Source organism: Amblyomma maculatum, chromosome 3 (assembly GCF_055883805.1).
Source record: "Amblyomma maculatum isolate TAMU_Amacu chromosome 3, ASM5588380v1, whole genome shotgun sequence".
Taxonomy (NCBI): Eukaryota; Metazoa; Arthropoda; class Arachnida; order Ixodida; family Ixodidae; genus Amblyomma; species Amblyomma maculatum.
Genome location: NC_139346.1, coordinates 104,989,701 through 105,061,789, shown reverse-complemented (window position 1 = coordinate 105,061,789; position 72,089 = coordinate 104,989,701). Strand labels below are relative to the sequence as shown.

General features: G+C 44.7%; 2 protein-coding genes and 1 non-coding gene across 3 annotated transcripts; 2 read left to right on the top strand and 1 right to left on the bottom strand.

The window, feature by feature from the left end:
* Positions 1-10,171: 10,171 nt before the first annotated feature.
* LOC146195478 (uncharacterized) lies at positions 10,172-13,507 on the bottom strand. The gene is made up of 2 exons (XM_084596811.1): positions 12,659-13,507; positions 10,172-10,240 (listed from the first exon to the last, which is right to left on the bottom strand). Exons 1-2 carry the CDS (start codon positions 13,505-13,507, stop codon positions 10,172-10,174), a joined length of 918 nt encoding a protein of 305 aa, XP_084452937.1.
* Positions 13,508-18,862: 5,355 nt separating this feature from the next.
* On the top strand, positions 18,863-39,526 carry LOC146195476 (BEN domain-containing protein 5-like). Its single transcript, XM_084596809.1, has 5 exons — positions 18,863-19,046; positions 30,765-30,836; positions 32,804-32,865; positions 34,203-34,425; positions 39,407-39,526. Exons 1-5 carry the CDS (start codon positions 18,863-18,865, stop codon positions 39,517-39,519), a joined length of 654 nt encoding a protein of 217 aa, XP_084452935.1. The 3' UTR covers positions 39,520-39,526.
* Positions 28,444-28,516, top strand: TRNAL-CAA (transfer RNA leucine (anticodon CAA)). Its single transcript has one exon. It is a non-coding gene; the product is annotated as a tRNA-Leu (tRNA).
* Positions 39,527-72,089: the final 32,563 nt, after the last annotated feature.

Below are 72,089 nucleotides of genomic sequence, written 5' to 3'. Positions count from 1 at the left end.
AATCCCAATCTGTCGGTGGTTGAGCGGCGGCGACTCTTAGAGCTCCTTCATGATTTTGCTGGATGCTTTGCAACGTCTTCGAAAGTTGGGCGCACCCCAGTAGTCAAACATCGCATTATGGTTGACGCGGAGACCAAGCCGATTTCACAACACCCATACCGCGTGTCGCCAACGGAACGAGAAGCTATTCAGAACCAGGTGCAAGAAATGCTTACCGACGACGTGGTACAGCCGTCTACCAGCCCCTGGGCTTCGCCTGTAGTGTTGGTGAAGAAAAACGACAACACCTTGCGTTTTTGCGTCGATTATCGTAAGTTAAATCAGGTAACGAAACAGGACGTATACCCGCTCCCACGTATCGACGACGCATTGGACCGATTACGCAATGCCAAATATTTCTCGTCGCTTGACCTCAAGAATGGTTACTGGCAGATAGAAGTGGACGAAAGGGACAGAGAGAAAATAGCGTTCGTCACCCCTGACGGTCTTTATGAATTTAAAGTGCTTCCTTTCGGTCTCTGTTCTGCGCCAGCAACCTTCCAACGAATGATGGACACCATTCTCTCTGGACTGAAGTAGCAAGCGTGCCTAGTGCATCTTGACGATGTCATTTTCGCGGCTAGTTTTTAGGAGCACCTCCACCGGCTGCGAATGGTACTACAGGCGCTGTGTTCAGCCAAATTGACGATAAAACCACAGAAATGCCATTTCGGATTCCAGGAGCTCCGCTTTTTTGGCCATGTCATTAGTGCTGAGAGCGTGAAACCGGATCCCGACAAGACTGCTGCTGTGGAAAACTTCCCGCGCCCAACCGACAAGAAGTCCGTTAGAAGGTTTTTGGGGCTTTATGCCTATTACAGGCGTTTCGTCGAGACTTTTTCAGGCGATGGCCGAGCCCCTTACGCTTCTTACCCGAGACAATGTTCCTTTTGCGTGGCAGATGACCAAGAGGATGCCTTCAACGAGTTACGCCGACGACTGCAAGCCGTCCCGATACTTGCCAATTTTGATTAAAAAGCTGCTACGGATATTCATACCGATGCCAGTAATTTTAGACACGATGCCGTTATGATTCAGTGGAAAAATGGCACTGAGAAAGTTATCGCTTACGCGAGTCGCTCTATTTCAATAGCAGGGCAAACTATACAAACACGGAAAAGGAATGTCTCGCGGTAGTTTCGGCGCGGTAGCTTCGGCGAAGTTCTGACCCTATCTTTACGGCCGACTTTGAGCGACCACCATTCGTTATGCTGGCTAGTCAACCTCAAAGACCCCCCTGGACGGCTTGCAAGGTGGAGCCTCCGTCTCCAAGAATACGACATTACGGTTGTATACAAGAGCGGCCGTAAGCACAGCGAGACACCGATTGCTTGTCTCGTGCACCAGTTGATGCTGCCCCTCCCGACCGAGAAGACGATGACTTCCCGTTGCCCAGCGTCAACGGGCTGACCCCGGTTTACGCCCCCTTATTGAGCACCTCGAAGGCCTTGATGTAGCTGTCCCACGTGCTTTCGCACGGGGTTTATCCTCATACAGCATTCGAAATCATGTCCTATATAAGAGAAACTTTCAGCACAACAAGGAAACCTTTCTACTCGTTGTGACATCCGACCTCCGGCCAGAAATCGTACACGCATGCCATGATGAGCCTTCGGCTGGTCATTTAGGAGCCACGCGAGTATTAGCACGCATTCGGCAAAAGTACTATTGGCCTAAGTTGCTGCCTTCAGTACAGCACTACGTGAGAACATTCCGAGATTGCCAGCGGCGAAAGACACCTTCGCTAAAGCCTGCAGGGCTTCTTCAGCCGATCCCTCCACCAACAGTGCCGTTCCAGCAAGTGGGCATGGATCTTCTGGGCCCTTTCCCAACGTCTGCATCAGGGAACAGATGGACAGTAGTGGCGAAGGACTACTTCACGCGATATGCCGAGACACAGCCACTTTCCCGTGCAAATGCAGCTCAAGTAGCCCAGTTTTTTCTCAAGGCCATCGTACTGCGCCACGGTGCCCCATCGGGTATTACTGACCGCGGTACAGCCTTTACGGCCGAACTAATGCAGGCTCTCGTCAGTCTTACCCGCACAAGTCATCGTAGGACTACTGCTTACCATCCGCAAACAGACGGACTGACTGAACGACTCAATAGAACGCTTGCAGACATGATTTCCATGTACGTCGACGTTGAGCATCGCACGTGGGATGAAGACCTTCTGTATGCAACTTTTGCATACAATACGGCTGAACAGGAGAGGACGCGTCTTGCGCCATTCCAGCTAGTCTACAGTCGTTCCGTCACCACAATGTTGGACGCTATGCTACCCATAAGTCATGGCGACGATGTCACCAACGCCTATGAAGACGTCGACATATTTCTACAGCGGGACGAAGAAACACGCCAGCTCGCACGATGCCGCCGTATTCAACATCAACAACATCGCGATGCCAGTCGGTACAACCTCCGACACCGAGACGTTCACTACCAGCCTGGTGATCTTGTATCGTTGTGGACACCAATGCGCCGTCGAGGACTCTCCGAGAAACTACTTCGCCGTTACTTTGGGCCATACTAGGTCACTCGGCGTCTTAGTAACGTGACTTGCGAAGTTGTTGCTCGGGGCCAACGGCCTTCAACACGGCGGCGCTGAAGTGATGAAACTGTTCATGTAGTGCGGATGAAACCGTATTAGGAGAGGCAGTGATCTTTTGCGCGTGTGCAACTTTGTGTCCCCTGCCTCTCCTGTATGCATAATTTGAGGACACTCCCAGCGTCGAGTCGCCGCTTTTGAAGAGGGGGGGTTAATGCCACGTGCCTCTCTGAAAAGAGGACAAAGAGGACGAAACTATGTGTAGTGCGTGGAACTGTTCCAATAGTGATCGCTGCCTTGTACTCGTTACAATTTTTTTGTACGCAAGCTTGCCATAAAGCATATTAAAGAAACTCATGTAAATGGTTTTCCGTGAGGAACCGGAGCAGGCTCACGCTCTTAGCGTTGTCGGTGAGCCAACTCGTTACAATATGGTTGGCCCTTTATTAAATCGTTCTCACGTGCCCGGAGTGGAATAGGGGTTAGTGCGCTCGTCTGGTGAGTCTAGAAATGGTGGTTCGACTCCTGAGGTTGACACGATTTTGTTCTTTAAGTATCAGTGCAATAGGATGTCAAACGAAGCATGAGGCAATAAATGCTTTCCCTTTTAGAAGTGTCGCTTGATAACGTCACGACAACTTTACGAAAGCCGCACATGGTTCTGGTCGGTATTATTCTTAACAACGAAGCTACAATACAGATACTGTCTAAACCTCCCGTTTCAGGACTATATACATGTGTACGCGAACGGATGCAGAGTAAATGCACCTGCAGAGAAAATAACGGCATCATAAGTCTTGAGCGTGATCAATAAATTTAAATATACGTGATATGGATGATAAGAAGGACGAATTTAGTAAGTGATTTTTCGGTATCGGCCGTTATGCGATGTCTGCCGCCTGTATACGTTTCATCCTTGCGATCAGCAAGAAAACGCAGGTTAATGTGATGGAGAATGTAATATAGTTACAGTTGATGTGGCACTAAAAGAGTGTGCGAATTCAATGTTTTTCCACAAGGCTTCTGTTACATTGGGGAAAGCTAGTGTAAAGACAAGGTTGAGATGTAGCTCAGTTAAGAATTTGTCAGTTTTGAAGAATTATGGATTCAAACGCATGTTCGGTGAAATCGAGCTTGATAACAACAATACAATAATTTCGAAATCTCGTGTCATGTCCACACTCCCGATTATACCTTCAAGAAATTTCGATTTGCAGTAAATATCGATTTACATGAAACTTTTCTATAGCAGTTGGTTGACTCAAATTTATCACTGAAAGCAATGTTCTCTTTTAGAAGATTCAGAGATGAGACAAAATCAGCACCTAACAGATGTAAGTGAGGCATCTAAATGTGTAGGGAAAAGAGGTAAATATGTTAACACTATAATGCAAATAAAATGCGATAATGCTCAATTTTATATCCTTTCTTCAACGTATACCTTTGAGGTGGTACCGCAAGCGGATTTTTAATTGCAATAATGCAAATCTTAAAAATTATGTTGAAATTAATTTAGGCTGTACAGCAACGTTCTAAAGAAGTGTAATTTCTTCAGAAATTATGCTTACTTGGCAATAAACAAAAAGGCAAAACCAAAGGTCTCCTATGAAAAAAACATCTGAAAAACGTGTTAGAATCACGATCTTTAAAAGACGTGTGCTTTACATCGATTCATGCGTAATTTCTGTTCCCGAACTAGAAATGAAAGCAATGTACAGGGCTCCACCTTAGTCTCCCTATGCAAGTAAATGCAAAATAATTCTAAGTTCTGGGACTAGTTTCATTTCGAGCTGGTTATATGTTTTGGTTGCTTTTCCGGCTTTTAAAACCTTTAGTTTTACTGCTCTTTTGACGAGTGTTGGTTTTTATATTTCCGGTCTTTATTTGTTCAATTTCTTGTTTGCTTTTAACATTTTGTTTTTTTTTTTCGTTTTCATTTTATTTCAGGTTTTGTGTTCCACTAATTAATTTTAACGTTACTATCCTTTAGTGTTCCATTTGGTTTTAAATTTAAGCACTTCAATTTTTCTCCTGCACTTGAGTCATTTTCAAGTAGTGTGCTGGGGGGGGGGTCAGTTAAATTTTGAACAGCTAGGGGGGGAGGGTAAAAAGTTCCCAGAAACACAGCCCCTGGATGTACACGCTCGCGGTAAAAATGGTCCCGGAGAAAACGTCCCTGGAATAAAAGTCTTCATTTCCGAACTTGAAAAATAAAAAAAAAATGTCCCCAAACGCATGCAATCAAACGTACTGTAACGTGAAGCTTCGCCTCCTCTAGTGAATTGCTTTTACCATCGCCGGCTTTTACTGATTATATCTCCTTTGGTTCCAGCTGTAACCATGTCTCTAGTTTGTTCTCACCGTTTTCGTTCTAATTTCCACGTGCTATAAGGCGCTTATTGCGATTCTCCGTGATGTGCTGTAATATAATTATGTATGGGACTGCGCTTTCGCCAGTTGGATCTGGAGTACTCAAGCGACAAAAACTGATGCAGGACCTTAATAAAATAATAATGCTAGAAGACAGTTATTCGCGAATGACAAGAGGCTCCCTGGCTCATTCTGTTCTTCAACGACATCACTGGTCGATGTGTTTTGTAGTGGGATGTTTCATGGCATGACCAACGCTGCACTCTCATGGTGTGATCTGGTACGCAAATAGCGCGCCTGCTAACAGTGCTCTCGTTTTTGCTTTTTTTTTGCTAGTCTGAGGCTAGCTGGCAAACAGCTTCGGTGGGCAGTGCGCTGCGAACCGTATTTGATGGGGCCACGAAGAACGACCGGATAGGGCAGGGCCTGCCGTCTTTAGTGCAAAATCTCCATGACCACTATGAATGAGGCAAGAATTCTACACTGTCGCCATCGAAATGGTTGACGCCGGTCACCGGAACAATTACGGTGGTTTTCCAGTTCGCTCTCCTGCTGCAGGTGCTTCTCGAAAACTACCAGTTTGACGGGATTGCCGAAATGTGCCTCTATGGCTGCTACCATTTCGATTTCTCAGGAGCATCCCATATCTACTTACCTAACAGTTGACGCCCCGAGGGCACATTTCCGATACATTACCCGGGTTCCCTGTCATCATTTGGCCAGTCTTCCTATTACCAGTCCGCGTACATAGTCTACAGAGACCGTTGATTCGCATCGCGCTATTCTGCCGTCCCAGTTTATACCCGCATCTAGACCGTCCTTTCCACTGTGGAGCCTGCATCAACCACACGTGCTTCGTGCAATACCCGGCATCAGGAAGAAGGTCGAGCTATCGCCGACAGAACTAAACCAAACCACTCTTTGAATACTTCCATGAGTACCACGCGAATCGTATGCACGTCTATACCGACGGTTCAGTGAATGCCTTGAATTCTTCAGGCTCCATGGTCATACCCGCTATTACTACAGAAATAAAAGTTGGGACAATTCACCGTACTTTTTCAACAGCCGCAGAACTAACCGCTTTACGTGTCGCTTTCAGGCATATTAGTCAGCAAGCCCTCAACGATGGTCTATTTTCACAGATTCAAAAGCAGCTCTGCAAGCCTCAAAAGCGGCTCTTCGCCGTGGTGCCCATGAACAACTCGCCGCGGAAATACGACAACTTCATCACTATGCCATAAATGGAGGACATGACATCATCTACCAATGGCTTCCAGGACACAGCGGCATAGCGGGCAATCTCCGGGCGGACGAGGTCGCAAGAACAGCCCACCAAGACGGCGATTGTGTGTTGATTCCATTTTCCAGGGCAGACACAGCGTTCAGGCTTCGCGCACTCGCGCGGGAACACAAGCTCTCCTTTTGGAATTCTGACCAGATTGCGAACTGCCCCTTAAGATCCCTGGACCCTGACCTGAAGCTCCGGCTTCCACCTGGCCTAACCCGATAGGAATAAACTTTGCTGTGACGTCTGTGGGTTGGTGTAGCATTTACATACTCTTATTCTTTTGTGATTGGTATTGCAAATAGCCCTGCATGCACAAACTGCGGGTCCGACGAGACTATAGGCCACATTCTTTGTGAGTGCCCCATATACAGCGAAGAAAGACATTGTCTATGCCATGCACGCTCCATCCCAATCTTATTATTCTTGTTATTTCCTTTTCATGGTCCGGATATGCGGTTACTACCTGTCCTAAGTAGACATATTCGCCTACTGCTTCCAGTACTTCGCTACCTAATGTAAACTGCTGTTACTTTACGAGGCTGTTGAGCATTACCTTAGTCTTCTGCATATTGATTTTCAAGCCTACCTTTCTACGTTTCTTGTCTAGGTCACCAATCATTATTTGCAGTTCATCCCCCCAGTTACTTAGCAAGGCAATGCCTTCAGCAAATCGCAGATTACTGAGGTATTCTCCATCTACCCTTATCAATAACTGCTCCCATTCCAAGTCTCTGAATACTTCCTCTAAGCAAGCTGTGAATAGTACTGGGGAGATTGTGTCTCCTTACCTAGCACCTTTCTTTATGGGAATTTTGTTATACTCTTTATGCAGAACTATGATTGCTGTGCAGCCACTATATATATCTTCCAGCACTTTCACGTACGGCTCGTCTACCCCCTGATTTCGCAATGCCTGCATCACCGCCGAGGTTTCAACTGAGTCAAATGCCTTTTCGTAATCAATGAATGCTATATATAAGGCCTGGTTATATTCCGAGCATTTTTCGATCATCTGATTGATGGTATGGATATGATCGATAGTAGAGTACCCTTTCCGAAAACCTGCTTGATCCTTTGCTTGATTGCAGTCTGAGGTTGTCCTGATTCTATTAGCGATTACCTTAGTAAATACCTTATACGTAACAGAGAGTAAGCCGATTGGTCTGTAATTTTTAAGGTCCTATCCCGATCGAATCGCACGATAGACGCACGATAGAATTTTCTGTCGTATTTATGTCGCGCGACACATTTTTTTGTCGTGCGACAAAAGTTCTTGTAGTGCGTTGAGTCGCGCGACAGAAGGTTCTATCGCGAGTTCAGTCGCGCGACAAAGACACACGTCTGGGGGTTGTGTCGCACGACAGACATATACCCTGTCCTTTGTCGTGCGACAAAGGCGCCTGTCGCAGGCTTTGTCGCGCGACCGACTTTTGTCGCAAGTACTGTCGTGCGACAGAGAGAGTCGGGCCGCGCGACAGAGAGGCGCATGCCTCGACAAATTGTCTGTCGTGGGTTCAGTCGCGCGACAGAGGTGCCTGTCGTCGTTTTGTCGCCGGAGGGTATACATTCCTGCGACAGAGTCGTGCCGCTCAGCTGCCTGTCGCGAATTTCAGTCACGCGCCTGCGCGCGACTGAAGTTTTTCATGGGTGCAGTCATGCGACAGATTTTTCGTGTGTGTTCTGTCGCGGCGCGGCAGATTCCTTTCACCTCAACGGGACTGCGTGATATAGCTCAAATTCATCAATAAATTATCTCAGTTTAAAAACTATATATGAAAAACAAATGGTCCTAAAATTCGTGCGCAAGTTAACAATCAACAATTAAGAGCCAATCGATGACATACTGTTTACAATTGGTAGTGAGATCAGTGAAGTGGTAAGGGAAGGCAGGGGAGGTAATGACTGAAGACCGGGCTATAACTATAGAATGAGAAGGCCGCATTTGACAGGTTTTCTGAGATCATGTATACCCCTCAAGACCAGGTGTTTCCCTGTGGGGCAGGAACCCATGGAAGTGGGTAATAAAGAGAGTTACTGGGACCATGTAGTAAGCTCTATAGATAGGAAATTATTAAGCGCAACATTATTTCATAGGAAGAGAGCAGGGAACTTTTGAGAACAAATGCTGATTACTGGCACAATATTTTTGCACAATTGATAGTCAAACTGATGAATAATCAGGCCTGTGGCTTGTAATGCAAAAGCAAGATAACAGATGCCATAAGTATAATGGATTGTTACAATAAGAGAATTAAGGCAAGTTCTACAGGGTGCAGAAGAAATATCAAGGGCCAGTTGTGATTAAGAAGTGTGCAGGGTCAAGGTGGCTGTGCTTGGCACCTGATGGCATTACCTGGACAAATATGGGAGGTCTTTGTCCTAAAGTAACCATATTCAGGATAACATATATGCAATAACAAAGGTTGTACATTGGCATATATATTGCTGTCAAAGATTTCTTTTTGCTTGCATGCTTAATTGGCGAGCTTCTAGATAGCTAGCTAAAGAAAATTAAAGCAGCCTACATGCTTTATGTATGTGCAGTATTGAGCAAAAGTGGTATACACTCAGTCGGTGGGGAAGCTCGATAAATCTACCCTGCAATGCCATATTACAATAGCTATCTGGGATAGGGACAATTGTGGCACTGCCCCATTTCATCGACATGCATGTGTCATTTTCTCTGTGCCTGTCGGTGTTGCTAGGTGGCTTTTCGATGGAGGTTTCCAGAGCTCCACCACTGGTTAGGTGTTGTATACCACTTTTGCTCATGTACATCCTAGATTACAGAGTAAAAGAGAAAACAGGTCAGTTTGCATGAACTATAGCCTTCCCATTATCAGAGAACCATGTCACCATGGCAATCTATGCTTTTTAAAATGAGAAGCTTAACTATGAAGTAATGAGAAGCATAGAAGTAGGCACAGAAATTATTTATTGGGGCTATTCAGTAACACGCTAAAATGAAAGCATGCACTGCAGCCAAATTGAGAAGTACAAAAATTGAGTAGTACAGTAATACAAACTACAGCCCAATTGCAAAAAAAAGGAAATAGTGTTGAGCATATAATAAGAGCGCTGGGTGATCATATTTCGAGGCAATTGAAGTAACATGTACAGTAAGTACAGTAATACAAACTACAGCCCAATTGCAAAAAAAAAAGAAATAGTGTTTAGCATATAATAAGAGCACTGGGTGATCATATTTCGTGGCACTTGAAGTCACGTGTACAGTAAGGCATGGACAGATCCCTGTACTGGGGTACACTGCTAGATCACATCTATGTAGACAGATTGTTGATCAGTAAATGACTCTAGTTAACAACAAATGACCGTTCACATAAAACTGCAAAACCAAAGTGAAACATACTCAACAATATATACATGTAGCAAAAAGCACAAGGAATTAGCAATAAGTAAAAATTATAAAAAGCACTTATATTTCAAAATAACAAACTAATAAAGAAACAGTACAAAATGTCAGTTACATATGAAGATATATGAGCGAAGGGAATGATAAGAATTTACTGCAATCAACAATTTGCAAGTCTGGAGAAAAGCTGGGACGTCAACAGAAAATAGACAAGGAAACAAAAGAGAAATAGGTCCTTTAACATGGACACTTCATTGGTACTGCTGGACATAAATGAACAGGTGAGCTGCCCATACCTCTCTGCATGCTTCCAAGTTCAGAGAAAAGTATGCATGATTTGAGAGCAATTCTCCAGCAGGTATGTTACCTCACATTCACAAAAGAAAGAAAAAAACTGTCTCAATAGCAGTGTTATGTACTTCTTATAAACAGTAAAATATATGTTTAAGTCACAATTATTGGAGTAATAATATATTATGCTGAAATGGGTGTGGTTTCATCGTTACGGCCTCGTTGGTCTGCAACACACTTGATCATTAGATGGCCTATGTCAAATTCCACAAATGCTGCTTTCAGAATCTTCAGCAACACCGAGCATTGGAGAGTCGATAATCCATTGCTAAACAGCAAACAGGACAAAGCAGCAGCACATTTGCACGAAGCAGTTCATCTGTAAACTGGAATATAGTTTCATATGCAGCAGAAAATATAAAGAGCTGTAAAAAAATTTAAATATACATCAGTAAACAAGTACTTTAACCTGAATGATTAATCTTTAACCTAAGGTAATGTTGAACAGCCTAAGGAAGGAACAGCCGTTTACATTAGGTAGCAAAGCAACACTAATCCATAGAAACTATCTCGGTAACTCTCTTAATATGGCCCTCGAAAAAGTAAGCACTTTAAACCACAACAATGTGCTCATGAAACGACCAAAGACCAACACTGAATGCCAGCCTTATTTTGTAACTAAATACTTCAATGCCCTTCCAGACATAAACAATATTCTGCGGAAATACCATCCCATATACTAATGTGTAATGAACACCTGAAGAAAATATTTCCAGAGGCACCAAGGGTAACATACAAACATAACGCAAACCTCAGAGATATTCTAGTACATTCTAAACTCGACAACAAGCATTCAACACAGCCACACCCTTGCTCTCGACCTAGATGTAAGACATGCAGTCACATACAAAAAGACACATGGTTAAAAGTAATGCAAGTGATTTCACTTTTCACATAAAATCAGGCTTTAACTGCACATCTTCAAACGTTATCTACCTTCTAGAATGCTCCTTCTGTCATAAACAGTACATCGGAGAGACAGGGCAACCAATGAACATAAGGCTTAATGGACATCGAGCAGATACAGGCAAAAACCTCCCGAAAGCAGTTTCCAAGCATTTCAATCGGAAAGACCATCAGTTCGAAGAAATTAAATTATATAATCTCCAGTCAGGCTTTAAATCTGCAAGAGACATAAAATATATAGAGGCCTATCAAATTGATTAATTCAGAACATTAGAACCAGCAGGAATAAATATATCTAAGAGAATGTTAGAATCTCTTAGGTATATTTCCTCTGCATCATAACTATTCGGGAAAACAATCCCATATAGTGTTAATTGTAGTTTATTCACAACATATGTACACTCTATTCCCTTTCGTTATAGCATAAGCCGTACATGTTTCTCCTAACACATTTCCTCCTTATCATTTGTTGCTTGAGTTTGTCCTCAAACTTTTGTTTTTAATGTCAGGTGTATGCACCAAACCAGCTTAAATGGTGACTAGTCATCTACCCAGTATTGCAGTTTTTCCTGGTACTACTCCTTTTACTTCCTTTGCAGGCCACAGGATCCCTGGTTCCAGGCTGAGAAATACATACTGAAGAATTTTTTTAGTTCACTGCATGACCTACTTTCTTCTCACCCATCCTCCCCTCCCCACTCCTTCAACTTTCTTCTCAGCCACTTTCCCCCCTCCATAGCTTTTCTTCTTTGGAAGCAAAAGAGTATTTAAACCTCTGCTAGTGATGATCGCTTTGCCCAGACGAAGACAAGTCCACTTTTCAAAACGTCGGCTCGAACTGAGAACTGAGGCGTACACCCTTTACCCTTTTCACTGCTCCTTCATACCGTGTAAACCATCTTCTTCCTCTCAATCTACCTCAATTGAAGTAGTAGGCGAACATGTCTACTTAGGATAGGTAGTAACAAGTGGATGCAGCTAGCACAGGACTGAGTGGATTGGAGGAGTGTGGGAGAGGCCTTCACCCTGCTATGGGTATAGTTTGGCTGATGATGATAACAGAAATTTTTAAGTAGTCAAGGGTTCGATGAAAGTTCGTCTGGTCAGGCATGGTGGTAGAGTAAAAGGAATTGCAGTCACTGACCAAGTCAACATGAAAAAAGAAGACGTTTCGAAGCCCCTACGGGTTCCTTAATCACAGTGAGGCGGACAAGGCGAGGGAATGAAAAAAAATTTCCATTCCCTCACCTTTCCGCCTCATTGAGATCAAGGAACCCGTAGAGGTTCCGAAACATCTTTTTTCATGTTGGCTTGGTCAGTGACTGCAATTCCTTTTACTCTAGGAATTTTTAAGCTCTACTTTCCCCTTCAGGCCGTCATAATTACCACGGCACTGAAATCCATCTGGCATTCAATCTATTTTATAATTATTTGCAATATCAAAAACATATGAAACATTCTCTATCTGAAGGAACACACACTGGGTGACGATATCATCAGGTGAGAATAGCTGAAGATTTCGATTTGGAGGAGGGCGCTTACAAAGGTGCATGTACTACTTGACATTTTGGAACACTGGCTCACAGATCACCAATTCTTGGGAAACAAGTGCAACCTTTCGGACATCTACAGTGAAGGAACATATGTCTATTACGAGGCAATAACCACCATTCTGCATCTTCAGACAATGAGAGGAAGTTTTCTGTGCTCGAGTGTAATGAGTGCTGTGAATTGTAATGCCATTAATTTCCACTCGTGCATAATGTATCATAGCAGGTACTTGCCCATATTCAGAGACAAACATCTCAGCCACAGTCCCTTCTAGAGGAACTGACCTCAATGAAGCTCCGAGCACATGGGTACCTGTCCCTCTTATGGCATGGGTCTTTACCATTCTATTTTTTCTTTCTAAAAGATGTAATGAGAGCTCCACAAATCTGTTTGTATTCCTCAGCCAAGTCTTCATTATACAATGTTCTGCGACCTGCAGAGGCACACCTTGTGCAGCAGTCACATGCTTCAATAGCTGCCCATTTCCATTCTCAAATGGAAATGTGGAGATCCCCCATAAAGGCCCCAACATTTCAACACTTTTTGAAAGATGTAACAGCTGATGCACATTGAATGTTGCACTGCTTTGTCCATACAGTACCACTACTCTATTAACAAACAATGAAAGAAGCTGGTCTGCTTCAATTAAATCTACATCACTGACACATGTCTGGATCAGAAGGAAAATGCCTTGGCACAATAAAGAAAAATGATGCAGATACTTGTCAGGAATCAAATCCTTTAAACAAGGGAGAGCATAATATAGCATCCAGTACAGCCATTCGGTCGCCTTCCAATTCTTGCGCTCACCAATTGGCCTAGGCAAGCGGCAGAATATAATTGGAGGCTTAAGTTGCTGAATTCGGCTCTCAAGCTCCTGAATATGTCTACCAATGTAAAAAGGTTTACCAACAGCAGTTAGCCACACCTCAGTCAGCTGCTGTGCAACTCCCTCTAGCACACAATGCATATAGTCGGGTGGCAAACTCCACACAAGGTTAAATCCTTGGAGGCCCATGAGAGGAGAAGGCCCTTTAACCCCATGCACCGGCTGGCGCTTACTGTGGGCATCCTGCATGTTTTGAACCATGTTGGTGTGGGTGCGTGGCAAAGCCGACTGGCTGCCTGGAAGGTACCGAATAGTTGCTGCGAAAGATAAAGCATGAGTATTTTACAACAGAGTTATATTATGATAAAAAAATAATGAAGATAACCACAAAGAAATAAAGGCAAATTAGATTTTATTTTTATATGTCCATGTTCACTCCGTGCTACACTTAAATGCACAGCAACCAGTCCGATTTCCAGCCTTAGCCAGGTTATATTTCGGTAAAAGTTGCTAAATTGAAATATGCACATTCAAACATCCAAATGATTTCCTATATGAAGCAACTGCTAAGAATCAATGGGGGAACAAATTCCTTTAAGTCATGTAGTGCCCTAGAAGTGTTTTGTAAAGTACACACAGTGGGATATCAGAACACGAACTGTGAGCAGCCAGTGCCTGTGAGGGTTTAATTTGATGAAGCTGTACCATATGTAGCACATGAGACTTTTCAGTAACCTTGGACATGAAAATAAAAACACTATGGGCAAAACTGATATTGCAGTAACAGCAATGTCATACAGCACTGTATCGGGATTCAAAATGCTATACTTATACAATTAAATGTCAACAGTGAACATTAGGTACCAGGATGGGATCAATGTAGTTACTGTTGACAAAGGCCTATCTACTTCATCCCATTCCTGGATTGTCATGCTGGTCAGTGCCAGCATTTCTTTGCATGACGAAATAAGGTAGGACATCCAAAAGCCATGACATGAATGATGGTGTGTTTATTAGAGCACCCATTCACACTTCCAGGCTACTAAGAAAGTTTATCAGATGACGCATGCCATACAACAACCAAATGCAGGCTCATAACACTACCAATATAGGTGGTGAAGAGAACAGTACAAATCCAGGTGCCATGGTCTCAAACAGTGTGTCCGTAGTAACAGAAATGGCTGCCAATGAATTTATTGCAGGTGTCCGACTTCCATGCATTATACCTGTCACATTTAAACACTGTACTAATAAAAAAAATGTTGTCCATATGTGCATCGAACAAAATAATAAAGTCAGCTGGTTGTCTACTTTCACAGGATTTTGCAAATAAATCACAATGCAAAGTGAACATCATGCAAAATGACTTACCATCAACAGCTGTTCCTTTGTGAAGGCACCAGGAGCACCCGAAATATCCATTAAATTGCTTCATATTCAGCAGCGTTGCTCTGGCAGGCGAGTCGACGCAGCAGCATGCCACAGCCACCCTAGACTGCACAGTTTCGTTGCCATGCCTCCACACTATGGTGCCAATTTCGTTGAATGCCTTCACAAATGCTTTCATAAATAAATATTGAGGAGGATGAGTTTTGGCAAACCACAGTGCTCCTACAATTACATCCTGAAAGCGAGCATTAAATGGCAGTTCATTAATAAGTAGCTGAACTGGCCACACGCGTGCTTTACTTGATTTGAACACTGGTGATCCATCGGTATTTATGGTGACTGTCATGTCACTCCACTTCGCTTTTACTCTGTTTCTTATGCTCCGGTAAAGCCGCCTGTCTGTAATGTCTGCAAACATTCCAGGTGCAGTTGAGGCCATCCCTTTCAAGCGTTCGAATAGTGCTATGGAGCAGTTTGACACAGCATTGTAGATTTGTTCCTTCAGGTCGAAAATAAGAAAGAAACTGCCTTTCGCTGTCAGCCACCGCACCGTTCTCGTGACACTGCAGCGCTTGCATGTGAATGTGTCAGTTCGTTCTTTTCTACTTTTTCTGCCAAAGTACTCGAAGCAATCCTGGCTAAAGAAGTGCACCTAAAGTGAGTCCAGTTCGGTCTCCCACAGCTTCCGAAACATGTGCGTGGAGTCGGGCACAACATCACACCCACAAAGAGTGTTGATCACCTTCAAGAGCCCTTCGACCTGTGCCCAGGAGAGACCCGCATCCACGATGTAGGTCAAAACAAGAAGAATGGCCTGTGCTTTATTGGTGGAGAGGTTCGGCAAGGATTCACTGATACATTTTTCGAAGTATTCTTTCAATTCCTCATCACGCTTGCTGAATGATGCTGACGCGGCTTCGCACGGACGGCTGTCTTTGTTTCCCGTGTCATGCTTAACGAATGACGATTCGTATCCGGGATGCCCGTCTTCGCTGTCTTCGCCGACCTCAGAAAACGTCCTCGTCTCATGTTCGTTCGCCTCGCCTTGGCAGTCGAAATAATCTTCGTCGTGCTCACTGAAAGATGCTGACTCGCCGCCGTTCGGAGGGCTGTCGTCGCCATCCTCGCCGTCTGGCGCAGACTCGTCTCCGCTCGAAAGGCCGTCGTCGCCATCCTCGCCGTGTGGCGCAGACTCGTCTCCGCTCGAAGGGCCGTCATCGCCATCCTCGCCGTGTGGCGCAGACTCGTCTCCGCTCGGAGGACCGTGTTCGCCACCCTCACTCAGCGAGGTTAACTCGTGAACGTTTGCAGGGCTGTTCGAACTTCTGCTAGAGTGAGCAACGTCCGGCTCGTCGTCTCCTGACACACTACCACTCAGATCGCTAGCTTCAGCTCGCTTTAGCTCTTGGTACCGCAGCGTCTGCCTGGGTACATATTCCAGCTGCCCAGGCTCCAGGTAGCGGCGGTAACGTTTAGCTCGAGGAGGACTCATCACAGTACCTACTTCATCAATGAACCCGATGACTTCAGAAAACACAACGTTAAAATATATTGTGCACGAGATTCCCAGCACCTCAGGCTCCGCTCGGAACAAAGAGGAAAAAAACTGGGAAGTGGAAATCAGTAGAGGCTCGAGCAGAGAAAGGAAGGTATTGGATTGGATTGGATTGGAAAACATTTATTGTCAGCAATGAGCGATTTGTGGGCGCTTCAAGTCCGGCTTCAAGTCCGTCCTTTGGGTAACTCTTTCGCATACAAAATCCTGTTTTATTCGCATTGGAAATAAAGCTGGCTTACGGAAAGCTCCCACTATAAATTTTATGATAGATAATACCCCGATTCCTCAGGCACAAACCGTCTGCATTCTTGGTCTTCTTCATTCCTCTGGGACTGGCACCCCGTGGCTGACAGCCATATCCGTAAGACCGCTCACGCTACTCTAGGTCTGATTCGTCGCATAGCTATGCGCTCTGGCGGCGCGCGTGCTCACACGGCCCGCCAGCTTGTTCGCTCTGTTCTCCAGCCGCGTATAATCTACCAGGCACAGTTTTAACGTCTCACCCGCAGACAGTGGGACTCCCTTGAGGCCATCAATCGTGAGGCTATGCGTGCAATAACATATCTTCCCCGCCTAACACCCATACCAGTACTTCAGGAGTACGCCCAGCTAAATATGCTCACTGAACTCGTTGATCATCGGATGGCAAACAGAGCTCGCAAACAGTCTTTACAGCTACAACATTTAAAGACACTACCTCGATCCACGGTCGTACTGCCAGCTCACGGACAATCGCCCCCCTGCTCCCGTCGGTATCATCCGCACATCTGCCTGAATGGTGCATATTATATACCGATGCATCACATACTGCAGAGCGAGGAGTTACTTCTGTGTACAGTCCCTCTCATCCGCATCTCACCACTCACGCGACATATACCGCGGATACGTGCACCCGTCTGGCACTGGAACTTCAAGCCATTTACAATGCCATACATTCCCTTCCGCCAGTTCCTACATTCAATGCAGTTCATCTTTACACAGACTCTCTCACCGCCCTTAAACAGCTTAAGGGCGTTCGACGCACATTCCAAATAACACAGTCCATATACACTTGCTCTGTTCAAAGTGCCCATGTCCTGTGCGCATACACTGGATTCGCGGCCATGCTCGCGATCCACATAATATTCAAGCGGATGCTATGACGCACATAAACACATCAGGCGATCTACCACCTTCCCCTCTTCCCCCAGATCCGTTCCTGTCCCACGTTTCCGATTCGCAAGTTCTGCGCCAGCGAACACGCGCTCTCATTCCTCCGTGTTCGCGCCCTCTCCACCGTAGTCTTACTCGGCAGGAGGAGGTAACAGTGCGCCGGATCCGAGCAGGGGCGGCTCTGACCCCAACTGTTCGACATCGATGGCGGGAAAACGATCTACCAGTGACTGACAAGTGCCCTCATTGTGACACTCCACCTGACGTCAGCGATGTGCGTCACTTGTTGTCGACGTGTCCATCAACGACTCACATTAGGCAACGGATAATCATGAAGGTGGGCCTGCGGTGGAATCGCGATTGTGATTATGAGAAATGGACAATGGACAATCGCTACACTGCCAACCTTCTCGAATACATAAGCGCAACTGGACTTCACTCCTTTTAACTTTCTATCTCCTGCATCCCATTCCCCATTTCTGAACTTATGCCTTGTGGCAAACTTTTCGAAAAAAAAAGTCCGTTGCTTTCAGCGACCTTTTGAGCCCCCTCAGTCGCCCGAACTTGCGTTAACGGGTCTGAGCTGGCCAGTATAGCCTCCCACCGCTCAAAAGAAGGGACTGGTAGTAGGTCTGCTGGTGGCGGCGCTTTTTTGCAGCTTCATAATGATCGTATCCTGCTATTTCACCACAGTGTTTACATTTTGGATTGTATTGTGCTGGGTACATGTGCGCTAATTTAGAAGGGCTGAAGAAGGCACGCGTCTGGAGCCGACGCCAGATTACTTCCTGCCTTTTGTCTAGTTTCTTGTCTGGTGGAGAATATATCCACCTTTCTAGTTTAAAGTTATTAGTGCAGTCATAAAATGAGATTAGTCCATCTCTCGAGAAATTGGGGGAATCAACCTGGCTCACTGCTCGGCTGACATAACCTCGAGCTATACTGTGAGCCAACTCGTTTCCTGTGTTCCCCGTGTCCGTTCGTTATGCATTGCGGGTAAAAGGAGCCAAAAGCATTTGACGCAAATAGCTTTAGCTTGCTAGGTTGGAACCACATATTTTTGACAATTTTTTTTATTTATTTTTTTTTTTGCTGGAATAGAAGAACATTTTCAGTGTTTAAACTGTTCGGATATTTGGGGCATTTCGCGAACTGCTTGAGTGCACACTGCTGATTATCTGCTGCGTGTTTTTTGTATTGTTTCCAAGGCAGCAAATTAAAATGCCCAAACAAGAAAAAAAGGTCATGTCAAATGTCCAACGCATTACTTGAGAGTGCTTGAGAAGCATGGAATAAGTTTGTCTCCATAATGTTTTGGTTTCGCTCTAGGTAGGGAGGTTTTCCTTGTTTTGGCTTTCTGCCATAACCAAGCCCTAACTAGCCACAGACATATCCGTACCTGAATCCGTCTTTGTGTTTTATGTTTTTACCGCCTCGGGCGCTTCTGGCACCGCCATAGTCTTGCTGTTGTTTTATTGTCGTGCGAGGTCATTTTTGTCAAGGAAATGCTCGTTCTCATTCAATACGACGGAGAGGATAAAAAGTACGTCGTCACAGACCACGATGTCAAAGGTTTTAAACCTCATGATATTGAGGATTTCGAGCGTGGGAAGCTGTACGACGTGTTCTGGGAAGGAGACGAACACACTCGAGGAGGATATTACAAAGCGCGGCTAATTCACATGGCGGGTAAGTGTACGATGCTTTGAAGCATTCCTGAACATTGTCTTGGCATCCCTTAGTTATTATTGTATGTTGAAAATCGCAGAGACAGAAGGAGAAATGAAAACCTGGCGCGCTAACCGCCGTATGACAGCGCGCAAGAGTTCGGGAAGCGTGGGCCCACCACAAAAGAAGGTCTGATTTTTTTTTAATTTCTTACGGAGCTTCATGCATTTAGCTTGCAGGAGTCAGTAAATCAATTATCGCCGAACCTGTGGAGTTTTTAACAGTTACAGTGGGGTCATATTTCACAGGTCATAATTAACTTTTGAGGTGTGCATCCTATTGCAAGGAAATATGCCTGCACGTAGTCCACGCCTTGTCCGTTGATACTTTACGTGTGATATTGGCCGTAGTGAAGTTATAATTCTGTTCTACTAACAAAAATATATCGAACCGGGCAAAAAGCACGGGTTAACCATCCTTTGAAAACACGGTAACACCCTTGCTATGAAAATTCATGCAATAAGAAAATTCAAGCAGCGCAGTTCAATGCAGAGTGTGCAGCTGAATAATTGTGAGACTCGTTTTGTTCTTAGCATTGAAGTAAGGCACAGTCTTGTATTTTCGACTGTAGCACACGACAAAACAAATGTTAGGAAGAACATATTAAGCTTGTCAAGCCGATTAAGTGAACCAGTACGAGAGTTGTACCTCACAAGGGAGTACAACATCATGCTGTTAAGTATGGAAGTGAGTGAAGGAAATTATGGTCATATTTTGACTATGAATAAACTTATAGAGCAGCAGTGGGACTGCCACATGAAGACGTGAGGTGGAAAAACTACTAATTTTGCTCCCATACAGCCAAGCATTTTAAATTGCAGTAAGCTCGATCTATAGCAATTACTTGGTGTTATCGTCTTCCCATTATTTCACTTTTTCACCTCTGGGTACCTTCACTCACACTGGTTAAACTAAACAGGTGAGTTGGCGATACATTTTAAGGGCAACAGCATAAGAGATGTGAACAGAAAAAGAGAAAACACAGGATAAGTGCTCATCCTGTGCTTCTTCTTTCCTCTATGTCTTTCACACTGTTGCCCTTAAAATTTCATAACAGTATCATGTGGATGTCGAGCAACTGGCAATACAGCACTCTGTGGCAAAGCAGAGTGCGGAAAGAGGCAGCAATCACTTTGCATGCATATGCAGTCATGGACGAAAATTTACGGGATGCAGATTTACAGAAACAAAATTCGCTTCTATGTTGCTTCACCAGCCGGTCAGATCGCATTACTCAAGCAGACGTAAAATGCATGTCTGTTCATCTCATTCATATGCTGTGCCTGACAGCACCGCTATAACTTTTTCTTCACGCGCCATCTCACAAACTTCTGTCGATCACTGTGCAATGTCAAAAGCAGGTGAGATAGGTATCTTATTTAATGGCTAAAGAACATCATTGCTTAGCCAACAGACAGGCAGCCACCTACCCTTCTCATTTTGCATCGCCTTGAGAACAACTTTGTTTCGAGAAGCATACTCCTGAGACAGCGGGACAAATCCAACAGACCCCATTACAGGGGACCACTGACATCTGATTTGCAAGCTTCTTTCTATTTCAGCCGAAACTAAATTCCAAACATAAAGTTTCTGCAAAAAGAGCAGCCGAGGACGATGTGCTCCAAGGAGCAATGTCGGAGAGAAGTTTTTAAGGTCAACAGATAGCATCTCTTGCTTGTTGGGCCTAGTATGTTCTGTAACGTGCTTCCCTTTGAGTTACCTGTGTCTGTGATGTCCGTGCACTTATATCTTCCTTCTTTTGCTAGCTCCCTCCTTCCTCCTCAATAGCATGATCAATGTATTGGCCCAAGAGTAAAACATTTGCTGCACCTTTCATTTTCTGAAAACCGCTATTCTTTTTTCCTCCATTTTAACTTCTCGTGGAATGCCTTCATATCAGAATGTTGCCGAGAAAGCGTTCTCAGCACTCATCTGCTGCCTAAGGATGCACCACCAGCTAACATACATGGAGCCAACAGAGCGAGTAAGTGAGCAGATGCATCTGAGCAATTGTTGGTAATACAAATATGGAATAACTGTTACTTGCTTACAAGGCATTGGTTTGTTACTTGAGCTGAGCTTGGTTGCACATTATTGTCGTTGGCCGGGTGAGGCCAATGCTATACTGCCAAAACTGTGCAACAGTGGTGTCATATAGTGCATGTTTAGGATGAAAGTGGCCAGTTGTTGATTATGTTCACTGTAATTCGATCAGGCTGTTTTAATTTCAATGCAAGGAACCCACATTGACCAAAAGCGTTTAAAAACAGATCCTGGCAGTAATGAAAATATTCTCTCATGCTGCAAAAATTAACACTACAATGTCAGGAAATCAAAGATGTATAATTTTAATTTGCTAAAGAAAGTATAAAATAAACAGAGGTGCTATGCATTCATGAAACCTTGGCATTATTGTATGAAGAACTGAACAAGGAAAAATGGGGTATGCCTCAGTTTGCAGATGAGCCAACGTTTCTACAAGTGCACTTGTCTTCGTCTGGGCAAAGCGATCATCACTGGCAGGGGTTTAAATATGCTTTTTCTTCCGAAGAAGAAAAGCTGGGGAGGAGAAAGTGGGTGCGAAGAAAATGGGTCATGAAGTGAAAGAAATAAGAAAAAAAATCTTCAGTATGTAATCTTCAGTATCAGCCTGGAACCAGGGATTCTGTGGTCTGCAAAACAAGTACAAGCGGCAGTAACAGGAAACACTACAATACCAGGTAGATTATTAGTCACCACTTAAGCAGGTTTGGTGCAGATACACCTTACAAAAAGACAGGCTATGCAAAGGGCCCTGATAAGGCATATATCTAAGGGGGACAATTCTTAAAACTTTCTGCAAAGGGGGCGGGGAGTACAAAGTCACAGGATAATAACCGCACAGAGAACCGCAACTGACATGAAAAAAAAAATGTTTGAGGACGAATGCAAGCAGCAAATGATAAGAAGGAAATGTGTTTAGAGGAATATGTAAGGTTATGCTATTGCGGAAGGGAATATAGTGCGCATGCATTGTGAATAAACTGTACAATTAACGCTATGTGGGATTGTTTTCCCGAATAGTTATGATGCAGAGGGAATATACCTAAGGGATTCTAACGCTCCCTTAGATATATTTATCCTGCTGGTTCCAATGTTCTAAATTTATGAATTAGATATGCCTCTCTATATTTTCGGTCTTGCAGATTTAAAGCCTGAGTGGAGAATAAATAATTTAATTTCTTCGAACTTATGGTCTCTCTGATTTAAACGCTGGAAAACTGCTTTCGGGAGGTATTTGCCTACCTCCCGGTGTCCATTAAGCCGTATGTTCATTGGTTGCCCTGTCTCTCCGATGTACTGTTTATGACAGAAGGAGCAATCTAAAAGGTAGATAGCGTTTGAAGATGTGCAGTTACAGCCTGATTTTATGTGAAAAGTAAAATCGCTTGCAATACTTTTAACCGTGGTGTCTTTTTGTATATGACTACACATCTTATATCTAGGTCGAGAACAAGGGTGTGGTTGTGTTTGATGCTTGTTGTCGAGTTTAGAATGTACTTGAATATCTCTGAGGTTTGCGTTACGCTTGTATGTTACCTTTGGTGCTTCCGGAAATATTTTCTTGAGGCGTTCATTACAGGTTAGTATGGAATGGTATTTCCGCAGAATATTGTTTATGTTTGGGAGGGCATTGGAGCATTTAGTTACAAAAGAAGGCTGGCATTCAGTGCTGGCCTTTGGTCGTTTCGTGAGCACATCACTGCGGTTTAATGTGCTTGCTTTCTCGAAGGCCATATTAAAAGAGTTACAGGGATAGTATATAGATTAGTGTTGCTTTCAATGAATATAGTTCGTTTAGGTAGTCACTATCATCGCTACATAGTCTTGTAAGCCGTGTCGCCTGTCCTACAAATATTCCTTGCTTACAATGTCTCGAATGATCACTCGTGAACTCTAGGTATTGTTACTTATCCGTTTGCTTTCTGTACAAAGAAGTTTTAAGTTTTTCATTTTCCACTGACACCGTGGTGTCGAGAAAGTCGACTTTTAATTGCGACGACCGACAAGTGAATTTAATGCTAGTGTGATGATTATTAAGATGATTTTTTTTTGTCAGTTGTGGTTCACTGTGCGGTTATTATCCTGCGACTTCGTACTCCCCCCTTCCCCCCTACTTTTTAAGAATTTTTTTTGCGAAGTTTATTGCCTCAGGGCATAAAAGGAATGTTATGATGGATGAAGGGTGTGGTAAAATAAATGGAAAAAGGTTGGCTGATGCAATGAAATCGAGGAGTGAACGATGATGCAGTCCCAGTGTCCGAACAGCATATGGCTCCGGATTATATGCCTTATCAGGGCCCTTTGCCTAGCCTGTCCCTTTGTAAGGTGTATCTGCACCAAACCTGCTTAAGTGGTGACTAATAATCTACCTGGTATTGTAGTGTTTCCTGCTACTGCCGCTTGTACTTGTTTTGCAGACCACAGAATCCCCGGTTCCAGGCTGATAAATACATACTGAAGATTTTTTTTTTCTTTTTTCTTTCACTTCATGACCCATTTTCTTCGCACCCACTTTCCCCTCCCCAGCTTTTCTTCTTCGGAAGCAAAAGTGTATTTAAACCCCTGCCAGTTGATCGTTTTGCCCAGAGGAAGACAAGTCCACTTGTCGAAACATTGGCTCATCTGCGAACTGAGGCGTACCCTATTTACCCTTGTTCAGTTCTTCGTACCGTGCAAACCATCTTCTTCCTTTCTACCTGGATGCTTAGCATTATTGATGTGCCCGACCATGTGGCCGCAGCTCTGTGGGATATTGCTGATTTGTGCACCGCAGACTCAATATTTTCTCTTGTCATAGTTTACCGCTTCTCCAGTGCACATTTCAATGCAAAGCTGTGGTCTATTCACATTGTCAAAACAATGCATTGAGGTTTTAGGGCTAGGTGGCATTGCAGTTCTTTATATGATTTGGATAAAGCAGTGTCCATGATCCACTAAGGCATACGTCACTGTACCATAACAATTTTAAGCATGGGTACCCAAATGGATGTTGCTCTTTACTAAAGCCATCTAATTACTATCTGACAGGTCACATTAAATTTAGCGCATAAATTTTGCTGGCATGTAGTTATAATCTGATAAGCTGTAGTTGCACTTTCTGAGAGTGGTTCCTAGAATTGCAATGCATAAGAACAGTTTATCGCTAGATCTTTTGCAGTGTTTCTGTATATTATTTAGAGCCCTAAAAATTAATACCTCTGTTACGAAAGCAGTTTTAGGTACCATGCAATTGACTGGCAGTTGCTTTCCAAATGATGGGCTGGACATCATTTTTCTGCAGTTGCTCTATACAGTCAGCAAAACTGTTCAACCTCTGGGTCACGTGATTATGCTGTGTGCAGGCAATTTATGAAAAAATGCTTGAACTCTGGTATTGTTTACTTTAAATATTCATTCCATACTTTATTTCATTCAATTGAGATTTATGCTTAAATGTTGTGCTCTGTGTATGCCATGGCTGAACATCACACAATGTGAAGTTGATCAAGTAGAAGCATGTTTAACTACACTGTTCAGCTGTCATTCTTTAGGTGCCAGATTGAGTGTTTGCGCTCATTCGATTAGTGAAAGATGTAGATTAGGATTTGTACTAGTTATGGTGGCGACCTATCACTTGATTTGGTTAGAGTAAAGAGAACTTCTTGTTGGGCTAGTTGGTGCCTGTTCATTTTAAATTTAAAGGCACCAAAACCACATGCACACACACAAGGTGCTCTATCCGGTTCTTTCCTTGCGTGTGAGCTTGTGATTTTGCACCTTTAAATTAAAAAAAAGCAGTCGCCAGTGTGATGGCTTCATTGGCCTCAATAATATCAATTGACCTGTTTATCTCAGGCCATTGACTTCAAACTGGTGTGCAGTTCAGATCGCAATGGCTTTTGGCATTGCTGTTTAATGCCACTAACTTCTATTCAGTTGAAGTAGTGACAGTGAACTAAAGTGGTGTTCAAGGAACCTTGTAATAGAGGTGTAAGTCTTCCATTCCACTGGAAAAATTGGGTACTTAAAATACATTTGTCAGTTCCATTTTAATTTACTGATACAGAAAAGGGAGGGAGGAGGAGGGGGGGGCTAAATAACACCGTTGGATGGAAGGCACAGTTTAGATACAGATAGTGCTAAACCAGGCAGAACATGAAGTAAACGAAGTCTAGTTGCATAAATTTATTTTAAAATAAATAGCATTTAAAAGATGTTATATTCACTAGAAATGAAATGCTCTTTATGTGCTCATCAAATTTTAAGTGGCCGGGTATGCTTCTGAGACAACTGAAAGCACCACTAGCAGCGGCAATCTTCCGCAGGCTCCATCTGCTGCACTCGAGCTGGAACCATCAGGTATCAACTTTGTATGCATTTCAGATTCTCTTGTTTTGTTCACCTTAGTGCAGAATTGATATTAACTGTAGCCTTGCTGCAATTTTAAGAATTTTATGTTACAGCTCTAACTTGTCCACACTAAGCAGCTTGAAATGTACAGCCTTTGTCAAAAGCGTGGAGCCCAAGGGCTTGGCTTTTGAGGCTTATAGTGGCACTGAAATAGCTTTAGTAGAGGTCCTCATCAGAGAGAGTAAGACAAAACCTCTTCTTACCGTTAGAGATTCAGAACACTTGAAGTACATACAAGGTGCACGAAGTGACCCAGAAGCAGACCTCTTGGGCTCTATCTACCCTTTTGACAAAGACTACATTACTGCTGCTGTTCTGAACAGGGTCCAGCCTAGCCAAATTGTTTTTCCATAAGCTGAACGAAGCTTTTAGGAACAGAATGAAGTTTTTACTTTCACTAAAAATTAAATGTTTTATGAACTCAACAAATTTTCAGTTCCCAGCCATCCATCTGGGACCACAATCAGCAGTCCCATGCAAGCTGGACCAACTGTGATACTGCCACAGACAACAGGTATCAACTTTTTGTGCTTTTTGCATGTTAGACATCGTGCTGTTCACCTTAGTGCAGAATTTTTAACTGCAGCCTTGCTGCTATTTTATTTTTAATGTTAATGCTTTATTGTCCTTTTGAAGCAGTGTGAAATGTACATAATTTCATCACTTCACTGCCATCCAGCTGCTGCTATTGTACTAAGTGGAGTGCAGCCAAGCCAGATTGATTTTTCTTGAAATGAATGGTTTTGTCACTGACTATTGTCAGGTAGATATTCTCATTGAAATTACTGCATTTGTTCATACAATTGTGCCTCGTTTGTTGTACACCTTGGTTCCCAGGCGACATTACCCATCAAGCAGGTCATCCGCAATAGCAATTCATGAAACAGAAAGCAGTATTCAGGGGAAAAAAATGCTGTTCAGGATTGGTATATCCGCTTCTGATCAAAGTGGTGGGCAATGAAGAGGCAATCAGAGTAAAATGTTGTTTATTAGGTCTTCAAGCGAGTGGAAAAAAATCCTAATCATCTGAATGTTGAGTTATTGAATGGCTCCACAAGACTGCTGAAATTTGTTTACACATTAGCAATTTGTTTTGTGAGACCTAGGCAACTGTTGTCTCTTTTCAAGGCAAACACTACTTCACAACAACAGTCTCTCACACTTCCATTAAATGTTTCAATTCGTGCTAGCCACTGGAAGTGGTGGAAACAAAACTCCTCCACAATGGCAGTTCTCTACGGCTTCTTTCATAGTCCAAAATGGTTCCACTTGTGCTTCCTCGCATGTGGAATTGCATGTGAGGAGGCTTTACCGCAGAAACAAGGAGCAGCGCGTGACATGCAGAAAGTTTCGGTACGCTGTAAGAATGAAAATGCTACGTGGACAGATGCGGGGGAAATCTACATTGGCTGTGGCACAGCAAGATGCTACGACGCATGTGATTTCCACCCTCAACCATCACTGTGCTTGTATAGACCCTTTACAGTGCGAGTGCATGGGCGTTGCCATATTTGATCACGTGACCCTTTCGCCATAACCGGCATTCTGGTTTGATGGCTTCCGGCGCACTGGTACTCAGCGGCACGGTGCGACGTACCCTCTATCTCTGGGGGCAGTGAGCTTATAGACAGCCAAAAAATTTCATGTGAATGCCAATAGTATGTGTAGGTGCTAAGAAATGTTTAATTTAACCACATAATTAACTTTCTGCGTCCTCCTAACTGTCTGAATTGGCTAGAACGTTTCGACAAACCCGTCAGCCGTCGGCTTTTTTTTTATCAATTCCCTCTCTAGCGCTCTTTGTGAAAAACATGATTTTCTGTTTACAAACTCGTTATTCCTTCAAGCATATTTTCTTTTAAATTTTCTTGCGCAAAGAGCGAACGCATGTTCAGACGGTGTTGGCTGAGACGCATTATGAATGTTCACCATTTAACAATGTGCACAATATTTACTACTCTATATGGACGCGCGTGTAATCCCTGACAATTGATAAGGTATAATTTACCTCCTGTAAACGTCCTGGCTTCAAAAGACTATTGAAGACCACATCAGGCACTCAGTGGTGTTCACCTGTGCTCGGGCAAAAGTGACTGGAAACTGCACAGAAATTCAGAACCCACAGTAGGCAGCCCAAGCAAGCGGGGATATAAAAAATCTTATCATGGTAAATTTATCATTAACCCATGCATTAGTTTTATACAAGCAGCAGTTATTGCATGTATTGCAGCAGTGCTTGTCTAAGCTTGGTTTGGTTTGTGAGGCTCTGGCAGTCTTGAAGCCATAGGTAGTGTAAGATGGTTCTAGCACAGCTTCCGCCCTCGCTCTAGATCACGTTCTACGTCCACCGCTATGGTTAAGGGAGGCGCTGGTGAACACTGTCAAGGTTCGTATACAGGCAACATTAATACCCAAGAAAGTAGCAGGTGGGACAGCGGCCGATGTAGCTCAGTTGGAAGAGCACCAGGCGCTATATTCGGAGGTCGTGGGCTCGATTTCCACCATCGGTAAGTTGTTTTTCCTTCTACTTTGTGTTTATTTTTCGCCTAAACTGATTACATTACTAATTTATGCGATTACCGAAGTAAAAAAAAAGGATGTAAAGTACAATCCCCAATGCTTTCCTTGGCCTCGCCGACTATTAGTTTTTTTCCTTCATGTATTATGACGAGCACCCTTCTTTCCCCTTCATTTATCTGCTTGTAGCTTAGGGGGGTCTCGGCTCTGGCAGTCTTGAAGCCATAGGTAGCGTAAGAGGGTTCTAGCACAGTTTCCGCCCTCGCTCTAGATCACGTTATACGTGCCGCTGTCGGTAACACAAGACGTTCCACGTCCACCGCTGTGGTTGAGGGTGGCGCTGGTGAACACTCTCAAGGTTCGTATACAGGCAACATTAATACCCAAGAAAGTAGCAGGTGGGACAGCGGCCGATGTAGCTCAGTTGGAAGAGCACCGGACGCAATATTCGGAGGTCGTGGGTTCGGTTCCCACCATCGGTACATTGTTTTTCCTTCTACTTTGTGTTTATCTTTCGCCTAAACAGATTACATTACTAATTTATGCGACTACCGAAGGAAAAAAAAAGACGTAAAGTACAGTCCCCAATGCTTTCCTTGGCCTCGCCAACTGTTAGCTTTTTTTCTTCATTAACAACCCAAAATGACTCAGGTTATGAGTGGAGGACTGCGAAAATTCTCATCCCCTGCGGTTCTTTAACGTGCACTGATATTGCACAGCACACGGGCTCCTGAGTTTTTGGCTCCAGGGAAAAGCAGCTGCCGAGGCCGGGATTCGATCCCGCAAATCTCTGGGAACAGTACCTAACTAAAGTAAGCAGATTCACTGATATGCCCACACTGAGTTTCCTTCTCTGCACAATCAGTTCTTATGAATGCATAGACGTTATTAGCCACGTCAAGGTACCTCTTAATGCCCTGCGAAAATATCGTGGCAGCAGTGCAAAGACACAATGTACAACTACTCAGAAAAGGTCAGGGTCGTTCTTGCATTCTTATGGGTACTGCTGGTGCTAAAATGACCTGGTGCGTCAGGTATAGTCTTTCTCTACAATTCACAGGCACTTTCTTGTCCCAAAAAGGAATATGAACTCGTGATAGACCTCCGAGAAAAACGGTGGTCTAGGCCATGATGTGCACCTTATGTAGAAAGTATAGTCTGTTCTTCCGCCAATAAACAACAGGGTCATTATCTCTACTTCCTCGCAGAATACTTCGACAATACAGATGACACCTGCATCAAAGCAGTGGTGTTTAACAGTCAGCCGGCATTCTTACACAAGATGCGCAGCAGCACTTTGCACTGCACGCCGATGCGTTCCGAAGGCCAGCAATGACAGCTGTCCCAGTGGCTCCACCTGTTAGGAAGAGTGGAACTACTCTCTGTAAACGGTCTGTATTGCAACTATGTCGTGGCTGCCGGTAGTCATGGCCGATGGGGAAAGCTTGGGTGGTAGGCCTCGTTGCTTGCGGCTGGTGCGGCGAGCAGGCGTTTCCTCTAATATATGACTAGCACTCCTGCTTAGCGGAGGGGTATGGGATATCGGAACTCACCTCCACCAGATCTGTCACGATGTTGGTGACTGGGGCTAGCTTAACTGAGCCGGTAGAGGTGAAATTCCACGGTCCGAGTTCCAGGTACGTCCTGCGAGTGCGGAGCCGATTCACTTCGTCTTTTGCTCCGAGCTCCCCCTGGCATATTTGCCCTCTCCATACCTCCAAAGTAACAGTACAGCCTCGCGAGAGCATTTCTTGGTTTAGTAAGGAAGGTGGAGCTAGTGGAAGTTGTTCATAATGGAAATATATGAGTGCAGACATAACAAGGCACAAAGGAAAAGAAAACACAGGACATACACCGTTCTCACAGCTGGTTTATTGACAAAGAGCACATTTGTTTAAATATAATAAAATCATTTTTGTCTTTGATTGCGTCACTAGATTTGAACCAATGTGCACTTTTCCGGTAAACGAGTTATAAGAATAGTGCACATCTAGTGTCTTCTTTTTCTTTATGCCTCGTTATGTTTGCGCCCACATATTGCCAGAATTCCTTGGTTTCCTCATGTGCAGGCAGCCCAGATTCAGGGGTGTATAGATCATTTCAAATTCATTCATTCAGGCTCACATGAATGGTCTATGCTTTGCATTGACTCCTTTGAAGCTTGCGCAGACCATGTCATGCAGTTCGGATTATCTAGAAATATCAATTTGTGAGGTTCGAAATAACGAGCTCACTACCCCTAACCCCAATTTCCCCCAATAAAGTTTATCAATCAATCAATTCTCACTCTACTTGGAACAAAATATGATTTATGGTGTCATGCCATTTTTCATTTTATATTAGTTGCACACGACAAAAAGTCTAAAAAATGCAACTTATGCACTGGAAAATGTTTTTGTATATCTGTGCCAGAAGGCTCTTTTGGCTGCGTCAAAGTGATCTGAGCCAATCACATCACTGCGTCTTTATTAAGGGGCGTCAGGTGCACAATATACATTGATGGCTTGTTTTCATAGTGAAAACATTTGTTGGCTTGACAGGCCATGAATAATTCTTGCCACACTGGCGAGTTAATTGAGGCCATGTGAAGTGTTCTGTCACTTTTAAGATTATCGTATTACTCTGACAAAGTGTAGGAATGCTGTGCTACTGCTCCTCATTTGAAACGTCCTTTTGTGTGTAAGATATTTCAGTGCTCAGGCTAATGTGTCATTTTTGCTCCATGAACAGTTAACATCTCGGGGTGCGAAGCTCCTTTTGCTGCCAAGTCCTGCCCACAGCAGGGAGCAAGACGGTCGAAAGGTATGTTTCTGCTCATAATGTGCTGAAGGAAACTTGAAATAGAGCTTAGAAATATGTTAAACAGCTGTTTTTGGGTGAATTTATTCCATGCTTTCCAAACCAGTATTAATGCCTTGGAAATAGAAATCAAATATATAATTTGAAGTGTGGTTTCTCTGAATACCAAGATCAATGACTGCAAGCAGGTTTACTTCTGATTGGATGTTGTGGTCTTGTGGGTAACCTTCAGAACATGTTCCGACTTGAAAGGTGACCTCTTGGGCATTCAAGGGACGTCTTCCCTGCATCATTTGTGGTTGTCTCATTGATGTGCTCTCATACACAATGCAAAAATGCTCGTCAAATTCGAAAACTTTAAGTTTTGTGGGGTGTGTCATGGAGGTTTCAAAAAAGGCACAGTTCATCTTTCTGATAAATGATTCAGACACAAGAAACTATTTATGCTCGCCTGAAGGAGTACTCATTGGCGGCGGCTCAATGCACATTTCAGCTATTTGTGCGACTATCTGTCCATGTGTTTCTAGACTCAAATCTGCATTTTTTGTGGTTTTTATGCGCCCCTTTATTTTTAGCGCAGCAATCCAGAACATCATGTCCGTCAAAAACCACTTAGTCTATTTCTTCACAAGTGCGCCTCTTTCAGAAATATATGCATCATACCCTCTCCTTTTCTTTTCAGCTTGTGCAAGATATACCGTGTTTACTAGCGTAATCAACCCACCTTTGTCAAGAAAAATTGATGACAGATTTGGGGGGTAGGGTTCATTATGTGGGATTTTTTTTTTTGCGAGTCGTCCGCTATTTTATCAGTCATCAATGAAAGCACGCAGTCAGCTGCAATTACAACACCTTGACTTATTATTATTATTATTATTATGATTTTTCGCTTCAAAAGGTGTTTGCTGCTTCATGCGTTCCAATGATTTATGGCAGTGGACAGCGCCCACCGAGCCCGATCATGACGTGTACTGACACGGCCGGACTGAATGCAGCGGAGAGTGCCATTGCATTCAGTCCGGCCATGGTCATGAAAACCAGCAGCTTGTGCAACCGCGAGTAGGGAAACGAAGAGATGCGCACTACAGCCTCTTTTAATTCTCAGCGGCAAAAGTCGGTCGTGGGTTCCTGATGCGAGTGGATTCATTACGCGAGTATTTAGGGTAAATATATTTGTGGGAGAGGAGGGTGAAGGCTGTTGGAGAAAAATCTCCCCCTGGTAGAAGTGAGCGATGAGCACAAAAGAGCAAATGAAGCAAAGGAAATAAGGAAACGATGGTTTGGTAATAATAATAATAAACAGGGTCAAGAAGGGGGGGGGGGGGCTCGTTACACCCCAGGAAACCACTGATAGCAATACAGCTGAGTGATCGGTGAAAATATATGGAATATATGCTCTCGCAATCCAAACAACATTTCAACAAAGCACGATGGTGTCCCACAGGTCACACAAAAAAATCTCGATCCATGGATGTGGTGGGATTGCAAAACTGGGAAGTGGGGCAGACATAGGACTTTGAGAAAGGGGAAACATGATGAGTGATGCATCACAAGTAAAGAAGGGAAGCCTGCTCTTCCACTGGAGCAGGCAGTGGAGCACATCCCCCTGTGGCCAGAGCTTTATGAAAAGCAGAGTCCTCAGGTATTTTAATTTCCGTGGGCTCAATTAGCTGTTGTCAGTCCCGAAAGCTTTTTATGCATGGTAGCCCAAAAAATCAAAGCGAGAACAAAGTTTTCCAGAATGCTCTTTAGTGCGTTTTAACTGTGCGCACACTCAGCCTGCTAGAGAATTCTGTTGAAAGCCTTTCACTGTCTTCCAGATCGCTATTACCACCATGTGAATGTAAGCATAAATCGATGCAAATGAGTGCCTGCTATGTACTGGATAAAATTATATAGCACTTAATGATGCAGTCTTTTCAGCCCATAAAAGAATAATTTTTTTTATGATTTTTCCTATTTTTGTGCAGCTCTTGGGCCTGCAGCACGAGAAATCGACACAACTGTTCGGGACCTGAATGATGTAGGAGAGGTAAGCAGTATTGCCAGTTTCTTCATCTTCTACTTTGTTGTCTGTGAAGGGGAAGAAAAAGATTCTTTCTTAGGGCATACTATAAAGTCAGCCTTCAGAAGCATTGAAATTTTTAATGTCAAGGCAAAGAGTGTAGTTCATTGCTTTCGCCATGTGGGTTATAGTCGACCATCGCCTTCTTCCTCCGCCCCCCCCCCCCAAAAAAAAAAGTGCATATAACCTGCACTCCATTTTTAAGAACTAATTTTTTTAACTTTCGTGTGGGCTATAGTACACGAGTACTATGTTATATGCAATACCTTACCGCAGCCAACGCCAGGTGTGAAATTCTGAATCCATCCCCGTAATCATTGAAATCACTTGCAAATAGTACTACTATTTTTGTCTATGCATCAAGGAAGGGGGCTGGTGCTGGTTATTTGGGTCTGAAAATATTAAATGTTCTCCAAAAATGCACACATATTTCAAGGCAAAGGGGAACCCACCTGTTCTTGCCCCACTAATGCCCGCTTCGTCTCCCTCACCAGCTTCATTCCATTGCTTGAGGGCAGGGGACCAGCAAAAGTTTCATCGGTCGCTCCTCTTATGCATGCAGATACGTAAAAATGTGCTTGACGTGGTCTCATGTGTACATCAGTTACATTACCTGAATGGAAAGTACAGTAAACAGCAAATTGGTTGTCAAATGAACAGCTAATGGGCTTGCTCCTTGGTTGCAACAGTGTTCAGCTCTACTGGTGCCCTTCACTGCCCAGCAGCATTGCGGTGCAGCAGCCATGAGACAAGCCCTCCCATAGCGTTACAGACGAATTTCATGACAGTGAGCATTAAAGGACTCTTCTGTTACTCAGAAATCGAATAAAAAATTACAAGGATTCAACGCTGCTGAATCAAATATTGAGTGAAAGCATTAGTTGCAGGTGACTGAGAGTTCTCTTTTTCTTCTTCCTCAAGCCCCGCTCTAACCAAGCCGTATGAACGTGCCTTAGTGGCCTATAGGGGTACCGTGAATGCCAGGGTCCTAGCAGGCTGATTCTGACATAACCGTCCCATGTAAAATGAGAGACCCAAGTTGGCAGCTCTTGCCAGTCCGTGCGTCACGTGGGGTGTGACGTCGCTACCGGCGTGTTACGCTGAAGGCTCGAAACCTAGAGTAGTATTGCTTTCGCAATAAAAATTGTAATTTCTATCTTCATACATTTCTACACTCTTTTCGCTTTACCTTATAGGACACAAACACAGGTATGCTCGTTATACAGGAATTGTAGGTCAGATGAGTTCTGGCATTTAAGACAATGTTACAAACCATTTGTAATATGCTCTTATCTGTTCTTCAGGTCCATGAGGGTCATGGGAATTACCTCAGCAGTGGCACATGGGAGCGACTACAAAATTCGCCCATGGACTCCACCTTCTGTAAGCAGTTGGCAGTCTGCCTGTGGGGCAGTGAGGTGCTGGCGGAGAGAAGTCTCACAGGCACACTGTCCAACAACGCTATTTCTAAGGGGGCGACGAAGACGTACCCACCACTCTCCCCCATGAAGGTGGCTTCAGTGTCAGGTAAGCCAAAAACAGTTGGTCTAGCCTATAGTGCACCGTGTATTCTAGTAAATCTACTTTCAACTGCATGCATTTTATTATCAGTTCGTACCAAGTATCCAATAGTTTTTGTTTTGTTTACAATGCGATTCATTGCTTTGTATATTAGGTCCTATGCTGCTGATATAAACACACCTGTACTCTAACTTCTACTCCGAGTAGCTCTCGAGGTCTGTTTTGTATTTCAGAAGCCAGCCTCCACTCGAGTTACTCCTCAAGTTAAGGAAAAGTGTCAGGTTTTCATTGGGAACCTCGAAGTTGCAGCAACACTATCTAGACCACCAGTTTGCCTGTAGATTTGTTGGACATAGCAGTGTGGATTATGTTCAATCTGTAAACAAAACTATTAAATAAATCCGTAAACATTATGGATGCAGGGAAATGATTACCGACGGCTGAGTGACGGCCTCAGTTCATTCGGCACGGAATTTATAGCAAGATATTGTTCTGCGAGCATGACTGTGGATAGCCTCTGATGTGCGCACCTTCCACTGCCACTGAGCTTAGTTGTAGCTGATCGATGCCTTAATTCTAGTTCTTTTTTCTAGTTCATCACACTGCTCTTTATATGGCACTATTAAGGGAAGACGCGGTTCCTAAACTGCTAAAAAATGGGCGATGTTGTTTTTCAGCTCTGTTGCCGATTCTTCCGCAGTGGCTATAATCTCTAGCTTCTCTTTCAATGTGAAACACTGCTGCCGAATCACACTCATGGTGCCAACACAAAGCAGGCCAACTGTGCAACTGAGTTGACTAGTGTAAGACAGCACCTGTCAAATGCGCAACAGCCGCTGGCTAAACAAAGCGTGACCAATGGCGTGGAGAATAAAGAGACTATGCTCTGGGATGTGGGTTATTGTTGACCACCGCTTGTACCTCCTCCCCCCCTCCCCTCCAGAAAAAAAAATGCTTGTAACTTTCACTCCATTTTTAAAAACTAATTTTTTCAAACTTTCCTGTGGGCTATATAGTCGATGACTGATTTTCCGGACTCTCAACAAACCGCGAAAATGTCCGAAAAAACAAGTGTGCACCAAAAAAGCTCAATTATTCGCCTATTATTACTTTGAGTCCTGAAAAAGTCATGAATTCTTTTCCGCACCACGCTCCGTTTCCGTGTTAACGGGTCCGCCTGAATTTCGGCGAGAGTCGTAGTGTCACCGTAAGCCGACGAAACGGATGCGACCGCTTGCATCAGCTCAGCTTGCGTCGGCTGCGCTGCTGTAGGTGAGTCGTCGTCGTCTCTCAGACTCCACAAGCACTTGGTGAATAATTTCTGCATCTGTGAGGCCAGCGCACAGTTCCAACTCGTGGTCCACATCTGTGAACTCTGAAAACGAGACGGTCGATGTAGTTTCGACACCTGCAGTGCGAAGTGTTGCTTGGATCTGGCAATCCATATAATTTCACTGACCACTCTGCTGCATTGCTATCAGTGGTGTCCCGAGGTGTAGAGGGCAACCGGTGTGGTAGCGTAGCTTAACACATGCCCCCCCCCCCCTCCCCCTGACCTCTTTATTATTATTACCAAACCATCGTTTCCTTATTTCCTTTGCTCTTTTGTGCTCATGGCTCACTTGTACAAGGGGGAGATTTTCCTCGAATAGCCTCCATCCTCCCCTCCCACAAATATATTTACCGTAAATACTCTCATAATGAACCCACTCGCATCATGAATCCACCACCGACTTTTGCCGCTGGGAATTTAAAAAAAGTTATAGTGCGCATCTCTTCGTTTCCTGCCGTCGTAGCCCATAGAGCTTTTCATGGCAGCGTACCAAGATGCTTCACAGCGATATCATCTAAGTGCATATCATTTGAAGTAAGCTCTTGTACTAAAGGGGGGGGGGGGGGGTGCTTGGCAGTGTCAGGACCCTTGACTGGTAAGCTAGCAGCTACTCGCGGTTGCACAAGCTACTGGTTTTCATGACCATGGCCGGACTGAATGCAATGGCACTCTCCGCTGCATTCAGTCAGGCCGTATCAGTACATGCCATGATCGGGCTCGGTGGGCGCTGTCCACTGCCACAAATCATTGGAACGCATGAAGCAGCAAACACCTTTTGAAGCAAAAAATCGAGGTGTCATAATCGCAGCTGACCGCATGCTTTTATTGATGACCGATTAATTGGAGAGTGGACGACTCGCAAAAAAAAAATATGCCCACATAATCAACCTTACCCCCAAAACTGTCACCAATTTTTCTTGAAAAAGGTGGGTTCATTACGCTAGTATGATATGTGAGGACGACGTGCCTTTGAGGAAAATGAAGGATGTCATTGGGTATGAGAGGCGTTTAGCTATCAATCCATATAATTAAAAACAACAAAATGCAATGAGAAAGTTCAATAAAGCTGAAATTCAGTAAATGTGCTCTGGGTTTTGTTTAGAGAACTTTGTATCTACGGCAACCAGCTCAGTTATGATTACATTTTTGAACTCAGTGGAGCGAACCACATCTGTTTGCAGATTGCAGAGTTTTGTGAGATTCTAGCCATAACTAAAAAAGTTAGGTTTAAGACCTTCATCCCCCCTTAGAGAAGCGGGCTTTTCAAGTGCATTTTAACTTAGAGCTCCCAGCTGATCTCCAACCATAGTGGGCTGTTTGCTTTTGGGCAGTCTATTTCACTATTGCTGCTGCAGTGTCTCAGTGGTACGGTGCTTGCCTGCTGACCTGAAAGAAGCTGGATCGATCCCAGCCGTAGCAGTCGCGTTTCAATGGAAGCAAAATGCTAGAAGCGGCATAACCTACAAAACACCAGATGGTCGAAAACTGTCCTGTACCCTTCAATATAGCATTCCTTGTAGCTTGAATTGCTTTGGAATCTTAGGCCCAGTAAACTTCTTTAGTTGTTTCTTGAAGTTCCTTTTTTTTCTTCTCGTTGCTGATAGTCCCGTCTCCTTGCTTTGCCGGGACAGTTTTTCCAATGGGCCAAATTAAATGAACAAGCTTCTTTAGTTAACATGTAAAGGTTGGCCAGATGAACACGTACAACACAATCGAAAAAGAGCAGAAGAGACAAGAGTTGGGTCGCCCTCCGGCTTAGGACAGTCCATTGTCCCAAGTGAGCGTACGGGAGATCGTCCGTCTTCTCCCTCGCTCAGGCTGCAACTCCCAGGCTACCTCCGCAACTCGCCGTTCTCGTGCAGTCTCACTTTTCTGCGAAAACGTCCTTGGCGTCCCACTGCCGCCGTTCACAGTTTCATGGAATCCGTAGCCGAGATACAGTTCGCCTAAGTGTCTCAACCCTGGCCTTTCCACCACTGGCAAGCCACTCTCGAGGACATACACGAGATTTACGGCTGCCTCTTACACATACCAAAGAAAAAAATGTACGAACACCCAATAGGCAGTCGATGAGGTCCGCCAACAGCGCTCGGGCCCTCGCACACTAACAGGCCGAACACAGAACGGCCAAACGCTTTTCAGTTCGTGGTACCCCCCGCCCCTCAAGAAAGACATAAAACAGACAACGCGCACACGCAGGGACATTTCACACAGTAACCAAAAAATAAGAAAAAGGTCCCCCCTCTGTGGGTACGGGTGCTGCTCCACCCGCGCAACCCATGGGCCGGCTCCCCGAAACGGGAGGAAACACAAATACGCAAAAAAACCCAAGCAAACATGCACTGTTGACGACCTTACAGGCCCTATAAACCGACAGCAATTTCAATCTTCAGCTTTGTCTCTGGCCTCTGCAAGCAAGAAATTTCGCAAGAAATTTGAATGGTGGTTTTTCATACTATTCTCAACACCTACACAGACACTACATCACTGGCAGCAAAGCTGGCCAGATGTGTAAGCATTTCTTGCAGTATTTCACTGCTGCTTTTGTCATGCAGCATGTAAAAGATGTTTTACTAAACTGCAAACACTGTGGTTCGTTGTGGAGCTTCTTGAAATGTTACAGCCGGACAAAATATACATTTAAATAGAGTGGCATGCTATTTCACACCTAACTTTTTGCCCTAATCTCATCTTTATATACCATTCACACTTCCTCAGGTGATGGTTGGAGAAAGATTCCTGACGAGCTCCTTGCCAAAAGAAATGCTGAGTCGCGTTCTTGAATTTCAGTTGAGTGTAGGAGCGGTTTTCTCCACTTCACAGGGTGTAGGCAGTGCGGCGAGTCGAGGCACGTTGGTGAATTTGGCAGTTATCTTGTTAAAGGCAGCATAGACGCACAGTGTGCTCATTTGACTATTTATGTGTAATAAGGAAGTAATTACTCATTGCATCCACCCCTAAATTTTTGACCAACACTATTCCCACTTCGAGTTATAGATCAATTCGCTCTTGCCCTACCGTCTGCTCTGCTGACTGTCCTGGTTAGCTCAGTCGGTAGAGCAACTGCCCCGGAAAGACGGTGGTGCCGGGTTCGATTCCCGAATCAGGACGAATTTTTCTTTAACTACGAAGTTTCTGAGAAAGCTGTATAGCTTTCCTTTGTAGCTGTATGGCTGCGCTTGGGTGGATGCAATGAGTAATTACTTCCTTATTACGAATCTACTCCACCTTGGGGGATTCCCCTAAATATTTGACCAAGACTATTTATATGGTGCTGTGTTCTAGAAAAGCACTCAACCTTGCTCATCATTCATCATCAATGCACTCTGTCTTTGTGATAAAATTTTTATCCCATTTGTCACGTAAGACTTTGATGCCTGTTACCTCAAATTCGGGGGCTGAGTTTTTTGTATGATGTACAATTGGCTGTACTTCACCTTTCATTTTTCCTAAATTCCCAAACCTATGCAGAGTAGAAAGTCAGTGGGTTTTAAATGCTGCAGGGCTTCTCTTTCTCTCTTGTTTTGTTGGGTGTATCGTAAATATAGTGTTATACACAAATGTGTGAAGCTTCGTTTCAAGAGCTATTAGCCCAGAGTAATAATTTTTATACTCAGCCACACTGACATACGTTACTTATTGTCCTGTCTGCAGATTCCTTCTGGCACTATTTAAAGAAGAGGGGCTGCTCGGGTGAAGAGCTTGAGAAGCGGCACAAGAAGGTGACCCGGTATCTGGCACAAAAGTGCTGCGACTTGCGCCGGTAAGTGTCTATTCAAGGCAATATTCTTATGTGCATGAAAAGATTGGGTAAGCTCATGTGCTCGCATACCTTGTAAGCGTGGCTACATTTCCTTGCAACAAATTAAGGTTAATGAGTGGGCGAGTTGGAACATTCAGTTGGTAGTCAGCCTTGTCTGTTCTCTTCTTCCCTGTGTCTCGTCCCTTGGCTGGTTTAAAATGAAATTTCCTTACAATCTGTATGAAATACTCATGCCCTGGATTACACTGCACGTTTTCGCTGTCATTTCTTTTCTTTTGCCTAGTATAGTGATATTGGGCGCGAGCAAATACCGTGGCGCTGCCTCTCCGAAGCGCCCATATGACGAAGTAAGTAGGATGACGTACATTGAAATGCTGCCATAGTATGCTTTCCTAGGCAGTTAGTCGCGCGTTAGCATTGCGTTCATTTATTTATTTAATATACACCTCGGTCTGGGCCTGCATAAGCTTCCTGCAAGGTTTCAAACCCACTCATTCGGCAATAAAGCACTTCATCAAGTCAGAGTTATTGAAGTTGGCGAGCTGCTTTACTGCTATAAGGATGCACACCGGTTGCAGCATTTCTGCTGTTATGGAAAAAAATACTGAAGCTACCACACAACCAGTCAGATGTAAGCAGTCAGTGCACGGGTAATGGGATTCCTGTACAAGAGCCGATGACTGTCAGGAGCCTGGCAGATGTTGAGTGCCTTTCGCATAGCGCCGGCGGAAGCGGCACCGTTCACCAGCTTCCTTGAACGTAGTAGATCAGAAGTTTGACTGTTGAGATGGCATGGATTAATTTTTTAGCAAGTGTGAAGACGTGCTTTCCACGCAGTGAATTCTTGCACATTGACTAGCGTCATTGGCACTCTTCGTTAGAGCGGATATTTGTTTTCCCCACGCACGGTAGGGCTTTAACATATCTCGATCAGCGCATCACAGCATGCAATGCTCTATCTTTCCTTTATTCACGGACTCTTTCATTTGAAATTACTACAGCGCCAGAGATGCTGCCTGAGACAACTCATCCATATTTGCTTCGGGAAATATGGGGTGAGGCCCACACACGGGTGTGGCCCTTACATGCGTTTATACAGTGGAACCCGGATATATCGGCGAAATAGTTCGATATACAGAAATCGCTTGTGACAGCACTTAAGATGCGAAAAACCGATACCGTATTTGTCGCGTAATCAATCCACTTGCATAATGAACCCACCCTCCACTTTTGCACCCGAGAATTTGAAGAAAAAAAAACGTAAAGGCTAGCTCGGCCACATGTAAGCGACTGAGCGATCTCAGCGACGAGCGGCAGCGACAGAGCGAAAATTTTCGAACTTGTTGAAACTGCGTCCCTCTCGCCGCTCGAGCCACCGCGGCAGCTCAAAACAAGGTTTCTGTGTCGCCGCGGCGGCAGTCCGCTTCGGTCGTCTCATCCACAGCTCATTGGCAGCGCGCCAAGATTCTGCGCAGCGATAACGTCAGGATGCGTTTATCTTTTGATATCTCCTGCGGTGGCGGGGAGCGAACTTGGCAGAGTGCCCGTGATGGCTTGATTGCACAAGCCTGGTTCGATTTATCACGCTGCGCTTGGGGCAGGCGTCATGATCGCAGCAGCTGACCGCCTGCTTTCGCTGATCCATACATGCAAGGATAAACGATAAGAAATAAAATAAACATCCCCGCAAAAAAAAAACCTGCCGCTTCTTAACGTCCGCAGCCGCCATATCTTACGCTACACCGCGCGTACAGCACAACAATAAGAAAGGATGACTCTCGAAAAAAAAAAGAAAAAAAAACAGAGATAGCTGCTGCTGCTTAACATCCGCAGGCGTCATAGCCACGTCTGCATCTGCCGCCGCGCCGCTCCACGCAGAGGGTTCACAACACACGCTGGAGAAAGCATCCGACGTCTGTCTGAAAACGGGCTGAGCTGGCTTGGTGCATGCGTTGCGCGTGCTGAAGGATAGAGATAGCTCGGCAAAAGAATGGGCACACCCACGCACATGGCTTTCAAACGTCATGTGTTGGTGCGCGGGAAACGACAACTGCAGATGCGCGGCGCTGCCCAGACCAGCCATCGCCGAACTGTCCCCTCTCATTCCTTCCGCGCGTGGCTTGAAAACGTCACGCGGCAAAAGGCCAAGGGTGATGCTATCATCTTTGGGGAAGGCACACTTTCCAGTGCGTGGTGCGGAGTTCAATATATAGAACGATCGGTGAAAATGAGTTCGATATATGACGCGGATTTCCTATACTTTTACATGGGATTTTCAAGGGGATATTTTGTTAGTTCGATATAACCGAAATTCCATATATCCGGGTTCGATATAACCAGGTTCGGCTGTACAATATTGCATCGGGGCGGTGTCAGGTGACACCTAGCCGTTCCTTACTCATTAGCTATTGTCACATTTCCTGTGTCAAGTGTTTCAGTTTCGTTATGGCAAGGGGGGTTGCACTGCCAAGCATTCATTGATAGCTAACCCTCATGGTTGACCATCTTAAACAACGCAATAAACCACAGTTAACGAGCATTTCTCTAATTAGCGACTTCTGTAAAGTTTACATGTGGTTATTGTGGGCTTACAGTGTCACTTTTTCTTCAGCTAGGACTGCCTGCACAAGGAGTCCCAGTACAAGAAGGACCTGATGAATTGAAGAGGGACCTGCAAGGAGGGAACCTGGTTGTATATATGGGCAAATAAATCTAGTCGAATAATGCTCCAAGTAAGTTGTTTTTTCCCTGACCGTACTTGGGAGTGAATGGAATGCTCGCAGCCAGACTGCTGCTCTACAGCTGCATGTTAATTGACAACAGCGTCCTTGACAGGGACGGTAGGACTAACGAGTACAGCACAAGATAGACTACAGAAATACGACACTACAGGTGACAGACTACAGAAATACGACGCGATACAAGACAGACTACAGAAATACGATGCGGAACAAGACAGACTTCAGAATCGCGACACAGCAGAGGACAGACTACAGAATCGCGACACACTACGCAAGACAGACTACAGAACTGCGACACACTACACAAGAAAGACTACAGAATTGCGACACACTACACAAGACAGACTATAGAACTGCAACAGAAGATAGACAATACAAATACGACATGCCAAAAATACGACACACTACAGAAAATATCTGTCGTAAATTCCTGTAGTGCATTTTGACTGGGTAGAGTCCCCTTTCTTATGAATGAGTATAATGTTTGTATTCTTCCATAGTTTCGGTACCGTCGATGGCAACAGGCACTGCATATACAGGGTGGCCGGCTTTTTTAACACGATATCCCCCCGTCCTTCAGCAAATCTGTAGTTATCGGACCCTCTCCAACTGATTTCCCCCTTTTCATAGTTTCTAATGCTTTCTTGACCTCATCCTTCGTAACTGGTGGAACGTCTGAATGTTTTTTCATAACGCAAATCTCCTTACGGTCCTGACTACTTTGGGTACTGTAGAGCGCATTTGGAAAGCACTCACAGATTATGACTAGCAGCTTACCGGTATCGCTAAAGAGGAAAGTATACAACAGTTGCATCTTACCTGTACTCGCCTACGGGGCTTAAACATGGACGCTAACCAAGAGAGTTCTACTTAAGTTGAGGACAACCCAGATGGCTGTGGAAGGAAAATAGGTAGGGGTAACATTAAGGGATAGGAAGCGTGCAGAGTGGGTCAGAGAAACAACTCAGGTTACCGACATTCTAGGGGAAATTAGGAAGAAATGGGCATGGGCAGGACATGTAGTGCGAAGAGAGGATAACCGATGGTCGCTTAGGGTAACAAACTGGATTCCAAGGAAAGGAAATCGTAGCAGGCTTTCTGTGCATTTTTATCTCTAATATTGCAGCCTACAAGCCGTCCACATGAACTATCAAACTAGATGTATATACGCAAACTGCAGTCAAATATGACGCTTTTCTCTGTGAGTGTATAAATTCTCGGTTACTGTACATTTTACCCTGCAGTTCGGTGTGGGCGCTCTCAATATTCATAAATTATATTTGCAATGTGTACCATGTGTGGTCACATCTTCCACCTGAGCTCTGAAGCGTGCCTTTCATAATTGGTTCACAGAAATAAGAGGGCGCAGTACCTGTCACACTTCTTTCCGTGGACCCATGGACCGCGCCGTAAGAGAAAGAAGGAAGGTGGGAGTGAAAGTGAAGCTTGTTAAAATGAAAAGGCTTAATATCTCTCACATTAGCCTGTTTCTGTTGACACCTGAATCGCGCCGTAAGGGAAAGGTAGTAGGTGGGAGTGAAAGTGTAGCTGGTTACGAGAGACAACAGTGACGGCGACGACGACGTGAAATCCAGGAACAGGCGTCAAAAAGCTCCGCTCTAAAACAAAGCTGCTATAAGGTTTATGCGTTCAGAGTATGTAGAAAACTGTGCCAGCTTATTGGAATGAATTTACAAACACAAATTATTGTTCAAAGACCCCAAGCAGCACGCCACCATTGGACCGCCACTGTTCTAATTTTGGGGCATATTGGTACCAATATTTACACAATATTGGTGTTTGATAAGGGCACTACCCGGTCTAAGCTTTAAAACAATCTGTTAGATTGGCTTTCCTACCCATACCAGAATTGGCATGCTAGATTATTTACTCGCATTCAACCGCCCGCAGTGGATATCCAACATCTAACACCCAAGCTTACTCATTGGTTGTTATATCGCGGCCACCCAGCCAAGCTCGCTGGCCATCCAATACCTTGTATATATCTTATTCACTGGATTTTCACAACTTACGTCCATCTATATTTATCGGCAACCCAAAATTTCCCACCCAAGCTTACCCACTGGCTTTGGCGTTGTTGCCATCCAGCCACCGTAATTGGCAATCCTGCACGTTATAGTGCTGATTGTTTCAATAATCAGTAGCACGGCTAGTAGCTTTTTTATGTTATGGCGAATAGTCAACTATAAAGCTATCGCGCGTCTGTAACCCGGTGGAGTTTGATTCGGTGCAGATATTTTCCATATAGCTTTTTTATTCAAAATACAGCATGGCATGCTGAGAATATCCATGCACAGGAAATAATAAACCTGAAAGATTTATTGCATGAAGATTTATTAGTTGTGAACGTTGCACAGAAGGTGGAAAAAATTTTGGCAGATCTTTTTCAGACTTTAGTGCTCTTCCTAATTTTGCGTCCCTTGGCAAGGTGTTATCAGGTCCCAAACTGGAGGAAGGCGCTGAGTTCATGTCAGCTTCAGGTGCCCCTCAAGCCAGCATCTCTAGCACACGTATTTTACCATCAGTTGTAGGGGCACAAGCTCCAAGCAGCCCTTTCAGATATGCGCTTGAGCAGCGTGCATAACATTTTTCCTTTCGCAGATGGTACCTGAAAATAAAAGCAACAATGGTAAATCACATTCAGCTAGAAAACGTTTAAGAATGTAAGGACAGCTATACCGTGCGTTAAAAATTAAAAATGAAGCACAACCTCTTGGTACTCACCCAACCATCTTTCCTGCTTTGCTCAGGTTGAAATAAACTGATTGGCTAAGTCGGCCATATCACCTTCATTTCAATAGTTGCGTCATCTGGCAGCGTAGGAAGTCCCATGTGAATGCGTTGCCTAAAACAGCGAGCAGGGCGTTCGAAGCTCTTTGATAGCCTCGACCGTTGACCTCAATAACGTTTTTAGTGGGATGAGAATTTCGCTACATTTTTTATTATTGATGCAAAATGCGTTCTACCTCAGCATTTCATGTACTAATAACATATGTAAAACAATCTGTAGTTTGCCACAGAATCATTCTCAGTTGGAACAAATCAATATTGTTTTGCTAAAAAATGGTGATGGTAGACAGGTCGGTGTCCGTGAAGGTTATCTGGCCCGCTTGTTCATGACGGAGTTCTCTAAGATGTCATCACGCGCAACCGAGCAGCAGCTCGTACACTTTCTGAATTCCTGGTTAGAGAAAAGAGAAAAAATTAGCATCTCTAGAGGTGCTGCGGTGTTGAAAATTCCCTTGTATATCTTTTAATGAAGGCGACGTTTAAAGCAACAAATAAATCCGCTTAGAACTATTTGTGGGCGTATGAAAGAGCAACAAACGCATAATGCGCATCTAGCTGTAATCTGACGTACTAAATATGTCCGTAAAGAAACAAATAAAGGAAAAAAGGGTCGATATTGAACATATGTACGAAGTTGGGACAAGGTATAGTCTTCAGAAAGAAACGCGGCAAGCACAAAGCTGCGCTTGTGAAACCTACAGAATATTTCAATCACGTATTAAATGCTTTGAGCCTTGCCTTCTGTAAACGTGCGTAAAAACTGCTAATATGAATGCGAACGAATGCAGTTATTATTGCTCTGAATCACCGTTAGCTCCCTGTCTGACACAATGGGTTAGGGTTAGCGTAGTTCGCCGGGGAAAACGCCTTATTTCCAGCGACAATATGATTTGATAATAATGCCATGAAAACATGAATAACATTTTCTTACTAGTGCGTAGGAGAACGCTTTTAAACGCTTGACGTTAAACTAGGTATGCCAAATTTAGTCACAGGCACCTCCATCAGCTATATGTCGTAGCTTCCGATCAAAAATAAATTCCGTAAAGAGCATCATTACGATGCAGATTACGATGCCACATGAACGCGCATTCTTTACACTGTGGGTTACTTTAAATTTCAGTTAGCCCGCTTTTATGGCCCCATCTAGGGTTGTTGCTTGTTATGTTTTAGCCTTTTTTTTCGATCTTCCACATGCATACAACTTTTTGGCAGTGTGCGATACGCGTCGCACAGAAATGCAGACCATTCCAGAAAACCTTAGAGTACAATCTAGATTGCTTTTCCCGTAAAGCGAAGCTAGACAGAGTGTAGAATATATCGCTTATACTTTTTTCTCTGAGCTAAAATAGTTTGCGCAATACAGCACTGATGGCATAGGTAGTTCAGTCATTATCTCTGTTGCTGAAGCTTACTCACCAGGGCGCGAAGGCGTGCAGGAATAATATTCAAATTTGTGTAAAGGCCTCTAAAGCAGCCCAAAATATATGTTTACAAGGTCAGCTGGTACTGAGGCTCGATATACGCGATGCTGAGGCTGAGCGGCGGAAATGGCTAGCATAAAGACGAAACAGTGCATGTTTGACTGGCTGGCATGATTTGTTCGACATATCTTCTGTATCGCTTGAACATATTAGGTTTCCCTCCATTACATAAAAAATGTGAAAATAAAGGTGTTACGTCTGCGTGTTTTCAATGGATAAAGGTTTACAGGATGCGGATTCTCTACATATATTCGTTTCTGCATTTACTGGATAGCCATACGTAACACTATTATTTGTTCAAGCGATGGTCGCGTTCTATTGCGCTCTTCGCTATTAAGTGCCTTGCATTTTTAGACTTCGCAGAAGTTTTTAGTGGACCCGCATCCCCTAAAGCTTTGCTTGTTACCTGTGTTCGTGAGCGTGAGCATATCTAGGCGTATGCACGCGCGTGCGCGTATTGAGGCATGCACCCACAGTGTGCATGAATGTGTGACTGAGGCCCAAATTCTCCAGCTGTATGGTGGCGCGAAACCATGAGTAGAAAGTATATAATTCGAAAAGCGCTGCTACAACTTGAGGACTGTCCTTGGATTGCCCCAAGCTGTTGAAGTTGCAGTTTCTTGGTATGTGCTATACTACGAATCTTATCGCGGAGTAAATAGCCCGAAATATTATACCGCATAATTTTGAAAACGCCAGCCGTTCAGTTGCACTTTCTTCGAGGTCTCCATTCTTACTATACGAGGAGCTTTGTTGCCTAAATTTTTGGCAATGTATGAACCAGGTATGTAGATTCCTAACAGGCCAGCGAGGCAGCGACGAACATATCGTACTTCTGTAGAAGCATTCATACTGTAAACACAGGATAGGTGCGCCTTACTTATAGATAACCCGGCCATTTCTTTAGAAAGTAGAAGACAAAATGCAGCGCGTAGCTCCTGGAACAACGTTTATAATTTTTTCTCCAATACAGCACGATCAAAAAGTGGTCTGTAATATTTGTAAGCTGCCCGTTTCCAATATTTAGAGAGCAAAATACACGACAAATTTTTGTGTGCATGCAATAACGTAAGGCTCTCGTGACTACAGTTTTGAAAATGTCACAAATGACTGTTATATATTTCTATGTAACTTAAACATATAAATCTCGTTGAAAACACACATTCATACCATGGCATACTGCTGTCGATTCCAATCATTTAAAGCACTAATATATAGATATGTTTGAAAAACATCGCAAATGGCAGGGCAGGATTTATCAAGGAAATATAAAATATATCAACAAATATATAAGTTGAGAAGTCATCAAAATTCCCGACGCAGCATTGCCCAACACGTGCCCAATTCCTGAGCTATATTGGCCAGCTAGAAGCTCATCGACAAATATTGACCAGTATAACGAAAGTTCTATACACTGTTGGGAACCATCATGACTGGCAGGCTGATATTTACCAATGTACGCCAACATATATTGAATGTTGACAAGCCATCAACACAGGCAGCACTATGCTGACCAATATACACAATTATGTGAGCAATGTGGATAATACGCAGTATCCGGACGCCAATGTCGGCCACTATAATCCACAATATATACTATAATGTGAAGCCAACCACTCTGGTTGGATATTATTGACCATTTTATGCCAGTATATATTCTGTGCGCACATGTCATCACTGATGGCAGGACAATATTCATCAACCTATACCATGATGTGTGCAATGTTGGTCAGCCATCGCAGCTCGTCGGGCAAAGTCATCCTGTAAACCCAAGATATCTGAATATTGGGAAGCCACCACGCCTAAAGGGGCGATATTGACTAACGTGTGCAAGACATATTCAATGTTGACACGCCATGTCTATTGGTAGGACAATACTGACCATACCATGATATATGCTATGCTGGCCAACCATCATAGCTCGTCAAGAAAAATGGACCACTAGAACACAAGATGTGTGCAATGTTGGCAAGCCCCAATCACTGGCAGGAGGATATTGAACAATGTATGCCAAGATATATTCGATGTTTGCAGACAATCTTACCCATAGGACAATATTGTCCAATCTTCCAATCTATGCCTTCATGTGTGCAATATTGGCCACTCATTATAGTGTCACGTAGGGGTGACAAGGTCGACGACACAAATGAAGGGTCGATGATTGCACTGAAGAAACTCTTTATTGGGCTGACTTGCGCCCGCAAAAGAACTAAGCAACTCGGCGGCGGCGATAGCAACAAACGTGCTCGTCGGTCGTCGAACAAAGAATGCTCGTCACACTCGTCAACGCTCAATTTAAAGGCTGCACAGAACCATCTAGATAACGTCGCAAACAGCTACCAGCACGGGCTGGAACATTGTGGAAAGACACCCGAGTGGCCGGAACCTTCGAGACAGATCTCGGTGCATTTGCGCTACAACAAAACTGATAAAGGTGTGACTCGCGCCATCGAGCATTAACAAAGATTACGGAACTGATACGCGGTCCATAATCAGAGTGATAAGCCTGTATGCCGGCGGCTGTTAAAAAACCACAAATACTCTTTTGAAGGTTTCGCGGCAATAGTCCATCAGACAATATTATCCACGAGAACCAGATTTATCTAATGTTGGCAAGCCATTGCGACTTGCGGTACAATATTTGCCATTGTATGTCAATATATACTCAATGATGGCAAACCATCCATATTGGAAGGATTATAGTTGCCAATGTATGCCATGATGTGCTCAATATTAGAAAGGCATGGCGGCTGACAGCATTATCGATCAACATGTGCCATTGGGAATACTATGTTGGCAAGCGGTTCGATAGCATGAGCATAAATGCTCACTTTTAGCCAATAAATACAATATTGGGAATACATGAAGTTCACTGATCTATTAATGAAAGTTATCGCCTGCTGTGCCAATAAAGATAGCGCATTTGCAGCACCAGGCCATTGATGGCTCAGGAATCGCCAGTCAATTTCCTATACCGGGCTGGCGACACGTGGTGTCTGGGAAACAAAAAAAAAACATTTATATGTGGGAGAAAAGGTGTCATAATACAAAGAAATGTAGGTCTGACTGTTGGTTTTCATTATGCTTGTTTGGGAGTGTGACGCAGCGCATTGCTATTTGAAATCTGAGTTACTGAGTACAATATGAAAATGTATTTTGCTTTTAATTACTCTAGGTTGAAATTGTGCACCGTGAGCCTATTAATACTTATACAGTAAAACCTACGCTCTGGTCCACCACGACGGAACTGAAGCCGCAGAGTGACAACGGCATCCGCCTCCAGTGTTGCCCACTTTATTCACTCAGAGCACATAGGCAGTGCACAAAGCTCTCCACAAAACACACACACACACACACACACAGTGTGTGTGTGTGTGTGTGTGTGTGTGTGTGTGTGTGTGTGTGTGTGTGTGTGTGTGTGTGTGTGTGTGTGTGTGTGTGTGTGTGTGTGTGTGTGTGTGTGTGTGTGTGTGTGTGTGTGTGTGTGTGTGTGTGTGTGTGTGTGTGTGTGTGTGTGTGTGTGTGTGTGTGTGTGTGTGTGTGTGTGTGTGTGTGTGTGTGTGTGTGAAGACTACCCTATACCGAAAAACCACCGACCGCGAGCAGTGCACTTACATTTTGAAAGAATCCACCCACACCACTGTAAAACCAACATACCCTACTCACGAGCCCATAGATTCCGACTGATCTGTTCTTAGCTGGAGGACTTTGACCTCCATGTGGAGCAGCTAAAAATAATTCTTCTACAAAAAGAATACCACCATCCATTGCTGATTATGCTATTGGTAAAGCTCGAGGCCTAGACTTAAATAAAATAATCAGCTTTCACAAATCACAGGACGACAGGCCAACAGACTTCGTTCTTACACATTCCTCAAACATTCCACGGATTGATAATATTGTTACGCACGATCAAGGAAAAAGAAGCGGGCCTATAGTGCGAGCGCTAGGCCCGGCAACATTTTAAGCATCATTTCACGGTCATCAGCATCTCTCTGTCCTCTGTTCTACTGTTTGCATCTCCTTGCCGCCTCGTAACATTTGGAGGAGGTGCTGGGTAATTATCATCACCCCCTCATCCTGGTCCCGAGCTTCGGTGCCCTGAGGCTTCTTGCGCCGTCGGCTGAAGGTCAGGAGGCATCGCATGGATGTACCCCAGCCTGCCGGACCCAGCAAGACCTTGCCCTTCCTCTGCCCCGTCCCCCGCCTCGACCACAAGACACGATGAAGTACAGACCGACCCGAGACGCCACACATGACCACAAGGCACAAGGAATGACCCGAACGACCACAAGTGACCCCACTGACCAGATGTGCCAACCAAAGATTCCCCGACCCAAGGCACCACTACACTTGAAGACATCCACCCCTGCGGGTGGATGTTGCCGTGCGTGCCTTGGCCTCCACTATCGAGTCGTGGTAACGTGGCCCGAGAGTGTCCTGGGTCAAGGTTCATCGGGAATCATCGTGCCGGCAAGCGGTTCTATTCTTCCTTCTTCTTCTTCAAGCATCCAAATACGTCCATCATCATGCCATGGAATCATCAACATGGGTAAAATTCCTCGTCCACGATCGGGACGACCGCTCGGTGGCCCCGGGTCATGTTACGGACGATCAAGAAAAAAGAAGCAGGCAGTGGCACGGACAGGAGCGCTCGGGCTAGGCCCGGCAACATTTCATTAAATGTCATCTCACTGTCATCGACCATCTCACTGTTCTCCGTTCTCCTGTTTTCATCGGCTTGCCGCTCCATAACAATACCCTAACGAAACATTTCAAAAACTAGAGGGTCTCTCAGATGTCTCTTAAGAGGAGAATGGCAAAAGCCTACCCTTCCTATTCTATAATTTGCCTCTCATCGTTAACCTCTTGTCGGCATTCGTTGCAGTGCTACTAATAATTATAATTGGTTTACAGAAAAGGAAAGGCGCCGTATCTGTCACACACTCTCCGGAAAGTGTGCGTTTGGACGGTACACCATCGCTCCTGTCGCGTGCCGTTCATAGGCACGCGTTCAAACCCCTCAATAAACTAAACGTAGCGCCATCCCCTCTCTCCTCCTCCGGCGCCGCAGCTCCTCCTCTCGCATTTCGACTGTGGCTCCATCTACGCGGTGCATGGCTAGCGCGCGCTCTCTGGAGCATGGCCTCCGAGATCACCTCCGCACGCACGTTGCGCGCGGAGGTAATCTCGGAGGCCATGCTCCGGAGCAGACGCCGTTCACAGCCGCCTCGATCGGCGCGCGCAGCGGGTCGTAAGGCTTCGCCGCACGCGCTCCGATCGAGGCGGCCGTTCTGTATTCCAGGCCAGTTTTAGCTGTTACTGTGCTCATGAAGGAACCTCCATGACTGTGCTAGGTCGCGCCTCAGAAGCTTTCGACGTGGACCGCGGGGTTTGGCAGGGATGCCCTCTATCTCCTGCTCTCCGCTGGCTCGCATTTGAACCCCTCTTACAAAGGCTCTCTCGTGATAGGGGACCCAAGCATCGCAGGGTGGTGCTGCGGGCGCCAGTGAACAGCGCCTTTTCCGGCTAACGCCATGTAATTGTTCAGGCAGAGTGAATAGTCTTTACGGCTTCTGCATGCGGAAGCAACTCGCTTTTTGCGCGCTCCCGTTCTTTGTCGCTCGCATTGTTGAAAACTGCTTGCACGCACGCCCTGAACGCAGTCTACTTGCTTTGCGCGCGCTTTTGGCGCGCTTGGATTTCCGTGCTGAAAAAAAGCTGTCTTGCGCGTGCGCGTGCGCTCCTGCTTCTACTTTTCAAACTCGCGCTTGGACGAAGTGGTGTTTGAAGCGAGTGTGCAGCAATCTACACGCTTCGATGTGGTTTTAAGAAAATAGCCGTCAGCGGTGACTATTTTCGCAGCGCAAATGTCAAAAAGGGAGAGCTGTTTGTCAGCCATGTGCATTCTGTTGAGCAGATTGTAGCAGGCAACGCTGTTATCGTGAAGGCTAAGTGTATGTCGCAGGTCGGAGACCACATCGTGTACGACGTGGGATTTGAGGCAAGTATTTCATTTTTTTATCCACTTCATTAACGCCCATATTTGTAAGGCGCACGCTACCATTCAATGCGCTGTTTGCTTTAATTTCTGAAGAGCTTGCTGATATAATCTAGTTGTTGCCTATAAAATTTAAAAAGATACGTAGGTTCGTTCGCATCTTAGGCGCTTTTTTCGGTATATGCCGATATGTTAATTTTGATGCCGATTGTCGTGCAATTGCATACTCAGAACATTTTATACGTAGCTGCCACCTGAATAGAATGTGCATTCACATGTATATGAGGAAACATCAACCCTTCTGCTGCAAACGAGATATTTTCTCGTTTTAATTTTCGTGAATCGCAGTCAGCTCCTAATAACTGGTCCCGCAATTGATCGAGTAATTTCAATTCCTCACAGTAAATGAGACAGTTCGGGACAAAATCTAAAAAAAAACTAATTTTCGCTTATTACTTCATTGTTCCTAAGGCTTTTATATTGGTATATAACTGTTTTATTGAATCACTCGCCCCGCCGAGGTGGTTCACGCGTTAGGGACTGCTGGTCGTGGCCGCCGATCGCTGGAGGCAAACTTCAAGGAGTTCTTTAGCAATACAGGTGCCCGTTAAATAACCACGGAAGGGAGGAGGAGGTGAAAGTTTTACAGGTCACCAATACAGCGCCCCTCGTAGCCTTGTCGCGCCGAGATGTGCGTTAAAGACTACAAAACTAAACGAACATGTTCACTCAATTGTATCCTTGCTTACAGGTCATTTTATATATCCTGCCTTGCCTTGGAGCTTCAGTGTCTGCTTTCTAAAGAAGCAACAATCTGCGTCTGAGCATGAGTTGCGAGGCAGCATCCTTGTTCTCTTTTGTTAGTTTTGCTTCGAACGCCGTGGGTTCGAAATTAACCAAACGGCCTGTCTCTGTTATATGACATGTTTCTTTGTGTGTGTGTGTGTGTGTGTGTGTGTGTGTGTGTGTGTGTGTGTGTGTGTGTGTGTGTGTGTGTGTGTGTGTGTGTGTGTGTGTGTGTGTGTGTGTGTGTGTGTGTGTGTGTGTGTGTAGGTGTGCGTGTGTGTGTGTGTCTCTGTGTGTATGTAAGTGTATGTGTGTCTATGTGTGTGTTATAAGATTGCTAAGCAGTTTTCGAACACTCCTGGATTTAGTTCATTTCGGGGAACCATGACGATGAGCCTTGCTATACACGGATAATTAAATACTCATTCGCATCCACCCAAGCGTAGCCATACGGTTATAAACGCAAATCTGAAATGCTCCTTGTCGTTTTTAAGTATTCGAAGTCGGCACCATGGCGTAATAGGGCAGTCACTCTGCTAACAGAAGTAATGAAGACGGCCAGCAGATCAGACAGCACGGCGAGAGCGAATTGATAAAGAGCTCGACGTCCGAATCGTGTCGGCGAAATGTTTAGGTTGGGCTTGAAGGGTTTCACTTTCCAAACAGGCTCAGGCTATGAGAGACGCTGTAAAGGAGAGCTTCTGAAATTAAGACCACCTAGCTCTCTAAAGTTTACTGACATCGCGCAGCATGCGAGCCCCTTACTTTTCGCCGGGATATAAAAGGGGTCGTCGCTGCCGGGATTCGTCCATTTGTTGAGCACTCGAGCGCGCTCTAACCACTGAGGTCCCACAGCGGTTTCAACGCTTGTGGAAATCCCCTAATGTAACCAGTCTTTCCGGCGCTTCTATTTGCATCTAAATCTATTCTTGATTGACTCTGCAGTTCACTTCATAACGTAATTATTTATTTCATAAAGACATTTTGCGTGCAAATATTATAAGCAGTCGTTTGACACCATCGTCACGTCGTCTGTTCAGCATGAAGCAAATGTCAACAGGAAATGCCAGTCTGTATCACTAATGTGAGAACACTGATACTCTTTGAAGCTTTTTGTGTGGCTCAAATGTGGTTCAGGTTATCGCTTATTTGTTAAACTCTTATACCGCCGATAGCATATTGAAGGGCGTAATGTAGCATCGTTTTGCTCGACCCGAGTACTCCCCGAACCGACTATCCGGGTTCGATCCAGCCCATGGCAGCCGCGTTCCGGTGAAAGCCAGGCTGATAGCGCGTACACTCTGAGATGTCAGTGCAGGTTTCCGATCCCCAGTGCTGGAAAATATCCCGGTTCCCTTCACTGCAACGCCCCCCATCATCTAGGTCGCATTGTGATGTTAAACTCCATACACCAGACCATACAACCTGCTGTGGGTAACTGTCTTTATTTTCTTATGCCCAAATATCACAACTGAAGACACAAATTGAAACTGTGATTTCGTAAATTATTATTTGCTTCATTTTCACCTTCAATCGTTTTGAGCTCCCCTCAAACAGCCAGCTCTTAGTGAAATACAACCTTTCTCCCGGGCAGAACTGAACTGTGTAATCTTTTATTCCCTGTTATTTAAAACAATACTCATAAAAATACTAACACTAGGTTAAGAACACGTTATTCCAGTGTTGGCATTCTTTTTTTGGTATATTTATTTTCTCTCAGTTAGTACCTATATCAGAGAAATCTCAGTTGCATCATGAAAACTAGCAAAGACCAGAGCGCGAAAACAAATTTGCGTCATCAAAAAAACCTGAAATTTCCCGATGCGATATCTTTCGTGGCATTAGTGTATGGAGGCTTCTTTATTGTATATCGTTGAGCCAGGATAACGAGTTGACCAGTCTTCAACCCAGTACGATGGCTTCAAAGTAAGTGAGAGCCTTCAGGGCATAACGCACATCATTAGTAAGTACGGGCTGTCCACAGCGCTGGAATCAAAGAGGGAGTGAGAAAATCATTAGCAGTGAAAAGCCACATCAATTGTGAACGCATATATTATAAATTCCAATTTTTCAGTAGCTGAGCTTACATCTCTATTGAGCATTTACTGGAACCATCAATTTGCAGAAAAATGTTGTTTCCACTAAAGGAGGACATTATTAGTTAATAGCACATGAGCGCTGCAGTTGTGCTCGATCTGTATTATCACTCTAGGGAGTGCGCAGTTTGTTCAGTGCACTGCGTTTTTTATTGTTCCAAATGTAGATTTTTAGACTTTTCTCCCTACTCCTGGAGACTGCTCTAGTAATAAAAAAAGTGTACCTCAGTCTTTTGTACGCGTCAAATGGTACGCCCTTGTCTATATACATAAAAATGTCTGAACGAGCCGATTGTTAGCACCTTGATTGCAATTTAGCCGTATAAAATTATGGAAGCTTTACAGAATCGGGATGCAAGGATCTCTGCATGATCTGTTTGAACTAACTTTGGACGCGCCAAAGCGCCTTTTACTACTGAGCACTTACCCGAAATGCAGCTATGAGCTTATTTTTAACAAACCCGTAGGTCTTCTCACGCCACTGCAAGAAGAAGACGAATTAAGAGTTCTGATATTTTGAAGAAGTGCATTTAGGTCCAACTGGGACCCTGAAATGATGGAGGAATTTATTTTAAAAGGGAATGCGAACGCACTGACTGCTGTAACAAAATTGGGCGAAAATAGTGTAATGGCATAGTGATAAAACTACAAGTGCGTCCAGTAAGCTGACGCGAACTATCTGAGTGTTCAAAAGAAACTTCTTTTTTGGTTGTAGACTACGACTACCCTTCGTTTGAAACATATAAGGTGATAGTTAACTTCCAAGTAGAAGCTCACAGCAGAATGTCGAACAGAAACCAGACCGAAATGCGTGTTTTTGTTTTGCAATCTTGGAGCTGAACCCCAACAGGGACGCGGCATACAGGTTGGAATGGTTAGGAACGGTTATAATGCTTACGATATAATGAGATGTTGCTCTGCCAACGTTTGGCCAACGGCTAATGCACTAGACAGTGCGAAAATAGCATCCATTCTGCGAGATAACGCACAGTTGTTGGTTTCACAAAACCAGCTGCGCGCTTTCATAAAGTGGATTCGCAATATTAGGACATAATACCTGGTAACAGAGGAACCTTGTTTATTATTTTGCTTCTCTCGATTTGCTGAAATAACAAATTGAATCGTTGAAACTGCTGGAACTGGAAAGCATTCAAGTGGAAGCAGATGCTCTGTCTTTTATGCAAAACCCATTTGAGAAACCTAATTGCTACGAATAACACTTGCTTCAGAACACTTACCTTCCAAAGGATTCATTGTCTCGCATCACAGCTACAACTTAAAAAGTGTACGAAGCATTCCCGCTTTGTACAAAATACAGATATTGTTTCTAGCGAATGGTCGATTTTCAAACTTCGTGGCATGTGTTTGGATAGCGGCCACTTCTCAGATAGGTGATAGGTCGCAAAACATGGGGAACTTAAATTTGTTCATGCATTTTACAACTTGTATCATTCATCTTGCATCAGAGAGCAGCATGGTTTGAAAACCGGCCTGTTCGATATGTGTTTTCTACTGTGCTAAAAATAGCTGCGTGCCTTCACCATTGAATAACAAGACTTATGGTGCAGCCTGATCACAGTGGCCGTGCACTCAGACATTCTTTTCTCAGAGCAGGCTTCGCCCTTGTGTACCAGTCTGTCTCCACCTCCTACATAAATACGTCGACTAACCATTGGCACTGAGTCCCTGGCACTGGCACCTGACATAGCGGAGGAGGCTAAGAATCTCTGGCCTCGAACAGGCCGCCATTTGCAAAATGAACCTATCCGTGTTTAATGCTAACGGCAAGAATAACTATCTGGCAGCAAATTACATGTTACAGGGTTTGTGAAGTTGGGAGCAGGAGCAGGAATAAATTTGTACATGATATTTTAGAAGTTAAAGCATACAACTAACGCTAAATGGCAGACACGTACTACAATTCGACGTACACTGATAGCGCAGTTTCCATAGAAGCCCATACGTAAAAACGTTTGCCTTGCGGCGTAAAACCGTGATTATTTCGAAATTATTTTAAAACTAAAAATTGATTATGTGGTTAGAAACAAAAATTTCACATCATAGCATACGTGCTGTTTGACGAGGCAATATATCCTCGAACATCTCTGTATCTAATGTGACACACATGACTAGGCCAAAGAACGAAGACACGAAGAGTGAGCCTACAAACTGAATGATATTTTTTTAGTATGGAACTAACTTAAACATTGCGTTAAAAGGGATTTATTGACTCCAGTCCTTCGCTTCCCTTGTAGATGCTCTTTCGCGTAAAAGCCTTTGTGTCTTGCTAAACCACGAACCATTTATTTTTCCATCTAATATTACCTCAAGCATGCTCGTTAATGTACAGTCATAACCCACCACTTTAGGTGAACACCATCTGACATAGACATTAATCACCGCTTTAACCAAACCTTACAAACTTGCCTGCGTTTAGAAACGGCACGGCATCAAGCAGTTCAATCGTGATCAAATTTTGGAAGGCTTGTCTCTTTAAAATTGAGATAAGTGTTTGCACGTCCTACTAGTAGCATGTAGCATCCAAGAGGAGGATTATATTTCGATCTCGAAAAAGCTACGAGGGGTGATAAATGCTGCGTATTATCGGGTCTCGCAACGACACGTAACACGCTGCATATTTAGCTCCCAGCATTGCCAACTACTATCTAACACCATGAAAAGTCAAAAAGCCGACAAGGACAACGTCTATCCCAGGCTTTTCGCTGAACAGCAGTTCTAAAGCTCTTGCATTATAGTTAGCTCTCCGTCCTAGTTTCGTATGTAACGCTCAATTTCAATCTCTTAACGTGCCAACAATTCCTGGCCTCTCAACCTCTGTTCTGAAATACGTCGCGTCTTGCATCCCTTGCCAACAACGCAAGCGGCCTACCTCACCTCCGGTCGGCCTGCTGTAACCTCTGCCGTGCCCTTTGATGCCTTTCGAAGTCATCGGCATCAACTTGTATGAACCCCTGCCCTCGACTCCAGCGGGCAATCGCTGGGTCATTTCTACAGTAGACCATCCCACCCAATACGCTGAGACCGCACTCTTCCTTCCGGCTCCGCTTCTGAAATCGCCAACTTCTTTCTCCACACCATAATTATTCGCCATGGCGCACTTCGTGTCCTTCTCAGCGATTATGGCAAGTCGATCCTCTCCTTCGTACTCGCAGCAGTGCTTTATGCTTCGGGCACGGTGCACAAAACTACATCCGCTTACCACCCTCAGACTATTGGCCTCACAGAACGTTTTCGTAGCACCCTTTCGGACATGCTGTCCATCTTCATTCACCCTCATCACAACTGGGACTCTTTACTCCCCTTTGTCAACTTTGCCTACAAAAGTGCCGTTCAACGAACCACCACATACTCGGTTCTTTTCTTGTTTATGGCCACCCCCGTACCTTCTCACTCGAAGCATCTTTCTTCTCCGCTTCCCCACCTTCTGCCTCACCTTCACACGAACAATTCGTTTCTCGTATAGCTCATTGCCGTGAGCTTGCTCGCCTTCAAACTGATGCCACTCAAGCTTCCTTTCTCGTATAGCTCATTGCCGTGAGCTTGCTCGCCTTCAAACTGAAGCCACTCAAGCTTCCATAAAACCTAGCTATGATTCGATCCATCGCTTATACCCTCCTTACACGGCCGGCTTAACCACGGTTACGCTTAACCAAGGTAGCCGAACTTAACTCTGCGGTTAACCGCCGTTCTCAGTTACGGCCGCCATTGCCCATAAAGTACAACCGAAGCGACGCGGGGATCTGCGGAACGAAGCAGCATTTACAAATATTTATAACGCAGTTTCCGGAGTGCTGTCCGACAAGGCGTCCACAGCGCGGTCAAGCCCCGCACGATGGCAGCACCTCATCGACCACCGTAAACACCACCGCGTTCGCCCCTCTTCCCGCAGACCGTACGCGAACGACACGTCGGCTCACTAGCGCCTACGCCAAAAATAAAGCGCGCTAAATTTATTGGCATCTGGAATACTGAACCGAATATCAGGATTGAATCACTCTTCATGGTCACTGACCATCGGCAAATTGCCGGTAACGCTCAAGACAACTGCCGCCGGTGCATCGCGACTCACCGCTCTACTTTTACAAGCTCTGCGATTAATGCGTCGCCAAAGTTATTCATATCGTTATTTTACCATTGCAGAATAGGATTCACAATAAGGAAATCTCATGAGTGCACCATTTCGCCAACGTCGATCAGTTCCAAAGCGCCGACCACTGCGGCTTCGAAGAGAAATAATTTAGGCTTGACGACTAGGGGGTTACACACCCCGCCGTCGTTCGCCGCGCGAGTACGCTTCCCCGCCGCGGTAAGTGCAACGTACCTCAGCCTGGTCGCAGCAACCGTCGCTGCAAGCGTTGCGAACTTGTGCACTTTCATGATAAAGCTAGGACCGCGCATTTTTTGACGTTCCGCGCTTAGCACCAAGCCGCACAAACGATACTGCAGACACAGGACGGGGCTTCAGTACGCAGACGCTTGGCTGCAGGCCGTAACCGAGGACGCGGGGCGGCACAGTAGACACCGGCTATTCAATACGGGCAAACGAGTACACTCTTGAAGCAGACACGCTTGTACGCTTCGCGCACTCGGGTGCCGACTAGCAGCCTCCGTCAACAGACGCCGCCATAACCTCAGTTAACGACGCAAACCGAGGTCACCAAACTCGATTTGTGATACCCACGGTTAGGGGTGTAACAGCGGTTTGGTCTGCCGTGTAAATGGGCTAACTACGGTTTCGCGCCACCGCAGTTACGCTTACCGTGGTTAACTTTGTCTGTGTAAAGAGGATATTACTGTCTCTCTGCCCTAGTGACTAAGTAATGCTCTGGACCCCCACTCGCATCCCCAGCTAGTGTGAAAAGGTTTTGAGCCGCTTTATTGGCCCGCACACAATCCTAGAACTATCGAATCGCCCCTGCATCGCCTGTTCGTGACCGTCGTCGTCGCGGCACCGAGGTAGTGCACGTGTCGCGTTTGAAGCCCTTTACCCGCCGACCTTGATCTACAATCCACTAGAGGATGGTCGCTTCCGTTCGGGTTGGGGGGGGGGGGGAGGGGGGGGGGAGTGCGAGCACTGTGAATGAACGTCAGCTTCATCTGTACATATTCATCATCATCTGTCAGCTCGTCTAAAACAGACGAAATGTGAACGAACTGCTACTAGTTGGTGCTGCATTTGTTGGTCTGTCAATAGCAAGGGAGCCTGCCTGTCCTTCCTCCAGTCTCACAATAAAAAGAAGAAAAAGAGAAAGAAGAAGAATGAAAATAAGAAGAAGACGAATGAGAAGAATAAGAAAAAGAGCAAGAATAAGTAAAATAAGAAGAACAAGAATAGTAAGAAGAATAAGAAGAAGAGGAAGAAGAAGAAAGAAGTATTATAATACGAAGAAGTATAAGGATAGGGTGAGCAAGAAAATAATAATGAGAAGAAGAAGAATAGTAATAGTAAGAATAAGAATAATAATAAGATGAAGAAGAATGTTAAGAAGAGGAAGAATGTGAATAAGAAGAATAAGAATAGTGATAGTAAGAATAAGAAGAATAAAATAATAAGAAGAAGCAGAAGGAGACGGTCAAAAATGACAAGAAGATTCGGAAGATGCCAAGAAGATGCCGCGAATCGCCGATCACACCAATAAAGGCTGCAGCCACATCATCGGCGACTAAACCATTCGAGTCGAGCTTTGTGAACAATCCGTTTGGTAGGTTTTACTACGCATATCCAGTCTTACCGGGTTTAACCGCCATCACGTTTTTCCAAGCTTGTTTGCTTCAGCGGCCTCGAACACATATCGCCATCAGGAAACGGTAACTTTCTATATTTCTGGTAAATTTCTGTTTGGTCTAGTTTGCTTTTTTTTTTCCTAAGTAGGTGGTGACGCAATGGAGATTTTCAACCCGAGCGTGCTTTCACTTAAAGTCAATTGTGCCCTTAGCCGGTCAGATCCGGAGTTTTTACGATACCAGTATCGAACAGTCAAAAGATGACTTTAAAAGCTTCAACAAATCGAACAGGTACACACACTGCGACTGGCAAAATATGAGCAAATTCTTATTTTTCGGCTCAGTCTAGAAGAGGTGCGCATGATCAATACACTTTCACACTATTTTATTGCTATTTGGTAGGGTTTCCGCCGACTACAATAATATATTTTGCCGCCAGCGCAGAAGCTGCTCGATTTCTTGCCCATACGGGAATATGCTGTGCATCTGAGCGAAGATGTGTGCGTAGCACTCAGAAACGAATGAGAGAAATTTCTGAATGCAAGGGAATTTTTTCGGCTTTTTTCTTGTACCATGTATTGCAAGATATTTGTGAAAACATAAATAAATGTGGCTAGAGGAAGGTTTTGGCTTCTCAATCTAGGTAATATCAAGTAAGCTCTCATTCCTCACATCGCCCTCTGCGGAACACTCTCTCCGCAAGGCAAAAAAAAAACAGAAACAAAAGCACTGCAATCTGTTTCACGACACGAAGTAACCCCGGGTCCAACAACTGTTTTTTGCAGTTAAACCAATATACATTTGTGCCTCTACTTTTCCGGAGCTGCTATGAGTGATATGAACAATAAGCACAGATCTTAGTTGCACACACTACCGTGATGAAGTGCTAAAAGTGTTTAATATGGCCAACCAAACATTTTATCTTTCAAAATTAGAAAAAACGTAGTTTACTACATTTTCTGTATTTTGGAGCAAGAAATGACACATGACTTGAAAAGCTATTTGCTGTGATGCACAATAATAAGGCAGAATAAAAAAACGTTATTATGACTACGTAGTACACACAAAACTCATTACCATGTAATTAGATGCATACAACTAAAATATTTGTAATGCATACCTGATTTCGCAACCGAGAGCACTGTAAGTTTTCCCCAATATTTGTAAAATGTGAATCACGTGCCCACTTGTAATAGTTGAAACTTCATTGCACCCAAGACAGGTGCGTCATAACTTCGGCATAAAAGCACCATCAAGCGCATGTTTGGGATTGCTGTGCATTGCTATGAGCACAGAGACGTGTCATGCACTGTTTCATCCACTACAGTTAACAGCAAGTAAAATAATTCAGTCGCAATACAGCTGGCTGAAACTGAGCATACGTAATTCACAATAACGCATACTCTTTTTAACCGCAGCCACAGCTGATGACCACGTCCAGGCGTTACAGTGCAAATTTTGTCTTTTATAGGCAGTCGGTGACAACTGTATCCTTAGTGCCGAAGGAACTAACTTTCTACCTTCGTAGCGGGATGAAAGCGGAGCGGTTCTCACTCCGATATATTGCTACAAACTGTCATTTCTTTGTGCGCTATGCGCTCTTCGTTTTGAACCACATAAGCACTAAAACATGCGACAGGAACTCTGCATGACATGGCTGTTTAAGACAAGTTTTCTTGCATGTTAAGTGCAGTTTTGAGTTAAGGTCATTATGTACTCTAAAGTGCCAATTAAAGCAACAAAGCACTCGCCACACTCACAGGATGCAGGGTGACCCACGTCCGGATACTCTTTTCATAGCAATCCATCAGCTTCTCTTTAAACGTTCCCGATGCCTGTGATGAATCAGGGTGAGTAAGTAATCAGCCGACCTAAGCCGCTATATTCCAATGGCTACGACGTAGAGCCAAACTGTACTTCTGCTAACCCTATTCAATTTGCTGTAAGGGGATTCTTCGGGGCACAGGCAATAAGCATAGGGGTGCCAAAATAAGTATCGAATTGCAGCAGTTTAAAACAAATTCCACAGTTAAATTCCACAACATTTCATGCGACATTTTGTTTTGCAGGCAAAACAGTTTCAAGAAAAACATATCCAGCAAACGTTTTTCCAAAAAGCAGCACCTCTATCTCAGGAATCTATCATCGTTTCTGCTTCCACCTTGGCCTCGGTATTTCTATGGCATTTCCATTTCCTCAATTCTCCGCAAGCGCCTCATCAGCCATTTCTACGTTTTCATTTCCTTCGGATCGAATTTTGTTACTGACACTTCCAGTTGTCTGCTCCTTGAATTTACTTGCTCAAAATCATTTACTCTTCGGATGTATCCAGATCATATTTCTTCTTCACATTTCACATGTTACGTGAACGCCGACCCTTAATGCAAGAAATCAATTTGCATCATATATCGCCGTCCCCATCCCGGGCGAGGCGGCTGTGGAGGATGCACAATTGGCAGTCGCAATTGCTGATATCCCATACCTCTGTGTGCTGCCCTCCTATGACTGAAGCGTTTTACCTAACCCATTCGCCCTTCAATAAAGCATGCTATGAGAGCTAAGTTTAATAGGATTATTTATTGTACATCTCAATTGAGCCTATTTAGGGTCTTCCTTGGGTCTTCCTTGGGTGCTAATGTAGAGCGTATACCTCTATGCTCGAAGGGCCAAAGCCAAAATGAAACACAATAACAGTGGTAATGCATAATTTTGCGATGTGCTTGTGAAATTGACGGTGCTGGCGTTGGATTCAAAGTCGGCCGGCAAGCCATTCCACTCTAGGGCTGAAACAAAAGTGAGGTAACTAATTCTCGATGAAAGTTCAAGAAATGAAGGACTTCGTTGGAGTTTTGAGACCGCTGCTTCGATAACTGCTTCCTACCTAAAATGGGTGAGTAACAAATCTGTATTAAAAAATTCTATGGGAATTCAACATTCCCCTCGCTCGCACGACGCGGCGAACAGCCTCTATCTCTCTCTCTTTCACGGGAGCCCTCATATTTCCCCTCCTGGCCTCTTTTTCCAGGAGCTGTGGCGGAGAAGGCGGGGGTAAGAGAATTGGCGCAGCGCGCCGAGCAGCCCCTCCAACCCCCTCCCCTCTCATCTCGGCGGACAGCATCTGCATCCAGAGAGACGACGCCGTGACGCTGGAGCGCGCGGATGATGCTATGAAACCGATGAGGAAAATTGGACACTCCCAATAAACAGCTTGGTCCGCTGGCAATGTGTGTCTCGATCGGTGTGTCTTTCTTCACGGCCACATTTGTAGTAAGAGCTAGCGGTGAGTCGATTGGCTCTGAGAGCAGAGCCCGAGCCCGTGTGAGCCCTCACAATTGGTCATGAAGCGAAGATGACATAATCGGAAGGGACAATGTTGGGAGAGAGAAGATCAAAGTTTAGTTGACCGAACGGTATTGGAAGCTGACTGTACCCGCCTTGCGCAAACCGCCCTTCAGTGAAGGTTTTGTGCTCGTAACAATATTCGTAACTCCAGAACATTATTTTCCGCCCATGGCATCCGCGAGAAAACTCTTACTCGTGCTTTGGGAAACGTCACCTCTGATTTTAAGGTCAAAGGCTTTCTTGGCTCATAAGTGCCGTAATCGGATTCTGCGCGCAGAATGTGTCCACCCTAGCGGAAATTAAAGAAATCTTTGTCTCTAACGGGAATCGAACCACTATCCCTCTGATCCCCAGCCATCTGCACAAACTACCCCTCTACGACGGGCGTTTTTTTTTTTATTATTACCTGGCTTGACACAATATTTTACAAAAAGAAGCCCCAATCGCCATGCCGCACTTGTGAGAAAAAGATCGGAATTCCCCTTGTCTAGGGAGCCTGCCGTGTCCATGGCGACATAGGGGGCTCCATTGCACCTGGGCGGAGGATATAAGAGGGAGGGGAACGTGGCAGTTAGTAGACGCGCGAGGACGAAGAGGGAGGAGGAGCCGCGGTAGACCACAGCAGCACATGAAGCATAGCTAATAGAGAGTTTTAGCTTACCGTGATCCGCGATCCGCTACTGGGATCCGCCACCGCGCTTTCCACTGCGCATGCCCAGTCCCCCCTTGATGCCGACAGATGGCGCCACATACTTGATGTCGGCACACAGACCTGCCGCGTCGGGACCAATCAGCTTGACCGCCCGCCCACGCGCGGTAGAGAGCCACGGTGGCGGATCGCGGATCACGTTAAGCTAAATCTCGCTAATATGTAAGCCTTTAAGCAACTCTAATATAGGCCACAACCACACGCCATCTGCAGGAATCTCCGGAGAGCAAACGGGGCACCGAGCGAGTGCCATCGCCGTCGAGTGAAGCTGCTGACCTCGAATGCAGTACGAAAGAAGCCGCTCTCCTACCCAGCGCCACCTGCTGGGGCTCCTCGCCCAACCGGTACGATCATCGCTAACTGAACTCCTCGTCCGAGGTGGGGACAGCAACCCGTAACCGTGACTGCCTTCATGGCGCATCGTGGTCCTTGTCCTGGTAGGACCTTCGCCCCGAAGAAAAAACTCCCCACCCCGTATGGGAGGTTGATGGGTTATGTGGGACCTTGGGACGCGGCACTTTCGGGTGCTAAGTTCTCTTCCTATCTCACAAAGGTTTTCTAAAGGAACTGTTCTGTAAAATGAATACTGCAGTTGAACTAGCCCCAAAAGCTTTAGTCTTATTCTCTCTCAGATTTCTTAAGCGCCTCCAAGACTTGTTGGGCTTGTCGTAATACCGCATCGTTAAGGTAAGGAAATGAAAAAGGAAAAGTTGAAATAGATTCCTTTGTTCCACATTACGTGCCTTCTACCTGGTAAGCATTGCACTGTGTATTTTGTCGTTTCACCAGGTAAGCAGGCGACGCGTCTAGGAGTATGCTAGAGTATGCTATGGTTACAAAACCAACACTCAAAACATGACTGCGACCGCAGTAATATGTTAGAAACATTTCACTCTGGACTGCCTCCAAATTTTCGGCAAACGTCCAGATACCTAGCAATCATTATTCAATGTCGGGTGATCCTGTTGAGACGTAATTGCCGGTTTTCCTCGGCAACTAAGGCGCGCAGCTAACATTTCAATTCGCTCGAGCGGCTGGCAGTCTCTCGCTCAGCAAGGTCGTTTGTCAACACGATGGTGCATTCAACTCCGTCGCTTTGAAAAGTAGGCAAACAAGTAGGCGCTTTAACAAGCTAGAAAACAAGTAGGCGATGAGCTGCTTATAAGCGAAGATGTAGACAGCACATTACTGGGTCATATTTTCAAGATTTATCTTCGCCTTGTTTACTAAACTCCTTCTGTCTTCCGCCACTTCCATTTAAATCCCCACTTTTCGGAACCTGCAGAAAGGAAGTTGTGAAACTACCTACTCCATGTCCTATGTTGTCCGCCCTCCCCAGCCTCACTGCTCCCACAAAATATGCAACACTGGATCATCGAACACAGACTGCGAATCGATCTGCGATTGGAGGTTAGTCCGCGCCATCATAGAGCCAAACAACATTTTGTGTAGCAAGCTGCCTTCGTAATGCTTTTGTTACAAAATCTAGTGCGAAGCGTGGTGCAGCAAATTAGGGTAAACGACTGTCCGAAATTGTAGCGTCAATGCGCATTTAAGGGAAGTGCAGATTCACATCAGCGCAGCCAGTTTGTCGTTTCTCACGCCATGATTGCAAGATACTCAAATGAAGCAACAATGGACGGCTGTGCAAAAATGCAGCGTTTAACCGCTCCTCCATCGGTTGAATAAAGCCCAAAGTAAACTTTTGCAGCCAGTTAAGTGAAAACTTCAAATCGACTTGCCTGTAGCAGTGAACACATTCTGCACACACGGTTATGCACCTTTCAAAAACGTTAGTAATAGATATGAACTGGTCTCCCGACATGTTGGCCTGTCCGAAGAGGCATTTTATATCGACAACTGGTGCGGCTCGTGCTGCGATCCGGACGTCTCTGTACGCACAGAGCTGCACAGAGGGACGATTTCGGAATTGTAGTTGTGCATTCAATTAAGGCATTTGCGGCGCTCCTGGATAATGATCGCGGTAGCGCTGAAGTTTCGGTGTTATAACTTGTGGCTTTAATGAATAACTTGTTCTTTGATAGGAAAGCAAGTTTTCGGTAAGCAGCTTGTTTGCTTCTCCAAAAGTGCGCTAGATCTAAAGCTAAACAAGTGGTTGATATGGTGGTGGTTAAGTACTCGGTGAGCTCGCCTGGCTCACCGTGTGCCTTCACGTGAACGTTTAGCAACAAGAGAAACAAGAATATCTTCCATTGCAGATGCTTTGAGCGATGTCCCGCTTCAAGCAAGGTCACGTCGAGGCAGGAATAAGCCAACAGAGACGCTTGATAGGCGACAGCGTGGGTGGCGCTAATCTCGAAACGGATACCGAGAGACGCAAAACTATCGAGGTACACTACGGATACTTGAACATGAGCGTCGGTGTTACGCAAGCGGAGATGAGAAGCTCGAGAATAATAGCCCACAAGCAGCCTCTCTGCTCGATCACTGGCGGTTACCAAAGAACCATTCGCGGTGAAGGGGCAGGGGGGAAGGCGAATCGACGTCGGGAAAGAGCTCGGAAGGTCTAGCGTGAGGAAGACGCATGAAAATGCTATGAAAAATAACGCCTATTGCAACATGGCCCTATTTGCACTTTTGCAAAAGTTGCACGTGCTTGTGATCTGAGTTTCCGGCCCGGCCTACCCGAGACAAATATGCTTTGTGCAGGGCCCTGCCCGAGCCCGAGGAGGAGGGCTTCCGAGCTGCACGAGCCCAGCCCGCGGGCCGGGCTGGGTACGGACTTTCATGCCGGCCAGTTTCCGTGCATAACTCTAGACCCACCTATGTTTGGAGATCACTACTGAGTTTTCCGTACTTCAATTAGGCTTCATGTTGGTTTTAATAAAATTCTGACGAGGTCCAATTTAGGGAATCCACAGGGCCAAATTTTATGGTGGCCCATCCCACTTTGAGGGACACCATCGCGTTGACCATGCTCTAATCAGCCTGTATATCGAATTTGACGGTTTTATGTTAATCCCCACTGCAATGTACGATTGACTGTTCCTGATGGCAGGCTCTGTCCACGCACTCTGCTTTCACACTCTGCAGATGCTCTCTGACGAAGCGCTCTACCGACGCGATCTCATCACACTACTCGTGAACCAAGAAAGGCCTTAATACCGTTAGAGTCCCTCAAGACCTCCACGCTACCTTGCACAAAACTGTCCAAGATGCAAATATTCTGCATGGTCATTGAAGGTTGCCTGAGACGGAGTATGTACATTCTTGTTCCCCAGGTTGGTCTTTCCAAATGTAACAATGTGACCTCATGAGGCATCATCAAGGTCAATGACGACACCGCTTACGCCAGTAACGAGCGCCCAAAAGAGGCACTGTAAAGCTCATTATCAAATGTCACCATTATTTGCTTAAATTACGCACCAATTAGCCCGTATAACACTTGTTACGAAATTTTATTACGAAATATCTCAATATAATTGTTCCAAATTAAGAAAAATCAAGCCATACCATTGAAGAGCATTCTCAACAGGATATAGAGACAGCAGTTTTTTCTCCATTTTCATGCTTTCTGCTCGTGCTAAGCGTGGATCAGTTAGAGCGCGTGGGAGGCTGCTTCGCATAACAGACGCTAGTAACTTTAACATAAATGAACGCTACAACTTAATTTACCCCCTTTTATGTCAGTTATATTTCACGCGTACGTTAAATTCCTCTACCAAAATAATAAAATTTAACGAATAAAAAGGTAAAAAAAGAAACTGAATCCTCAAAAAACTGCACAGCGCTAGTTCTTATATTCTTTTGCTGAGTCCAGGCGTAGCACAGTCTGATGAAAGCGCACATTTGGGGTATGTCCTAAAAAGATGAAGGGGTGCAAAAAGGATTCTTCAGTCGTTTTTTATTGCAACATTTATCAAAATTCCTCCTTGGCGTTAACATTTTTTTCTTAATCACTTTTGCTTGTGCATGCCACTACACCTTGGAAAATCCGCCAGTCATAGTATATGACTGTTTCAAGCGGTAAAAAAAAAAAGATGCTTTAGTAATGAATCTTCGAGACTGCACCCATGGGTTAAGAGACGAAGCCTTCATGATTACAATCTATTTTCGATGTGTTTTCTGTGTAATGTAACGACCAAACACATATTTACAAAAGATGAATAAAGGTATATAGAGGCAGGGACAAACAAAAAGCCAAACGATGAGGGCCCAGCGTTCGACGCACATCGTCCTTCTTGTCGACCATACGTCAGCACCATCTTGTTTTTGCTAGCTTTGCCCATGGCAATATGGCCAATTTCACCTAATCTGCACCAGCTACACCAATATAGCGAAATTCCAGCGCCTCCAATACTGTTTTGCTGCACTAGTGTAAGTAGTGTAGGTTAAACGAATTAACCTAATATGTGTTTTATGGGCAGATTTCTGCGCAGAGTCTCCAGCATACCACAGAAACCAATAGCCTTCAGCGATTCTGAATCTAAAGTGTAGTACCTATAAAGGCTTCTGAAAGTTTACTCTTTCTAATGTGTATAAAGAAAAGTGCCAAAGAAGTTTATTCATTTATGAAGTTAAAAATATTCCTTCCTCCTAATACTAGTGTTCAGTGTCTGAGACACGAAAGACAACATTTTGCTGCTCTCCCATGCTTACTGGCATGTCCAGCTGCTTCACAAGCATAAACCACCTTTCACTTAAGCATAAAATTTAGAACAGTAAAGCATTGCGCTATTTTAAAAAGAAATCTATATCCAGAACGAGGAAAACAATTTTTATAAGTGGTACATTTTTAGTTCACCAAGCCTTATTGTTATAAAGAAAATAACTTTCTTAAATCCTACCAAGCCTGAGTACTTTTCTTTATGACACTGGTGTTGGCCGCTTTAGTCTGTACTTAACCATGAAAATTTCATTTACCTTCGCTTGTGATAACATAGGGCGAAAATCCAAAGCACGAGCTTCGGCTCTACAGGCGTAAGCAAATTTGGTAGCGGCCGTCCCAGCCTTCGCTTCTTCCCAAGGATCTGCGTCAAAGAAACCCATGTAGGGAGGCGGCATAACACTTCCTGCAAGCAAATTACCATGCTCATGTGAATAACTTTTCACAGATGCAGTGATGAATGGTGGAATTCGTATCCGGGATTGAATGCCAGGACAAACCTGATAAAAAATTAATAGCGCCACAACAGACACAAGTGCAGAGGGAGCAGGCCCTGACAAGCGACAACCTGTGCCAGCAATCTTTGATTATCAACCTCGTCCGCAAGTTAGATGCCGCCAGTGGAGCCCTGGACAGGGATCTGTCCTGGACTAGAGGTACCGGCAATGCACCTCCTGCAAATTGTTACCCTCGATAAAAGTTTATTCTCCCTCCCAGAAGTGCTTACACTCGTCCTTATTCTTTGCACAGAAAGACGCACTACATTATTGTATACAAGTAAATGCATATCTATGTGCAAGTAGCAAATGCTTTGTTAAGAAATTTCACTCAGATGAGATACCTGTTATGCATTTTCGTTGTGAAGGAGCAATTTTTGCCGAAGCCATTTCTGATTGACTCGCTCGTCCGCTGAGTGAACACGACATTTTCACCTACTTTTTCAGACTTGGCAGCCACGAAAAGCAGCAGTTAAGAAATGTAATTGCAATAAAGCATTCAAACAATATGGTCACGTGTTTATGCTAATCGGTTATCTTTACTATCACGTAACCATTTTAACTGGCACTTACACGCTATTGCCATTGCGACACATGACAAATAACAGCTAATCTGGACGTGCTTGAGTGAGTAGTCTTGATTAGTCAATAAAGATAGCACGAAGGCCTAGCTAAACGATCTCATTAACAAACTTGAGAAACCAAGCAGCTCCTTTCACTATTTGTGCGCGTGTGGCAAAGGCATTCGCAATGAGTATTCGAAATACACGATGCAGGACCTTCGTTGCAAATATTTTAACAACATCAATGTACAGCCTCGTCCACTTCTAGCTATAACACGGTCACTGCTTTCAAAGCGTCATTGCGTCCGACTCGGCCATGCAATATAGCTTAGTGGCAGGCCATGTGAAGCAACACGCCCGGGTCCTTCGGTGCTCGCATCGCTTAGCATCGATATATGCCTACGTCGGGCGCAATGTTGCTTTGAAAGCAGTGACCATGTTATAGCTAGAAGTGGATGACCCTGTACGTGCAAGATCCGGATCCTATCAGTGTTAAGCACGGAGTATATTTTTTTTTTCAGAAAGTAGGGAAACCATAGCCGATTAAAAGGAAAATAAAATTGAACCAAATTACTCTTATGCTCCCTCTACTGACCACCTCTATACAATCAAGAGAAGAACCACTTTTATTCACTATGATGGAGCAAGCGTCTACAGCATAGGAATTGAAAGCATATCAGTCGCTTTGAGGCCACCGTTTCGGGAAGCGTTCGGGTACGATGAGTCACACACCACGCAAGGCGTTGAGGCGTTAGATCCAGGAGGGTGTGACTTTGCTGCCTGGTTGGCCGCTACCGCCAGCAATTTGCCAGTTAAGACGCATGGCAAGCTATCGACATGCGATTTCTATCGCCAAGATGTTTTCCGCGAACTTGCCTGCTACTTCGTCTTTCGTCGCGGGATTTAATCTTTCGCTGTGCCGTGTGTCCCGCAATTAACGTTATCTACGTATTCTTTCCGCGCTAAGTTCCACAAGCTCGCTTCCTGATGCTGTTCCAGGGCAGTGATGCTCACTGAGTACCGTACGCAGTGCTGGTAAAGCCTGCTGCTGTACAATGCAAACTATTACGCGGTTTATTTATACACGGCAAATGTTAGATAGGCTAGGCGTTAGCACACCCCGAGCGAACAGACCCAGCTTCCTCTTCTGCTTCTCTCGCCGCACCTCATCT

Excerpts from the sequence above, each read along its gene's own strand:
- LOC146195478 (XM_084596811.1), bottom strand. The coding sequence starts at position 13,507 with ATGCAGGATGCCCACAGTAAGCGCCAGCCGGTGCATGGGGTTAAAGGG. Across the intron at positions 10,241-12,658 it reads TTGTCTCTGAATATGGGCAA|CAATGGATTATCGACTCTCC; the intron begins GTACCTGCTATG and ends TTTGCTGTTTAG.
- LOC146195476 (XM_084596809.1), top strand. The coding sequence starts at position 18,863 with ATGCTCGTTCTCATTCAATACGACGGAGAGGATAAAAAGTACGTCGTC. Across the intron at positions 19,047-30,764 it reads GCGGCTAATTCACATGGCGG|TTAACATCTCGGGGTGCGAA; the intron begins GTAAGTGTACGA and ends CTCCATGAACAG. Across the intron at positions 30,837-32,803 it reads GGGAGCAAGACGGTCGAAAG|CTCTTGGGCCTGCAGCACGA; the intron begins GTATGTTTCTGC and ends ATTTTTGTGCAG.